Source organism: Gorilla gorilla, chromosome 12 (genome assembly GCF_029281585.2).
Source record: "Gorilla gorilla gorilla isolate KB3781 chromosome 12, NHGRI_mGorGor1-v2.1_pri, whole genome shotgun sequence".
NCBI classification, from domain to species: Eukaryota; Metazoa; Chordata; class Mammalia; order Primates; family Hominidae; genus Gorilla; species Gorilla gorilla.
In genome coordinates, this window is record NC_073236.2 from 51,008,219 (window position 1) to 51,080,307 (window position 72,089).

General features: G+C 41.4%; 5 gene segments (V, D, J or C); all 5 read left to right on the plus strand.

Annotated features, from left to right (window-relative positions):
• Window positions 1-6,943: 6,943 nt before the first annotated feature.
• LOC115933454 (immunoglobulin kappa variable 2-40-like) lies at window positions 6,944-9,697 on the plus strand. The segment is given in 3 exon segments: window positions 6,944-6,992; window positions 7,367-7,666; window positions 9,651-9,697. Coding segments are annotated over 3 exon segments (396 nt in total).
• Window positions 9,698-19,086: 9,389 nt separating this feature from the next.
• Window positions 19,087-20,894, plus strand: LOC101136932 (immunoglobulin kappa variable 2-28-like). The segment is given in 2 exon segments: window positions 19,087-19,151; window positions 19,619-20,894. Coding segments are annotated over 2 exon segments (447 nt in total).
• Window positions 20,895-29,416: 8,522 nt separating this feature from the next.
• Window positions 29,417-29,952, plus strand: LOC129531670 (immunoglobulin kappa variable 1-39-like). The segment is given in 2 exon segments: window positions 29,417-29,497; window positions 29,618-29,952. Coding segments are annotated over 2 exon segments (378 nt in total).
• Window positions 29,953-46,738: 16,786 nt separating this feature from the next.
• LOC109024788 (immunoglobulin kappa variable 2-40-like) lies at window positions 46,739-47,510 on the plus strand. The segment is given in 2 exon segments: window positions 46,739-46,803; window positions 47,176-47,510. Coding segments are annotated over 2 exon segments (384 nt in total).
• A 9,942-nt stretch (window positions 47,511-57,452) lies between these two features.
• On the plus strand, window positions 57,453-57,975 carry LOC129531673 (immunoglobulin kappa variable 1-39-like). The segment is given in 2 exon segments: window positions 57,453-57,528; window positions 57,653-57,975. Coding segments are annotated over 2 exon segments (378 nt in total).
• Window positions 57,976-72,089: the final 14,114 nt, after the last annotated feature.

The window sequence follows — 72,089 nt, forward strand, 5'->3', positions numbered from 1 at the left end:
CCTCACCCTCCCTGTCTGGTCCACATTTGTCAAGTCCATTTATTTGTCAGAACAATCAGATCATGGATGCAGGTTAGTGGTAACTCAATTGAAATACATGTTAGAAACAACTGGTTTGGGGATAGTTTTCTACATGATAACACTTGGCCATGTTGGGAAATTGCTATCTTCCCACTTTCCAAACTTTCTCTCTCCTTTACTACTCACACGAACCTGCTCTCCCTAGTATTATGATGGAGAAAGCTTTGTACATCAGCTGTCCTCAGGGGAGCATGGCTAAGAATAATTAGATAAAATATTTGATTTTTTTCCACTTACAGATTTTTAAAATCCATGTCAAATATAAGATGATAATGCCAAAATAGTTTAGCATGCCTCAATTACCTTTTGCTGACCGAAAATGGAGTTCTTGCAATTCCAAAAGTGGGCTTTGAAAATTAACAAAATAATTCAGATAGAAAACATAAAGTTTACGTAATGTACCACAGGAAAAATGCAGAATTCCATGAGATTTTTACTTCCTTCTCAAATTCTTAGAATTATAAAAGTATTTTACTGACATAGTATTTTAGAGAAGAAATATTTAGCACTATGTGGCCATAAGAAAATGATTTAAAAAATGAAAAAATGCATTATTTTTACATGACACTATTTTATTCCTGAAAATGAATCTGAATCTTCTCTTTTTAGTTGTAAATGTATAGAAAAATTATGCTCTTAATAGATTCCATTGAGAATAGTGCACTAAATTTATATGCTTTTTTAATTTGAGGGCTACAGTCTGATGAATATCTGTATATTTTGCCATGCAACTTTTAAACCTAACAAATATGCTTTCTGTTAAAAAAGCAATAGTGCTTTCTCCACCACAATACTAGAGAGGGCAGATTCGTGTGAGTGGTAAAGGAGAGAGAACGTTTTGAAAGTGGGAAGATAACAATTTCCCAATATGACCAAGTGTTATCACTTAGAAAACTGTCCCCAAACCAGCCGCTTCTAACATGAATTCCACTTGTGTTACCACTAATCTGCATTCATGATCTGATTTTTCTACGAAATAAATTCACATGAATCCGAGTAATGAGTGATGTCTGTTACATGTGATAATACAGTGTGGAGACACAAAAGACTGATTGAATCAATAGAACAAGATCCTGATACTTGAGATGATTTATTTCAAGATAACGGATTCCGTAGTAAGTACAATTAAAATTCCAATGTGTCATTTCTGTTAGGTTTAAAAGTTCCATGGCAAAATGTATATAGATATTTATCAGACCGGAGCCCACAAATTAAGAAACATAAGACACTTAATATGTTATTCAAAAATACTAATTAATGCATCACTGAGCCTAAATGTTATTACAAAATGCAGTAAAAGAAAATAAAATGTAAGTAGCAAGAGCAGGAGCTAAGCAATGCCATCATCACCTTTAGCCCTCCTGTGATTGACAGCACCTAGTCACCTTGAGTTTCTGCTTTTCTGTGAGACAGGAGATAAAATCCAAACCCATTCAAGGTGGTTAGATGTATTTTTTAGGAAAAGCAAACAAATATACAACCTACATAATGCTGATATCCCAAAGGTCTATATTCTCAAGTCAAAATAGTGAAAAATAAATGATTCCAAAAACTGAAAGGGGAGAGATACAAGGAGAATCAGAGCATAATTAAATTTATTATGAAGAAGCCTCAAAATATGGTGGACTTAATGTGACAAGGTTTCTGTGTCTGTGTCATGGCAGTGCAGAAGCAGGCAGGTGGCCTTGGTGGTGTCGGTGGCTCTTCTCCGTGAGGTCACTCAGATGGGCTGGAGGCACCACCACCCTGAGAACACAGCCTTCCTCCTTCCTCACAGTCACTGCCTCCATGGTCATCCTCAGCAGCATGAGGTGGAACAGAGTGGAGAGAAAGCTGCTTTCTTCTAAGGGCCAGAAACAAAAACAGAAACAAATAAAACCTCGAGTTTTCCATCGGTGACAAATGTACTTTTGACTCAATCACACATTTGAGACATTTTCCAGTGAGTGGATCTGCAGATAAACCCACATTCGTTGTTTGTTTGTTTTAATCTGAAAATGTGTTTACATGATTCTTGAAAATACTTTTGACCATAAACTTATATTTATGGTTGCCTATTTGAAGTTGTCATTTACTATTTCATAATTGCTGCTAAAAAGTCATTTGTTTAAAAAATCTGTGACTCTTAACTGTTCTTGTTTGAAAGAAATATGTTTTTTTAAGACACTCTTCTTTTAAGCTCTTCATTCAGCCCTCCTTTTTTTCTGATTCAACGTGTTGTTTAATTTGTTATTTATGATTAATTAATCAATAATTAGTTTTCACAATCACAGAATCAAATGTCCTGTAAGTTGCTATGTCAAAGACCTGCCTGAAGATGGAAAACACACTCCACAATAAACAAAAGACAGCACCATGGTCTCAGGAACACTGGGAAAGTAGGAGCGCTGGTGTCCCATTATCAACAGGGAGCCCTAGAGTTAGAGGCGGGTCCTTCCTGTGACCTGGGCACCTAGAAGCAGCCACCGTGTGCTGAGTTGTGGGAACCTGCCCCATGCTCTGAGACTGGAAGCACAGTTTTGGCTGTGTCTCACCTGCTATGGACTGAATTGTGTCCTCAGATTCATGTTGAAACCCTAATTTTCAATGTGGCTGTAGAAATTAGGACCTCTCAAGGTGCAATTGAGGTCATAATGGAGGGTCTCTGATCGAGCAGGATTTATGTTTTTACAAGATCCAGAGAGCTCTCCTTTTTCTTCTTTCTTTCTAACCACCTTACACTCTATGGAAAGGCTGTGTGAAGACATGGTGAAAAGGTGGCACCTGAAAACCAGGAAGAAGGTCTTTACCAGAAAACAAACCTTGCTGGGCATCCATCTGGGATATTCAGGCACCAGAAATGTGAAAATTAAATTCTGTGGTTTACACCATCCAGCCCAGTTTTTTTGGTGTGGCAGTGCAAGCTGACTCATCCACCTTCCCCACCCTCTGTGAGCAGGATCAGCCTCAGGAGGCCCTCGGGGACGTGGGGACCCAGCTTTGCTCCTCTTCCTCCTGCTTTTCCAACTCTCTGGTGAGGAGGGAGAACTCAGGCTTCATGTTCAGTTTCTGTGCATTAAACATGAATGTTTCCTTCAAGATGAAGTTTTTAGCCCATTTTCCTTTCTCATCAGAATTTAATCAAATATGTAAATTAAGGATTATGAAATGGGCAGATTATCGTGTATTGACCAGATGAGCCCTGGCCCAGGTGGTCAATAAAAAGTCTTCGTTAAATGTCTGCCTCTCTCCATATAATAAGGACATTAAGATTTTCCTTATAAGATAGAGATAGACATTTTAACAAAGCCAGCAGAAGAGAAAGCAATTTGAAGACACAGACAGAGATTGAAGTGACGCGGACACAGAGTTCTCAGGAAGGAAACAGAATCTTTGCTTCACTTTGTGCAGTTTGTTGGTGGCTGAGGTGGGCTCGGCAAAAGCATTAACAAGCACAGAGGAAAAGCTCACCACTTAATCCCACAGCTGTGCATACAGTTTTACAGGATATCTAACCATTTTTTTTTCCGAGAAAAAGTAAAGAACAATACTTCAAACATTTGGAAACAGGTTCATCTTAGGCAGGTCTGGAACATGGCCTGAAGGTGCAACGTATAAACAACCCTGTTTCTTCCAGTGCTGGAGAGATGGATTCTCAGAAGCAGAAGATACACATTCACGGAGCCTTCATTCCCTGTGCTGTCTGTGTTCCAGAGTATTTATCTGTGAATCTATGCTCCAGTGAGTGACAGTTTACAGTTAGTGAGATAATGCAGACGGCTTCAACCCCAGATGCCTTGCAGCCAGGAATCCAGTCAGAGGACGTGCAGCTTCACCAAGGGATGCTCAGTGGGTGGCTTGGTCTTAATCCTTAACCAAAGAGAAACTCTCCCCTTTAATCAAAAAGAACCTTCATTTTGCCCCAGGTGGGGAACAGGCCTCTGTGTTTCTCAGCCTCATCCATGGTAGTGTTGGTTTGGACAATCTGGACTAATACCGTCTGTAGAACAAAGTCTACAGAATTGGAAACAGTGATATATAAATGAGTTAAAGATGACCTGTGTGCCCTGGCCCCTATGTTGTTTATTTCGAAACTGTGTTTACTTCTTAATGGCCTGTTTCAAACTCAAATTTTAAATGCAATTATTTTAAAAACACCCCAAGGAAGAATGTTTTTAATCTTCTAGAAAATACTTAATTTGCATGTCCAGAAAATTTCAACCACAACTGCCAGCAATAAGATAAACCTCAGTTATGAAAACCTTAAACCAGAAGCTCCCCACTGTGCTGCTCTGCGGCATCCCCTAGACACACAGCCCCTTGTCCAGTGACCCATCTGTTTTGAGAAGCAACCCTGGCACCTTATTCTCCGCACAGATTCCTGCTGGGAGGGACTTGTCTCTGCAAACCTGTCAAAGCTTCACCCAATAAAGTCATGTGTGTGCGACGGCCCCCTGTGGCCATCTCTTTTCCTTGCTCAGCCCGCAAGTCCTTCCAATCCCCTGCAAATCAGATCACAGTGTCCACCCCAAACACTGACTCCAGGGTCATGAACACAAACAATTCCACTTCTAAGACTCTCTTCCCAAGTCTTATGAATAATGCAGTTGCTCCCAATTCTTTGGACCCCAAACTAACCACATGACGAAAAGGAGACACAGCCATAATCAACCCCACCTGTATAAGTCCTCTCTCATTCGGGTGACATTGGTTCATGTCAGAGACACAGAGGCAGAGGCCTGCTGTACACCTAGATCCGAATGGAGGTTGTTCTGTCACCTTCTGATCTGTGTCCACTGTGGAGTGACCAGCCTTGTCTGCTGTTGTCAAAGCCTTGGCACAAGTTTCATAGGAAATAGCAAGGCTATCTTAAATTCAAGCACCTTAAAGAATGCTTTGCGAAAATAACCTTTTAAAGAATTGACTTTTAGTAAAAGAAATAATGACAATTTTTTTTACCGTTATTCACTTTTCTGCAATTCAAGTTTCCATATTGGATAATGGATAGAACTGATTCTTCATTTAACACCCTTTAAGAATAATTATTTAGAACTTGCAATAAGATGCACCGATGCACCATCTCGTTCTATTTTAGTTAGGCTGATTGTGTTTTGTGTTTTCTTTTTCTTTTTCTGCCTCTGACGTTTCTTTTTTCACTATTTTCATTAATTAGAAGTCTGACTTTTTAAAAACTTAGAAGCAGATTAGAATTGGTTAATAACATAAGAAAAGAAAAAATCAGGTACACAAAAGTTATTCAATTTAATGAGAAAAGAGCAAATAAAATTGAAATAGTATAATATGAGCATTTATTCTAATCCAGTTGCTTAAGTACAATTCAATCTCCTTAACCCGCATTACTGCAATGGAGTTCAATATTTAAGGATCAATATCATTGCTATTCAATTATTTTTTCCAATCTTGGAAAAGAAGTTATTTTCGTAGATTTCCCAGAAGATATTTAAACCAAGCCTTCCTCTGGAATCTTACCTAGAATTAAATTTGTTTGTGTTCTTGGGCAATTAAATATAAATTTCTGTTAAATTACTCAAGATTATGTAGCACTACAAGTTAGTCTTTCAATTGTTCCCAGAATTTTTTTTTTTCATAAATGTGACTGTCCTTGTGATGGTGTTTGGTGTCGGCACCATTATTCAAGAGCTGTTCAATTAAATAATAAGCACATCACTAACAAATGAAGAAACATGAGATTGTTTCCCTTTGTAATGACTAGCTGTGGAGCAGACTCACTTCTCTGAGCTGTGAGCATCTTTACATGAAACCATAAAAATGTCAGTTTCAGGTACAGGTAACCCTAAGACATAAAACTGTAGATGCAGTCCTTGCTCTTCTCACATAGACGATTTCCTTCTCAACTGCAGACTCATGGCTGTGGCTGCACCACATCTAGGCTGGGGGTGATTCAGGTCTCACTCAGGGTTGGCAAGAACCTGGAAGCCCTGATAGGACCTGATCCCACATGACCAGGGAGACTATGTGAGGAGAGTTTTCCTAAGCACCACTAGGAAAAGCATCATGCAATGTTATTTCTTATTGGTCTGTATCATTGACCAAGGAAATTCTTACCTATGAGATTCTGCTGTTCAATCTTGTATATATATGTGAAATGATTATGATGGGATATATCCCAGATTGAAGAGTTGGTCACCAGGAATTTTATATTCACTGCCTGAGGCATAACATTCTTGTGCCCTTTCTTCTTACTTATGCTGGGCTCTTGATTCTAAATGTAAAAACCCACACTATTCTCCCTGTGAGGCCCTTGGACAGAGCTTTCTTTTGGGGCCTACTTTCCAGACCCCAGGGAAGGGGAGATTCTAACACTTGCATTGTAAGATCTTGAACAGTTATCCTGGAAACAGCAGATACCAGGAAACACTTGAACTGGCTCAGGAGCACTTTTTATTTGCAGGCCCTCTGCCCATCAGTGCTTGCAGGAATGGGGCTGTTTTCTTCTCTGGATTGACTGGGAGGGGGCCATGCAGGATGGCATTCACCTCCCAGAGATGCATCCTAGAAACACATTTCCACATTGTCAAGGTCCTTGTGCTTTCTCAGTGTGGCATGCACTACACAATGTGTTCCTGCCCAAGGTCCCAACTTTCACAGTCAGAGCCTTCCTCCCTTGACCACATGCAAACCTGATTTGAACTATGTTTGTTTTACTCCAACAAACATTTTATGTCATATTGTTCACAGAAGAGAACTTCCCCCTGCCCCATCAACCTTTTCCAGACTGCTGCACCCACCAGATGATTTGCATATTGTTCCCTAGGGAGGTCCTTCCCTTTTGAGTCTGAGATAAAAGCTCAGCTCTAGCCTCACCTTGACTGATCAGGACTCAACAGGTCACCTTCTCACAATGAGGCTCCCTGCTCAGCTCCTGGGGCTGTTAATGCTCTGGGTCCCTGGTAAGGATAGCATTAAAAGGAGGTGGGAAAATGGGGTGAGAGGGTGAGTTCTGGTAGCTCCACAGCTTCCTATATTTATTTCAACCATGTATACAGGCACATGGTCTATGCTCCAGAAAACAGAATTCATATTTTTGTGTCAGGAATAAGTATGAATCACCTCCCAGGAACAATGACCAGTGCTCTGATTAAGATCTTGAAAATAGAGGGTTCCCTGCTGGCTAATAAATATTGGATTAATTTTAGAAAGTCTACTTTTTATGATATAAATCAAAACTTTAAAAAATATGTAACTAAATCAAAATCTTAAGGGAAATCATGAAAGTTGCTCGTAGTGATCTATATAACCATGCACTTCTCTGTTATTATTTCAGGATCCAGTGGGAACATTGTGATGACCCAGACTCCACTCTCCCTTCCTGTCACCCTTGGAGAGCCGGCCTCCATCTCCTGCAGGTCTAGTCAGAGCCTCAAGGATAGTGATCATGGATTCATCTATTTGTATTGGTACCTGCAGAAGCCAGGCCAGTCTCCACAGCTCCTGATCTATTTTGTTTCCTACCGGGCCTCTGGAGTCCCAGACAGGTTCAGTGGCAGTGGGTCAGGCACTGATTTCACACTGGAAATCAGCAGGGTGGAGGCTGAGGATGTTGGGGTTTATTACTGCATGCAAAGTAGAGAGCTTCCTCCCACAGTGGTACAGCCCTGAATAGAAATCTCTCTGCTGGGGTGTCCCAGCTGCTCACATGCCCTGCTTGTCTTGGGAGCAGCTCAGCAGGGTCTCTGAGACTGCAGAAGAGGAGGCTGTTGGAGGAATCAGGTCAGAGCATGCTTCTAAGGACTCTGTCTGGGACGACAGGTGCATGTCACTAAGCACGGCTAATTTTTATATTTTTCGTAGCATTGATACTTCACCATGTTGCACAGCCTGTTGTCAACTGGCTCAAGCCACTCACCTGACATGGCCTCCCAACATGCTGAGTGTATAGATGTGAAACATTGTGCCAAGTCAGCGCCCCTGTTTATGTTCCTGTCACCTCACACAGCCTTCACTCTCATAAGCAACAGAAGAATGAGGAGGTTCAAGGACCCTGTGAGTAAAACATAGGGACAAAAGGAAAAGGAGAATGGAATCTCATCTGAATCCTCCTTCCTTGCCTACACTTGTTGAAATTTATTGAGCAAAAACAGCCAGACAATTGATCATTTCTGGCGTAACATGTTGAGTACATTTTAGGGTTTAGCAACTTTTGGTAAATTTTAAAGAAAATATTTGGTTATACGTAAAATTGGTATTTTCCCACTTTTAAAATTCCTGCTTGTTCTATTTCCCATTCTTCTCCACTCCATGAGACAGTAGAGACAGGATTCTCCACTAGTTCTCCTCAGGGGGAGCTGGCTGAGGACAATCAGTAACATCTTGGTTGTGAGTGTCAAATAGATTTTGTAATTTCATAGCAGACACAAGATACTAATACTAAAACTCTTTGATTACAATTGAATCTTGCTGATAGAAATAGGGAGTTCTTGAAATTTGGAAAGTTGGTATTAAAAATAAACTGCAGGCATTCCAAGATGGCCGAATAACAACAGCTCCAGTCTACAGCTCCCAGCATGATCAACGGAGAAGATGGTTGATTTCTGCATTTCCAACTGAGGTACCTGGTTCATCTCACAGGGACTGGTTGGACAGTGGGTGCAGCCCACACAGGGTGAGCTGAAGCAGGGCGGGGCATCGCCTCACCCAGGAAGGGCAAGGGGTCCAGGAATGCCCTTTCCTAGCCAAGGGAAGCCGTGACAGATGGTACCTGGAAAATTGGGACACTCCCACCCTAATACTGTGCTTTTCCAACAGTCTTAGCAAATGGCACACCAGGAGATTATATCCCACGCATGGCTCAGTGTCCCATGCCCACAGAGCCTTGCTCACTGCTAGCACAGCAGTCTGAGATCAAACTGCAAGGTGGCAGTGAGGCTGGGGAAGAGGCATCTGCCGTTGCTGAGGTTTGAGTAGGTAAACGAAGTGGCTGAGAAGCTCAAAATGGGTGGAGCCCACCACAGCTCAAGGAGGCCTGCCTGCCTCTGTAGACTTCACCTCTGGGAGCAGGGCATAGCTGAACAAAAAGCAGAAGAAAATTCTGCAGACTTAAACGTCCTTGTCTGACAGCTTTGAAGAGAGTAGTGGTTCTCCCAGCATGGTGTTTGAGCTCTGAGAACAGACAGACTGCCTCCTGAAGTGGGTCCCTGACCCCTGTGTAGCCTAACTGGGAGACACCCCCCAGTAGGGGCTGACTGACACCTCATATAGCCGGGTGCCCCTCTGGGACGAAGCTTCTAGAGGATCAGGACGCAATATTTGCTCTTCTACAATATTTGCTGTTCTGCAGCCTCTGCTGGTGATACCAGGCAAACAGGGTCTGGAGTGGACCTCCAGCAAACTCCAATAGACCTGCAGCTAAGGGACCTGACTGTTAGGAGGAAAACTAACAAATAGAAAGCAATAGCATCAACTTCAATGAAAAGGATATCCACACCAAAGCCCCATCAGTAGATCACCATCATCAAAGACCAAAGGTAGATAAAACCACGAAGATGGGGAGAAACCAGAGCAGAAAAGCTGAAAATTCTAAAAAGCAGAGTGCCTCTTCTCCTCCAAAGGATTGCAGCTCCTCACCAGCAATGGATCAAAGCTGGACGGAGAATGACTTTGATGAGCTGGCAGAAGAAGGCTTCAGAAGGTCAGTAGTAACAAACTTCTCTGAGCTAAAGGAGGATGTTTGAACCCATTGCAAAGAATCTAAAAACCTTGAAAAAAGATTAGATGAATGGCTAACTAGAATAAATAGTGTAGAGAAGACCTTAAATGACCTGATGGGGCTGAAAACCATAGCATGAGAACTACGTGGTACATGCACAAGCTTCAATAGCCGATTGGATCAAGTGGAAGAAAGGGTATCAGTGATTGAAAATCAAATTAATGAAATGAAGTGAGAAGAGAAGTTTAGAGGAAAAAAGAGTAAAAAGAAATGAACAAAGCCTCCAAGAAATATGGGACTATGTGAAAAGACCAAATCTACATTTGATTGGTGTACCTGAAAGTGACAGGGAGAATTGAACCAAGTTGGAAAACACTCTTCAGGATACTATCCAGGAGAACTTCCCCAACCTAGCAAGGCAGGCCAACATTCAAATTCAGGAAATAAAGAGAACACCACAAAGATACTCCTTGAGAAGAGCAACCCAAAGACACATAATTGTCAGATTCACCAAGGTTGAAATGAAGGAAAAAATGTTAAGGACAGCCAGAGAGAAAGGTCGGGTTACCCACAAAGGAAAGCCCATCAGACTAACAGCGGATCTCTCAGCTGAAACTTGACAAGCCAGAAGGGAATGGGGGCCAATATTCAACATTCTTAAAGAAAAGAATTTTCAACCCAGAATTTCAAATCCAGCCAAACTAACCTTCATAAATGAAGGGAAATAAAATCCTTTACAGGCAAGGAAATGCTGAGAGATTTTGTCACCACGAGGCCTGCCTTATCAGAGCTCCTGAAGGAAGCACTAAACATGGAAAGGAACAACCGGTATACCAGCCACTGCAAAAACATGCCAAATTGTAAAGACCATCGATGCTAGGAAGAAACTGCATCAACTAACGGGCAAAATAACCAGCTAACATCATAATGACAGGATCAAATTCACACATAACAATATTAATCTTATATGTAAATGGGCTAAATGCTCCAATTAAAAGACACAGACTGGCAAATTGGATAAAGAGTCAAGACCCATCAGTATGCCATATTCAGGAAACCCATCTCATGTGCAGAGACACACATAGGCTCAAAATAAAGGGATGGAAGAAGATCTACCAAGCAAATGAAAAGAAAAAAAATCAAGGGTTGTAATCCTAGTCTCTGATAAAATAGACTTTAAGCCAACAAAGATCAAGAGACAAAGAAGGCCATTACATAATGGTGGTAAAGGGATCAATTCAACAAGAAGAGCTAGCTATCCTAAACATATATGCACCCAATACAGAAGCACCCAGATTCATAAAGCAAGTCCTTAGAGAACTACAAAGAGACTTAGACACACAATAATAATGGAAGACCTCAACACCCCACTGTCAATATTAGACAGAGCAACGAGACAGAAGGTTAACAAGGATATCCAGGACTTGAACTCAGCTTTACACCAAGTGGACCTAATAGACATCTACAGAACTCTCCACCCCAAATCAACAGAATATACATTCTTCTCAGCACCACATCACACTTATTCCAAAATTGACCACATAGTTTGAAGTAAAGCACTCCTCAGCAAATGTAAAAGAAATCACAACATACTGTCTCTCAGACCACAGTGCAATCAAATTAGAACTCAGGATTAAGAAACTCACCAAAACTGCACAACTACATGGAAACTGAACAACCTGCTCCTGAATGACTACTGGGTAAATAATGAAATAAAGGCAAGAATAAATATGTTCTTTGAAACCAATGAAAACAAAGACACAATGTACGAGAATCTCTGGGACACATTCAAAGCAGTGTGTAGAGGGAAATTTATAGCACTAAATGCCCACAAGAGAAAGCAGGAAAGATTTAAAATTGACACCCTAACATCACAATTAGAAGAACTGGAGAAGCAAGAGCAAACAAATTTAAAAGCTAGCAGAAGGCAAGAAATAACTAAGATCGGAGCAGAACTGAAGGAGATAGAGACACAAAAAAACCCTTCAAAAAATCAATGAATCCAGGAGCTGGTTTTCTGAAAAGATTAACAAAATTGATAGACTGCTATCAAGACTAATAAAGAAGAAAAGAGAGAAAAATCAAATAGATGCAATAAAAATGGTAAAGGGGATACCACCACCAATCTCACAGAAATACAAACTACCATCAGAGAATACTATAAATACTTCTATGCAAATAAACTAGAAAATCTAGAAGAAATGGATACATTCCTGGACACATACACTCTCCTAAAACTAAACCATGAGAAGTTGAATCCCTGAATAGACCAATATCAGGCTCTGAAATTGAGGCAATAATTAATAGCCTACCAACGAAAAAAAGTCCAGGACCAGACGAATTTACAGCCGAATTCTACCAGAGGTACAAAGAGGGGCTGGTACCATTCCTTCTGAAACTACTCCAGTCAACAGAAAAAGAGGGAATCCTCCCTAACTCATTTTATGAGGCCGGCATCATCCTGATACCAAAGCCTGGCAGAGACATAACAAAAAAAAAAAAAGAGAATATTAGACCAATATCCCTGATGAACATCGATGCGAAAATCCTCGATAAAATACTGGCAAACTGAATACAGCAGCAAATCAAAAAGCTTATCCACCGTGATCAAATCGGCTTCATCTCTGGGATGTAAGGCTGGTACAACATATGCAAATCAATAAACATAATCCATCACATAAACAGAACCAAAGACAAAAACCACATGATTATCTCAATAGATACAGAAAACACCTTCGACAAAATTCAACAGTGCTTCGTGATAAAAACTCTCAATAAACTAGGTATTGTTGGAAAGTATCACAAAATAATAAGAGTTATTTATGACAAACCCATAGCCAATATCATACTGAACGGGCAAAACCTGGAAGCATTCCCTTTGAAAACTGGCACAAGACAGGGATGCCCTCTCTCACCACTCCTATTCAACATAGTGTTGGAAGTTCTGGCCAGGGCAATCAGCCAGGAGAAAGAAATAAAGAAATAAAGGGTATTCAATTAGGAAAAGAGGAAGTCAAATTGTCCCTGTTTGCAGATGACATGATTGTATATTTACAAAACTTCATCATCTCAGCCCCAAATCTCCTTAAGCTGACAAGCAGCTTCAGCAAAGTCTCAGGATACAAAATTAATGTGCAAAAGTCACAGCATTCCTATACACCAATAACAGACAAACAGAGAGCCAAATCATGAGTGAACTGCCATTCACAATTGCTACAAAGACAATAAAATACCTACTAATCCAACTTACAAGAGTTGTGAAGGACTTCTTCAAGGAGAACTACAAACCACTGCTCAACAAAATAAAAGAGGACACAAACAAAGGGAACAACATTACATGCTCATGGATAGGAAGAATCAATACCCTGAAAATGGCCATACCGCCCAAGGTAATTTATAGATTCAATGCCATCCCCATCAAGCTACCAATGACTTTCTTCAAAGAATTGGAAAAAAACTACTTTAAAATTTATATGGAACCAAAAAGGAGCCTGCAATGCCAAGTCAATCCTGAGCAAAAAGAACAAAGCTGGAGGCATCATGCTACCTGATTTCAAACTATACTACAAGGCTACAGTAACCAAAACAGCATAGTACTGGTACCAAAACAGAGATATAGACCAATGGAATAGAACAGAGGCCTCAGAAATAATGCCACACACCTACAATCATCAGATCTTTGACAAACCTGACAAAAACAAATGGGGAAAGGATTCCCTATTTAATAAATGGTGCTGGGAAAACTGGCTAGCCATATGTAGAAAGCTGAAACTGGATCCCTTCCTTACACCTTATACAAAAATTAATTCAAGATGGATTAAAGACTTAAATGTTAGACCTAAAACCATAAAAACCCTAGAAGAAAACCTAGGCACTACCATTCAGGACATAGGCATGAGCAAGGACTTCATGACTAAAACACCAAAAACAATGGCAACAAAAGCCATAATTGATAAATGGGATCTAATTAAACTAAAGAGCTTCTGCACAGCAAAAGAAACTACCATCAGAGTGAACATGCAACCTACAGAATGGGAGAAAATTTTTGCAATCTACTCATCTGACAAAGGGCTAATATCCAGAATCTACAAATAACTCAAACAAATTTACAAGAAAAAATCACACAGCCCCATCAAAAAGTGGGCAAAGGATATGAACAGACACTTCTCAAAAGAAGACATTTATGCAGTCAACAGACACATGAAAAAATGCTCATCATCACTGGCCATCAGAGAAATGCAAATCAAAACCACAATGAGATACCATCTCACACCAGTTAGAATGGTGATCATTAAAAAGTCAGGAAACAACAGATGCTGGAGAGGATGTGGAGAAATAGGAATGTTTTTGCACTGTTGGTGGGAGTGTAAACTAGTTCAACCATTGTGGAAGACAGTGTGGCAATTCCTCAAGGATCTAGAAGTAGAAATACCATTTGACCCAGCCATCCCATTACTGGGTAGATACCCAAAGGATTATAAATCATGCTGCTATAAAGACACATGCACACGTATGTTCATTGTGGCACTATTTGCAATAGCAAAGACTTGGAACCAACCCAAATGTCCATCAATGATAGACTGGATTAAGGAAATGTGGCACATATACACCATGGAATACTATGCAGCCATAGAAAAGGATGAGTTCATGTGCTTTGTAGGGACATGGATGAAGCTGGAAACCAACATTCTGAGCAAACTATCCAAGGACAGAAAACCAAACACTGCATGTTCTCACTCATAGGTGGGAATTGAACAATGAGAACACTTGGACAAAGTATGGGGAACACCACACACTAGGGCCTGTCATGGGGTGGGGGTATGGGGGAGGGATAGCATTAGGAAGAATACCTAATGTAAATGACGAGTTAATGGGTACAGCAAACCAACATGGCACATGTATACATATGTAACAAACCTGCACATTGTGCACATGTACCCTAGAACTTAAAGTATAATAATTTAAAAAAAGTTAAAAATAAAACTACTACCTGATTCAGCAATCCCACTACCGGGGATATATCTAACAGAAATGAAATCAATATGTCAAAGAAATACCCACACTCCTATGTTTCTTGCAGCATTATTCAAAATAGCCAAGATACGGAATCAAATTAAGTGTCTAACAATGGATGATGAATAAAGAAAATTTGGTATATATACACAATCAAATACCATTGTGCCATAAAAATGAGTAAAACCTTGTCATCTGTAACATGAGTGAGCCTGTAGGACGTTATGTGAAGTAAAAGAAATCAGATGCAGAAAAATACCACATGATCTTACCCATATGGGGAATCTAAAAAATAGTTAATCTTATAAAAGTAGAGAATAGAACAGTGATTACCAGAGATTTTGAAGAGGAGGAAAGGAGGGGGGTCATCAACAGTTACAAAGTTACAATCAGGGTAGGAGGAATAAGTTCTGGTGTTCTATTGCACAGCAGGGTGACTATGGTTAACATTCAGGTATTGCAAAACAGCTAGAAGAGAGGCATTTGAATGTTTCACCACAAAGAAATAATAAATGCATGAAGCGATAGATATGCTGACTATCCTGATTTGATCATCATATAACATATGCATGTATCAAAACATCAAATTATACCTCATAAGTAGGTACAATCACAATGTCTGTTTAAAAAATAATGCCTCTTCAATTGATGAATTATTAAATGAAATAAGTAGGAACTTTCTATAGTTATTCTTCACAAAATTCAAAAAGGTTGAGAGTAGATACTGTGAGAAAAGAAGCATATTACAGATCTTGCTAATGTAGACTTTAATCATCATCCTATCTTCCCCCCCAGGCCATTATCTCCTCGCACACTCCAAAAGTAAGTGTAACATAGGTGTATAGCCTTTTACTCCATTTATCCATTTTGGTGTATAGTTTTCCATTTCATAGATATAATTTAAAATATCTGTTAATATACTGCATGTGTTTTTACATTATAGAATATAACAATATTGTTGTGTAATTTGCTTGTATAACTCTACATTATGCTTTAAGAACTATCCGATACATGTAGGAACAGTTACATAGTGATATATGACACAACAGTTTATCTCTTTTAACTGTGGTATGATCTTATTACAACTTATCATATAATTTATTTCTTCCTTTATTGATGACTAGTTTGTTTGCAAATTTTTCCTGTCATACACAATCTTAAGTGAAAACAAAATAAACTGCATATACTGGAAGATGCAGTATACTAAAGATGTAGTATTTTCCAGGGATCACTGAGGAAATACAGGATGATGTAAACTGTTTTATTTTTCAAAGTTCAGAATTTGAGATTGGGCAGACTGCAAGAATGGGAGCATGAAGAGAACACAGGAGAGGTCAGCTATTGTTCAATAAACTTCACTTGGGTTATGGTGGGTGGGGATGTGACTGGTGGTGGCCATGGCAGTTGATGATGTGGGTCCAAAAAGGAGCCAAATATGTTTCTTGTGAAGAACTACAGAGTTGAAGTCACTGCTTCCTGGCTTCCTGGGTGGAGCCTGTGCCACTGACAGTCTCACAGGAAAGTAATGTCATGAGCAGGGCTTTAGGTCTGTAATCACCAAAGGTTTAGTGAAGTCCCTGTGCAAGGAGACCTGAGGTCATGTCACTCAGTCCTAGCCAAATCACAACAGCCAAGCAGAGTTTCTGAAACTCATTCTGCCCCTAGAGGAGGTCTAGCAGAGACCATTGGTTGGGTCTGGGGGATGTCACAACCACTGACATGCTGAGCAGAAGGCCAAGCAGGATGTTAACCAGCAAGTTTTTATAAATGACAATTTTGATATTAAATTGTCATAAAAAACAATAAAAGGTTTTGAAATAAGTAAATGTATTATTTTTACACAATGTGGTCATTACCTAAAAATAAATCTGATTTCCATATTCTAACAGTAATGGTACAGAAAAATGTATGGTTTGCATATAGTCACTTCAAATAATGCTCCAAAAATATTTATGAATTATTCATGGGTATGCCAGTTACCTGTCATGAGGTGATATGATTAAAGTAACGTTCGTATCAAAAGGACGAAATATCATTTTTCTGGTTAAAAAAATGAATCACATCAGAAATTATTGTCTATTCTAAGATGATGGATCCCATGGTGAGTGAATTTAAAATTGTGTTTCCAAGCAGAAGTGTCAATAAAATAAAGCATGGAATATAGCAAGTAATTAGTCACACATACAAAGAATGACTAGTCTTTAGAGTACTTTTCCATTTATGAGTGAGAACACACATCCAACCCAAAATCTATCGACGTCACTTCCACAATCACCAGTGTGGAGACTAAAGTAGTGCAATTAAAACCATCCTTTCTTCATGGTTGGTTGGTTCTTAGAAAATAGTTTGCAAAACAAAGTATGACATGTCTGTAGAAGGTATTCACAAGTGGGAACTCACACCTAACTAAAATTCCAGGGATTTCACCATCACAAACACTACTTTGGAGCCTGGAGATGCTGCACATCCTCCTGTGAGCAGGCCACTCCTTGGGACCCTGCACAGTGTGATGGCCCCAAACACAAAGCTCCCAAGGAAGCTCAGCCTTTCAGTGTGGCAGGAGAGGCTGCGGTGCCAGGGGCTGTTTCCACAGCAGGAGGAATCAGGTGGGCTCAGGCAGCTGGGTGGAGAGTCTTTGAGGAAGAGGACGTGAAGCCTTGGTCATGGCTACATGCTCCTCTTCTGTGTGAACAGGGGCCAGAGCCCTCCAGGGCACCTTCCGGAGCCTCTTCCTAACTACTTGGGGTGCTCAAGCCCCACAGACTCTTCAGGGTTGGCTGCCACATCCTCCCTGGAACAGCCACTGAAGTTTCCTGCTGTCCTTGTGGCTGCAGGGATGCTCAGTCACATCACTGGAAGGAGATCCTAGTGTGTCCTGTCCTTACCTACTGCCACTGATGACCTTCAGGGCACTTCTCCCTGACTTTGCTAAGTGACCCCATAAGTGCCCATCATGCTGACCAACCATCCTCCTGACCAAGCATCAGGAGGATGGAAATCGACCTGCACTGCATGACTTTTGGCTTATGAGCAAATCAGAGCTCACAGGAGTCTCATGTATGTGCAGCTCATAATAATATCACATAAATTGCCTAAGACATAACATAAATAGAAAATGTACAGTAACACAGTAGAGTGAAATGCAGAGAATAACCACACAGAAAGCATCTCTGGGAGGTGGCACACCTGAGAGACCTGAGAAATATTGGCAAATGTGTCAAGAGTAATGAAACACATTAGTCCATAAGATCAAAAAAATGGAACTTACTCAGGATAAACATCAAGCCATGCATCAGTATACAGATTATAATTCAAATGCTGAATCACATACAAAGAGAAAATCTCAAATGTATTAAGAAAAAAAACAGTTTCATTATACCAGGGAAACAGTAATAAAATCCTTGGTTAACTGTTCATGGGACCAGTAAAGGCAAGAAGACAAATGAGATTACACAATTAAATGCTGGGTGGAGGGGACTCAACCAAGGATTCATTATCTAGTGAAAACATGTTTCCAAAATAAAGGTAAAGTAAAAACATTTCTTGATGAACAAAATGAAAATAAATGTTTTCTTGCAGATATGCTCTATAAGATGCTTAAGAGGAGATTTTTCAGAATCACAGGAAATGACAGTAGATAGTAAGCTGAAGGCACAGAAACAAATGAAGATTTCACAAACAGTGAAGTAAAGAGCAAGAGGCAAGGAAAAAACAAACAAACAAAAAAAGGTGTTTCCTTCAATTTATATGAAACTCTAGTCCAGGGAAAACCAAGCTATTGTGATGAATATCTGAATTCCAGTCACCTTGATTAGAATGGGGGAGCAGCTGTTGCCTGGGAAGGTCCACGAGGGATGAATCTGGAAAATTTGAAATATTCTATAGATTCTTTGGAATGGAGAACATACATAAAACTTAGTTGCATATTTAACATTTCAGACTTTGCTCAGTGTGTGTATTACCTCAATAAAAAAATTGAAAAAGCTAATTCTAGACTCAAACAAATAAGAATAAAGAAAGAAGAATTATCAATTATTTGTGGAATCTCAGCCTTACTAAGGAGGAGTGAAAAATGCACCTGGGAAGTGCTAAGAAATAGGCAAATTTGTCCTACTCATGCAGCATGGATTTTATCTCTGTTGGTTTCCCTCCAAACAGAGAAGTTATTTTTCTTACAAGAGAGGCCCCTTCACATCCCCCTTGCCTCTTTCCACCCCACTGCACACACCAGGTGATTTGCATATTGTCCCCTAGGGAGGGCCTTCCCTTGTGAGTCTGAGATAAAAGCTCAGCTCCAACCTTGCCTTGACTGATCAGGACTCCTCAGTTCATCTTCTCAGAATGAGGCTCCCTGCTCAGCTCCTGGGGCTGCTAATGCTCTGGGTCCCTGGTAAGAACAGAAGGGAGAAGAGGGAGGAGAATCGGGTTGGAGGGTGAGCTCTGGGGGCCCCACTGCCTCCCATGTGTGTTCTGTGCATGTGTTAGATGTGCTCACCTCGTCCTCCAGGATGGGGCAGGTGATATCCTGATCTGTGAGAGTGAGGAAGATTCTAGAAGAAGCAAGGGCCTGTGCCTTAGAGAAACTCTGACTCAGGAAGAGGAGGATGAATTCCGGGGACCTCTTTGTGCCTTGCATCTGTAGAGTGCTTTCTTGAAATGGAATAATCTTGGAGTATGAATAAAAGTTGCAAAGAAATTATTAGATTGGTGCAAAAGGAATTGCATTTTGTTTGCCATTAAAAGCAATGGCAAAACCCGTAATTACTTCTATATATAGGCTGAAATAACAAATAAAAAACTATGAACATGATATATAATATTTGTATGTAACCTTGCACTTCTCTCTCATTATTTCAGCCTCCAGTGGAGACATTGTGATGACCCAGACTCCACTCTCCCTGCCCGTCACCCCTGGACAGCCGGCCTCCATCTCCTGCAGGTCTAGTCAGAGCCTCCTGCATAGTAATGGATACACCTATTTGGATTGGTACCTGCAGAAGCCAGGCCAGTCTCCACAGCTCCTGATCTATACGCTTTCCTATCGGGCCTCTGGAGTCCCAGACAGGTTCAGTGGCAGTGGGTCAGGCACTGATTTCACACTGAAAATCAGCAGGGTGGAGGCTGAGGATGTTGGGGTTTATTACTGCATGCAAGCTCTACAAACTCCTCCCACAGTGCTACATCCTCGAACAGAAACCTCCCTGCTGGGTTGGCCCAGCTGCCCGCATGTGCTGCTTGTCCTGGGGAGCAGCTGAGCAGAGTCTCTGAGTCTGCAGAAGAGAAGGCTGTTGGAGACGTCAGGGCGGCGTTTGCTGCTGAGGATGCTGCTCCATGAGAGCCTCAGCAGCACCTCAGATCCCATATGTTAAGGCCCCACCAGCTGCCACAGCCTGGGGAAGGTATCAGGAGGAGGAGAATTCATGGGGGCCACATGCCCTGGGAGCAACCGGCTATGATGAAGGGAGAGTGAGTGAAAACTCACATCCTCACCCTCCCTGTCTTGCCCACATTTGTCAAGTTCATGCAACTGTCAGAATAACCAGACCGTGGATGCAGTTTAGTGACAACACAAGTAGAACGCATACGGGAAATGACCAGCTTGGGGTTTATTTCACACACGATGACAGTCATATTGGGAAATTCATAGTCTCCCGTCTCCCTAATTCTGCTCTCCAACTTGCACTAAACCCGCCTCTCCAGTGTCTCACAGGAGAAAGCATTCTACACAAGTTGTCTGTTTAGCCATAGGGAACTATGGCTAAGGACGCTGAGTAAAAATGTTTGATGTTGGATTATTCAAATAGACTTTGTAAACTCGTGGCAGGTATGACATCCAATGTCAAAAATTGATTACTCTTAATTACTATTTGGCAAGTGAAAAGCAAATTTTCACAATTCCAAAACTGTCCTTTAGAAATAACTGCATAAAGTCAAAGATAAAAAATATAAAGTTTATTTCAAGTACAAAGGAAACATTCAGAATTATGTGAGATTTTTATTTCTCTTCCAAATTCTAAAAGTTTTGAAGGTACTTAGGCTAAATTCTACTTTAGAATAGAAATTTAATACTGTGTTTTCATAAGAAAAGATTTCAAAGAATACAAAAATGCATTCTTTTCACGTGATTACATCATTACCTGAAAATGAATCTGAATTCTATGTTTCAGTTGTAAATGCATGGAGCATCTATGCTTTTCATCGATTTTATTAAACTTAATGTTCTAAATGATATTGAACCCGATAATGAGTCATGTGAGCTACATGGCATAACACCGTGTGATAAACACAAAATAATGACAGAATCAACAGAAGAAGATCCGCTTCAGGCTAAGGGTATAAAGTACACTTGGGAAGATTGTTTATTCCAAGATATCAGATTCCATTGTAAATGTAATTAAAATTACACAGTTCCATTTCTGTTAGGTTTAAAAATTGTATGGCAAAATTTTTATAGATATCAATCACGCTGGAGCCCTCAAATGAAAAAAATGTGGCACAATATGTTTTTAAAAATACTGATAAATGCATCATTGAGCTTAAAAGGCATTATGCAGAATGTAGTTAAGGAACACAAAGTGTGGCGGGGTGCAGTGGCTCATGCCTGTAATCCCAGCACTTTGAGAGGCCGAGGCAGGTGAATCTGCTGAAGTGAGAAGTTTAAGACCAGCCTGGTCAACATGATGAAACTCTGTCTCTACTAAAAATACAAAAATTAGCCAGGCGTGGTGGCATGCGCCTGTAATTCCAGCTCCTCGGGAGGCTGAGGGAGGAGAATAACTTGAACCCGGGAGGTGGAGGTTGCAGTGAGCTGAGATCATACCACTTCACTCCTGCCTGGTCAACGTAGTGAGACTCTGTTAAAAAAAAAAAATTGTAAGTAGTATGACCCAGAACTAAGCAATGCTATCGTCATCTTCAGCCGTTATGTGATTGACAGCATCTAGTGACCTTGAATTTCTGCTTTGCCATGAGACACAAGCTTAGTCCCAACCCATTCAAGATGGTTAGATATATTTAACAAACAAACAAATGACTTACATAATGCTGATGTAACAAAGGACTACACTGTGAAAACAAATGGTGAAAGGTGAACGTTCCCCTAAACCTGAGAGAAGATACGAGGAGAATCAAAATTGGCTGGTACAAAAAAGCCACTAGTTGCAGTTGGCCAAATGTGACGAGGTTTCTGTGCCTGTTGCCATGGCAGTGCAGAGACAGGCAGGTGGCCTTGGTGTTGTGGGTGGCTCAGCTCCATGAGGTCACTCAGGTAGGTGGGCAAGAGGCACGACCACCTTCAGCACACAGCTTCCTCCTTCCTCACAGTTGCTGCCCCCACACCCATCCTCAGCAGCATGAGTGGAACAGAGTGAAGGGAAAGTTGTTTTCTTCTAAAGATCAAAAATCTTGAACTCGCAAATAGAAATAAATGTTATTTTTGCTGCAAGTACACATTTGAGAAATCTTCCATTGAGTGGACCTGATGATAAACCCACATATTTTGTGTTTTAACCTGAAAATGTATTTATATGATTCTTGGAAATAATTTTTGAGTATCAAATTATATTTTAGTGGCTTATTTCAAGTTGTTATTTACCATATGATAATTACTCCTAAAACGTCATCAATTTAAAAAAAAATCGTGTGTTGCTCTAACTGTCCTCCACTGAAAGCAATTTCTCTATTTAACCTCATCAGACTCCTTTTAAGCTCTTAAACTCATCTTACTTTTTTACTGATTTGATACATTAAGTCAATTTATTATTTATGATAAATTTATGTATGTATTTATTTTCGCTATCACAAGCAGAAAAAGCCTGTAAGTTGCTATGCCAAAAACCTGCCTCTAGATGGCAAACAAACCCCACAATACACAAAAGAGAGCCACACTCTCAGAAACCCTGGGAAAGGAAGAGGGCTACTGTCCCATTAACAGCTTGGAGCCCTTAAGGCAAGAATCAGGTGGAACATCTGGAACATCTGAGAGGAGACATCAGAGTATGGAGTAGTGGGGAACCTGCTCTGTGCTCTGAGACTGATAGCCCAGCCTTGCCTCTCACTACTGCCTTGACTGTGTCCCCATCTGCTGTGAAGTGAATGGTGTCTTCTAAATTCATGCTGAGCCCTAATTGCTGAAAAGTGTAAGACATGGAATGTGGGGATTATGTGCATCTTCCCGACACCAACATGATGCTCAGGAAGGAGGCTTCATGTTTTCTCTTAGGATTCTTTTACTAACCAACATCTTCCCTCTACTGCACATTTCCCTTTCCTGATTGTCCCTCTCTATTGACAGAAGATGGCCCAGGGGATTCACTATTGAGTCTCAACCTCTACCCAAAGCCCTCAGTCTAGTGTTGCTCTTTTCCTTCATGCTATTTTTGTTTCTTTTCTTGTAATCATTTTAGCAATAAAATATCACATTTTTATTCCTAGCTATTGCAGATGTTATCCTAGTTAATTACAATGGTTGCCTTCTGAATAATAAATGGTCTTTCAAAATGATGTTAAGAGATCCAAATCCGTGTGCTTTGGAAGTTGCATGAAGCTCTGTCTAACACAAGTGCCAGTGCCTCTCCCAGAGTGTTCCGTGCAGCTGGCCCCACAGTGTCCCTCTGTGCTGTCATATCACCCACTGCCTTCTGTGAATGAGATATTCTGATAAGAATCCTGGGGGATGCTATTTCAGCCAGTGCCCATGCAACTCCCATGAAAGCTGAGGACCACAGGCCCCTGAAGACAATCACAAGTCTCTAGACTCATAGCTCATGACTGTCCTCTGCAAACACAGCTTCTCCCCGGATGGCTGAGGGTTGTCATTGGCTGTGTCCTTCCTTGTGCATGACAACAGAAGACACAGAAGGTCTGTAAGGAGCCCTGCAAGCCAGGTTCTGAGCAAGCCCTCCTGTGGGGGGCCCTCTTACCTGGACACAGGTGTGTAAACCAAAAATGAAACTACATGCTCCCTAGCCAACTGAATAAACTCCTCCTCTCAGCCAAGGACCCACCAAAATCAACCTGAAATACAAGTACAGGCCATGATGGGAGTGGATAATTGGATAGGCCTTAACTGACCACCCTACCTTTAAAATTCAGACACAACTGACCAGCTTTTAATATGAAGACAGAGACCTTGAGACTGACAAAGCAAACTCTTTATAGCAATAAGATACCAACATGACAGATACCAGGCCCTAGGAGAAATCAAAGTATTTTCCCCAAGATATTGTTATTTAATGTATTTAAAAATGCCTCTGCAAAGCTGGTTCTTGTGGGAAAAACCTACATTCTGTAGAGATTCCTACCCCTTTTTAAGTCTCTTTCCTGACCCAGAGAGATTTAACTAAGAGTTTGGCACCTTTTAAGTCTACTAAGAAACAATTACAATCTATCCTCTCTGAAGCCTGCTACCTGGAGGCTTCATCTGCATGATGCAACCTTGGCTCCAAAACCCTTTTTCTAAACCCAGAAACTCCCTTATGTTGATTACAGGTCATTAGATAAACTCTTTCAACCACCTATGAAATCTTTGAATCCAACTATGACCTGGAAGTCCCCAACATCCCCCCTCCTTCGGGCTGTCCTGCCTTTCCATATCAAAGCAATGTACAGCTTACGCATATTGATTGATATCTTATATCTTCCTAAAAAGTGTAAAACCAACCTGTAGCCCGACCACCTTGGGCACACGTTCTCAAGACATCCTGAGGCTGTTTCACTAATATTTCTTTAACTGTGACCAAATAAATTTCTAAATTGATTGAGACTTTTCTCAGATACTTATTTGTTTATAGGTATCACTGGATACACTTAAGGAGGTGAAGAGATTTATGACATTGAAAAAAGGAGGAAGCCAGGGTGTGTGGAGAGAGAGAGAGAGAAAGAGAGAGAGAGAGAGAGATTGTGATGTATGTACAGGACTAACACTGAGACCTGGTTATGTAATGGTGTAGTACTGAGTATCATCCCCAAATAGTGAGGTTTCATTCCAAGAAGACTATGCATGTATCTCCTTTGGGAAAACGGCTTTTGCAGGTGTAAATTAAGGAGCTTGAAACAGGGAGATGGTCTTAGATTAATCAACTGGCACTTAAATGCGAACTCAAGTGTCCTAAAAAAAACAAGAGGTAGAGAAACATTTAGCATAGACTGAAGTTGAGAAGGCAATGTGAACACAGAGACAGAGATTGCAGTGATGTGTCCACATCCCAGGAGAGAGAAGCCACCAGAAACTGGAAGAGCTAAATCAGACTGCTCCCTAGAGCTTCTGAAGGAGCCAGAACTGATGACTCCAAGATCTTAGCCTAGTGAAACTGATTCTGGACTTCTGAACTATGAGAGATTCCATTTCTGTTGTTTGAAGCTACCACGTTTTTGAGAAGTTGTTACAGTAGCCCGAGGACACTAACACAAATGGGGCTCTAGGAAAATCCAGACTAAAGGTGCTGTGTTGGTTTGCAATCTCCTTGCTTAACTTTCTGATACTAGACATAAATAGATTGGTGAAAAATTTTGTGATTGAAGAAACGTACATGAAACCTGCAGTGTACAGAGAGGCATCTGTTAGTTATAAGATAAATATTGATAATTTTAGTTGAAAATGACATATGACTGTTAATATCTCACATAACATTCTGAGTTACTCAAGAATGCATAAAAGGGGCACTAGATACTCTTCTCATGTATGTGTGTGTGTCTGTCTATACGTGTATGTACACTTCATGGTGCATCAGCTGGCGGAACCCTCAGGACACCCCTTCACATCCTCAGTGCCCCATTTCACACATGAGGAAACTGTTCATGAGAGCACATGGCTGATTTGCATAAAAGTCACTTGGTCAGCAGTTGCTGAAGCTGAACTTGGAATCTAGGTCTGTCTGACCTTAACTATGTTCCTTCCACAGAGCCACGTTCATTCCATAGAGGAACCCACCACCTATAAAACCAGAAAAGAGACAAAGACCGAAGTGCAGGGTGGATTTCTTAACACAAGCTCACTGAGACCTCTAGTCCTCATCATGCTGACACTATACTTAAGCCCAGACCCTTCTACAGTTTTGTCTACAAAGCACAATTTGCTCAAAGCCGTTACAAACACCAACAGCCTTTCTTTCAGATATGGCAGCAGGGTCACATCTTACACGGCCCTGACCACATTTTGTCTCCTCTGCATTCCCCATCTCTCTGACTCAGTCCTCACTTGCAGCCATAAAAAAGGATGAGTTCATGTCCTTTGTAGGGACATGGATGAAGCTGGAAACCATCATTCTTAGCAAACTATTGCAAGGACAAAAAACCAAACACTGCATGTTCTCGCTCATAGGTGGGAATTGAACAATGAGAATACTTGGACACAGGACAGGGAACATCACACACCAGGGACTGTTGTGGGGTGGGGGGAGAGAGGAGGGATAGCATTAGGAGATATACCTAATGTAAATGACTGGTTAATGGGTGCAGCACACCTACATGGCACATGTATACGTATGCAACAAACCTGCACGTTATGCACAGGTACCCTAGAACTTAAAGAACAATAATAATAAAAAAAGAGATTGGGTCTTGTACATCTAATTTGCCCTATAAATGTTAAAACAGCAAACCTGCATCCTCTTCCTCTTCTCATGTGCTGTGAGAGATGACCTCCAAGCTCCCAGATACCAAGATTGTACAAGACCTAACCCAGAGAATTACTCAAGACACTTTCTACATAAGAAGAATTATGGGGCTAGCTCTCCTCATAGAAAAATGTTTTCTGTCTCTTGTTGAAATTGACAGCAAAACACAACAACATAGAACTATCTGGGAGAACAGAGGACAATGATACAATAGGGAAGTAAAACACACTCCTTCCCCTTGCATTGGTTTCCTGTTGCTGCTGTAACAAATTACCACAACCTCACTGGCTTCACACAACACAAGTGTATTATCTTACATTTCTGGAGGTCAGAAGTCTCAATGAAGTAAAATCAAGGAGTAATAGGACTCTATTCATTCTGGAGGCTTCAAGAGAGAGACTCCAATATCGAGCATTCCATATTTCTGATGTTCCAACATTCCTGGCACCATGGCCCCTTCCTCCATCACTCCAGTTTCCCTGTCCATTGTCCCAGGTCCTCTCTGCCTGTTACCCTCCTCCCTCCCTATTATAAGGACCCTTGTGATTATTCTGGTCTCACCCAGATAATTCAGGATATTCTCCTGACCTCAAAATTCTCAGCTTAACCATGTCTGCCAAGTTATTTTTTGATGTATTAATAAGTAATAATCATAGATTCCAGATATTAGGACAATGATATCTTTAGGAGGGTTGTATTATTCATTCCACAAACAACTCTCATCATCCCCACAATGGACTTCCCCTGAGGTAGAATAAAAATATCACGAGGCAGATTTATGAGGCAATAGACCTAGAAAAAACCTTAGACTCTAGGACTCTCTGATGTGTGGATGTCAAATTCTGGGGGATTCTGATTCTCTACATGGACTCTATGCTCTCTGTGGACTCTATGGTGTGTAGCCATCTGTGGAAGGCTTCTTTCATTTTGTGAACTAGAAAAAAATGAATCTCTGCTAAAATGAAACCTAAGAAAGATTGGCAAAGGGAATTTAAAGATTTCTTAAATTTTTGCAATTTCCCTACGTATTAAAACACAAGAGTGGCAGTAATTTAAACCAACGATGCCCTCCAAGAATGAGGATTTTTCCAATGCATCAGGTTGGGTCCCCTCAGTGAGAAGGATGCCAAAGATTCGCATGCAGGCAGTATATTTACAAAGTGCAGGAAACAAGCAAGTGAGCAAGGGAAGAGAGGAGGGAAAGTGAAAGTGAAAGGTACCTCAGCAAAGAACCACCCCTGAGGATGATGAGAGCTCAAGCCCACATAGAAACACAGGAAAAATGCCTCTGTGTTTCCACCTGACAGGTGAGGGAGCTGGGGTATGTGTACACCTCCCTCAGTCAGTCATCACTGATTGATAGCCATCCTAAGGGATGCTAATTCCAGGCCATGAGGTCTGCCTCATTTGCAGCCTGAGCTGCCTTCCCCAGGTTCAGATAGAGCAGTGAAGGGGAGAAAGAGCCATAGAGAGTCAGCTGAAATATAATGACTAGAATCCCCAAGGCGTAGTAACAATGACTGCTAAAATTATGCAGAAAGAAAAAAGTGCATTTGAATCCAGAGACGTATCTCTCCGAATCTGGATATCTGGATCCTGGCAGCCTGTTCTGTAGCCACTTCCCAGAAATCCAGTCCCCTGGAAAAGCAGCAGGTTTGTGCATAGGCTGCACTACCTTGATCTGGCCACTTGTAGTCGTGCATGAGAACTACTCCCTGGAGTATTTCTCAGTCCACCGACACTGATGTAGTTGGCTCCACTTCCCCTGCTGTTGAGCCAGGCCGACACGCCCTGGGCAAAGGCAGCAGTGTGAGGTATTGAGGTTCAAATCAGTGCTTAAGATATATTTGGAGGCAAAATACTTTTTCATCTACATGGGCAGTGTCTTGGCAGAAGATGGAGACTCTCTCTAAATGGATGTGAGACAGGGCGGCTGGCATCTGGGTCAGGATGATGCCCTGGTGCACGGCAAGAACATGCGTTGGGCAGCAGCCGCCATCACTAAGGAGAGAGGTTCACTGACCTGTCCTTACCCCAGGGCCTCTCCCTCACCTCCTCTCCAGAAAGCCAGACTCTAGGGCAGAAGCTCCTGAGACCCTAGGAAAGGCTGGTGGGGAGCGCAGCTCAGAGCATTACTCAGGGGATGTGGCCTTTGTCATCCTACCTTGAAACAATTTATTATTTGAGCCTAGATTGATAGAGGGCTTCAAGTTGATCCTAATCCAGGCTCCTATAGTCAGCGAGTGAAACAGAGATTTTAGTTGGAATAATCAGACCTGGTATCACTAGTCAGCTCTCTATGCTGGAGAACCATAAGAAATAATACCAAAGGCAGGAAAGGGGATAGAATATGGGGATCATCACGCCAAGAATAAGGTGCAGCCCATTTAGCCCCTGGGCCTTAAAGAGACCCATAGCTCTGGACAACAGCAGATCTATGCATGACACAGTTATCATCTTTGTGCATCTTCAGGGAATTGTTTTTCCTTGTACTGCTAAGAACAATGTCTTAAGTGTATTAGTAAATTCTATGGAATTTATTAAAGATGCTTCTGATAAATTCTTTTTATATTCATTTCAAAAAAGAAGCAATTTCACACTGACAGAGACATTGTTGGTATAGAGCTAAATACTTTTACACTCATCAAATTCCTCTGAGATTAACTGAAAGTTCTGAGAACCTCACATTCTACAACTTTATTATGAATTTTCTGCCAAAAATGATGCTTTCCTATACACTCCTTATACAAGTATAAAATATATTATTTAATCTAGTCTTGGGTTCATTTACAATTTTGAAAATTCACTCCAAAAATATGTTCTGTAACTGTATGGCCACCAAGGAGAAATGTATTCTCTCAAGGTAAATCTGCGCTGCCCTGGTCTGACCTGGGACCCTGGGGACACTGCTCCTGTGCTGAGTTACTGAGATGAGCCAGCCCTGCAGCTGTGCTCAGCCTGCCCCATCCCCTACTCATTTGCATGTTCCCAGAGCACTGCCCCCTGCCCTGAAGACTTTTTTATATGCTGGTCACACCCTGTTCAGGAGTCAGTCCCAGTCAGGACACAGCATGGACATGAGGGTCCCCGCTCAGCTCCTGGGGCTCCTGCTGCTCTGGCTCTCAGGCAAGGAAGGAGAACACTAGGAATTTACTCAGTGTGCCCAGTACTGGCTGGCTCTTCAGGGAAATCCTCTGATAACATGATTAATTGTAAGAATATTTGTTTTTATGTTTCCAACCTCAGGTGCCAAATGTGCCATCCAGATGACCCAGTCTCCATCCTCCCTGCCTGCATCTACAGGAGACAGAGTCACCATCACTTGCCAGGCGAGTCAGGGCATTGGCAGTTATTTAAATTGGTATCAGCAGAAACCAGGGAAATCTCCTAAGCTCCTGATCTATTATGCATCCTATCTGCAAAGTGGGATTCCCTCTCGGTTTAGTGGCAGTGGATCTGGGACAGATTTCACTCTCACCATCGACTGCCTGCAGCCTGAAGATTTTGCAACTTATTACTGTGAACAGAGTTACGGTACCCCTCCCACAGTGTTACAAGTCATAACATAAACCCCCAAGGAAGCAGATGTGTGAGGCTGGGCTGCCCCAGTGCTCCTTCTGGTGCCTGTATCTGCTGAGGGAAGTTCTCAAACTCAGTCAAGTTTGGAAAGGCATTGGGAGATTTTCCTAGTGGGGGCCAGGGAGGTTCCTCTGAACCCTAAGCCTCTTTCGCCCTCATCTCCAGCAGAACAGACATGACAATGCCTGTCCTGACTGAATAAAGAAGAGAGATAAGTCCAACTGAGGAGTCTGTGTTACGGGATAATTGGAATTTGTACAGCAAAAGAGAAGCTATTCTCAGTATTTCAAGGAGAAATTATTCAAGTTGAATAAATTAGAGTCTAAACCACAGTCTTTTTGAAGCCTACGGTAAAAAGCAGGTACTAGAGACGGGATTCTCAGGTGTTCCTCCAGCAGCCCAAGTGCACCTGCCCCTGGTGGTATGTGCTGAGTACCATGTGATGATCCTCAGACCTGTCTGGGAAGCCCAGGGCTGGGGTGCTGATGCTCTCAGCTGCCTGCAGCATGACTCCAGGTGATTCTCCAGCCCACACCTAACTGCATGTGTTTTACCTCAGGCGTCAGTGTACATGAATCCACCACTCTGACTTCCCAATCTCATGACAGTAATTAGTTGCAACTTACTGCAATCTCATCGAGCAACTCTAAAGAAATCATAGAGAGAAAAGGAGTTTTGGAAAATGTGCTCCCAGAAGTCATAGTAATGATGGGGAATTGACAGCTGACAGGGAAGTAAGGTGACTCTTTCCACAAGCTTCAACATTTTGCCAGTTACGAATTGTCGCAAAATACATTTGAATGTGCTTTCAAGTATTACCAGTTTGGGGTCATAGCTGGAAAACTTTATTAAGTCACGGATAAAATGGGAAAATCAGGAAATTGTATGAAATATACAATAAGGCTGTGTGTGATGGCTCAGGTCTGTAATCCTGTGATAGTTAATACTGATTGTCAATTTGATTAGATTGAAGGATGTAAGCATTGCTCCTGGGTGTGCCTGGGAGGGTGCTGCCAAAGGAGATTAATATTTGAATCAGCAGTCTGGAGAAGGCAGACCCCCCCCCTCCCCCACTTAATGTATAGGCACCATCTAATCAGCTGCCAGTGAATATAAAGCAGGCAGCAAAAGGTGAAAAAGTGAGTCTGGCCCAGCCTCCCAGCCTACATCTCTCTCCCGTGCTGGATGCTTCCTGCCCTCCAACATTGGACTCCAAGTTCTTCAGTTTTGAGACTCGAGCTGGCTGGCCTTGCTCCTCACTCCGCCTGCCTGCAGACAGCCTACTGTGGGACCTTGTGATCCTGTAAGTTAATATGTAATTAACTATATATGTGTGTGTGTGTATATATATATATATATATATAACTGATATATGAACTTATTAGTTCTGTCCCTCTAGAGAACCCTCACTAATACAGATTTTGGTACAAGGAATGGTTCTACAGGAACAGAATATTAAGGATGGAGTTCTTTTCTTGGTTTGAAGGTTTCTGGATTTGGCTGCTAAATATGATTAGACCCCAAAATGCTAAGGACTCTACTTTTAATTGTATGGAGAACATTAATAGTCCTTGGCATGAATGGTTTAAGAGCTATGCAAAGTAAATTCACTTGACACTAATGAATCATCACTCGTGAGAGGCAAGGAGTTTAGTGACTCTGTACCTAATACCCTGGACAAACACCTTGAGAAATAGATTTGTGAGGGCAGCACCTGCATCTTTGAAGAGCCCTGTAATGGCTCCTCTCTGTATGTCAGATCTACTGGTGAGAACTGCAGTCACTCAATTACAAAATTTAAATAAAATTTGGAATAATTGGATCCTGAAGTGTCAGGGGCCAAGTGGTGGCACTCAGCCCTCAAAGGCACCGTCGGTGTAGCTACTGCAATGGACGGCAAAGACAAAGTAGCAATCTGAAGAGTCTAACCATGTAGAGTTCTGGCATTGGCTAATTAATCACAGTGTTCCTAGAAGTGAAACTGATAGGAAGCCTAATGCATTCCTACTTAATTTATGTAAGGAGGAAACTTAAGGTCAAACAGATAAAAGACTAATTGGAGTTATAAAAACAGAGATTCATGGCCCCTCAATCAATTTCCAGCCTTGAGCCAGTTTACAGACCCAGAACCCCTTGAATGAAGGGGAGGCCGGGTCCCCCTGAGGTGTCCCTGGCAGATAGGAATGCTGCTTTGAGGTTTTGGCAGGCCCCCATAGGTGAATCATGGTGGAGGCCACTAGTATTTTTCAGCAAGTCCCGGTCATCTTCTACAGTTAACTACTCTCCTTTTGACAGACAGCTCTTATCCTATACTGGGCTTTTGTGGAAACTGAACATTTGACTGTGGGTCAACAAGTCACCATGAGACCTGAACTGCCTATCGTGAACTGGGTGCTTTCTGACTCATCTAGCCATAAAGTGGGTCATGCACAGCAGCATTCCATCATCAAATGGAAAAGGTGTATAAGTGATTGGGATCAAGCAGGTCCTGGGGGCACAAGTAAGTTACATGAGGAAGTGGCTCAAATGCCCATGGTCTCTACTCCTGCCACCCTGCCTTCTCTCCCACAGCCTGCACCAATGATCTCATGGGGACTTCCCTTTGAGCAGTTGACAGAGGAAGGGAGGACTAGGGCCTGGTCCACAGTTGGTTCTGCACAGTAGGCAGGTACCGCCCAAAAGTGGACAGCTGAAGCACTACAGCCCCTTTCTAGGACATCCCTGAAGGACAGTGGTGAAGGAAAATCTTCCCAGTGGGCAGAACATTGAGCAGTGCACCTGATTGTGCACTTTGCATGGAAGGAGAAATTTCCAGATGTGTGATTATATACTGATTCATGGGCTGTAGCCAATGGTTTGGCTGGATGGTCAGAGACTTGGAAGAAGCATGATTGGAAAATTGGTGACAAAGAAATTTGGGGAAGGAGTGTATAGATGGACCTCTCTGAGTGGTCAAAAACTGAAGATATTTGTACCCTATGTGAGTGTTCACCAACAAGTGACTTCAGCAGAGGAGGATTTTGATAATCAAGTGGATAAGATGACCCGTTCTGTGGATACCACTCAGTCTCTTTCCCCAGACACCCCTGTCATCGTCCAATGAGCCCATGAACATAGTGGCCATGGTGGCAGGGATGGAGGCTGTGCATGGATTCAGCAAAGTGGACTTCCACTCACAAAGGCTGAACTGTCTGTGGCCACTGCTGAGTGCCCAATTTGCCAGCAGCAGCAGAGACCAACAGTGAACCCACTGTATGGCATCATTCCCTGGGGTGATCGACCAGCTACCTGGTGGCAGGTTGATTATATTGGACCTCTTCCATCATGGAAAGGAGAGAGGTTTGTCCTCACTGGAACAGGCACTTACTCCAGATATGGGTTTGCCTACCTGCACGCAATGCTTCTGCCAAGACTACCATTTATGGACTCAAGGAATGCCTTATCCACTATCACGGTATTCCACACAGCATTACCTCTGACCAAGCACTCACTTTACGGGTAAAGAAGTGAGACAGTGGGCTCATGCTCGTGGAATTCACTGGTCTTACCATATTCCCCATCATCCTGAAGCAGCTGGATTGACAGAATGGTGGAACGAACTTTTGAGGTCACAATTACGTCAACTAAGTTACAATACTTTGCAGGGCCAGGGCACAGTACTCCAGAAGACCATGTGTGCTCTTGGCCCAATCTATGGTACTGTTTCTCCCATAGCCAGGATTCACAGATCCAGGATTCAAGGGGTGGAAGTGAAAGTGGAACCACTCACTATCACCCCCAGTGATCCACTAGCAAAATGTTTTATTTCTGTTCCCGTGACATTAGTTTCTTTACTTGACATCTTAGTTTCAGAGGGAAGAACGCTGCCACCAGGAGACACAATAACTATTCCATTAAACTGGAAGTTAAGATGGCCTCCTGGACACTTTGGGATCCTCCTACCTTTTTTTTTCTTTTTTTTTTAAATTATACTTTAAGTTTTAGGGTACATGTGCACAACGTGCAGGTTTGTTACATATATATTCATGTGCCATGTTGGTGTGCTGCACCCATTAGCTCATCATTTACATTAGGTATATCTCCTAATGCTATCCCTCCTCCCTCCCCCCACCCCACAACAGGCCCCAGTGTGTGATGTTCCTCTTCCTGTTTCCATGTGTTCTCATTGTTCAATTCCCACCTATGAGTGAGAACACGCGGCGTTTGTTTTTTTGTCCTTGTGATAGTTTGCTGAAAATGACGGTTTCCAGCTTCATCCATGTCCCTACAAAGGACATGAACTCATCGATTTTTATGTCTGCATAGTATTCCATGGTGTATATGTGCCACATTTTCTTAATCCAGTCTATCATTGTTGGAGATTTGGGTTGGTTCCAAGTCTTTGCTATTGTGAATAGTATCGCAGTAAACATACATGTGCATGTGTCTTTATAGCAGCATGATTTATAATCCTTTGGGTATATACCCAGTAATGGGATGGCTGGGTCAAATGGTATTTCTAGTCCTACCTTTAAGTGAACAGGCTAAGAATGGAGTTACAGTGTTGGCTGCAGTGATTGACCCAGACTATCAAGATGAAGTCAGTCCACTACTCCACAACAGAAGTGAGGAAGAGTATGAATGGAATATAGGAGATCCATTAGGGCGTCTCTTGGGATTATCAAGCACTGTGATTAAGGTCAATGGGAAATTATAACCAATCCGGGTAGGACTATAAATGGTCCAGATCCTTTCCGGGTCATGACCTGCTGAGGCGCTTGCTAAAGGCAAGGGGAATACAGAATGAATAGTGGAAGAAAGTAGTTATCAATACCAGCTACAACCACCTGACCAGCTGCAGAAATGAGAACGGGAACTATCATAAGTATTTCCTTCTTCTTTTGTTAAAAACATGCTTGTGCATGTATGCACTTGTACTAAGAAAATATCTTCATTTCATTTCCTTTTTCTTTATCAAGTGACATAAGATTTATTGACCTCATATCAGCATTTAAGCATTGTTCACTTTATGTAATAGTATTTGGGTTGGAGATTGGTGTATTTCCAGTTGTTGGAAGGATAGTTGTATTATGTTAGGGGTAATTATGACCTTACTATTGTCTGTATTTTAAGATTATGTATGACCTCAGGAGATGTGTGTGGGTTCAAGTTGACAAGGGGTGGGCTTGTGATGGTTAATTGTGAGTGTCAACTTGATTATATTGAAGGATGTAAAGTATTCATCCTGGGTGTGTCTGTGAGGGTGTTGCCAAAAAAGATTAACATTTGAGTCAGTGGGCTAGGAAAGGCAGACCCACCCTTAATCTGTGTGGGCACAATCCAATCAGCTGCCCACCAAGCTAGACTATAAGCAGGCAGAAAAATGTGAAAAGAGATGGGCCTAGCCTCCCAGCCTATATCTTTCTCCCATGCTGGATGCTTCCTGCCCTCGAACATGGACTCCAAGTTCTTCAGTTTTGGAGCTCTGGCTGGCTCTTTTTGCTCCTCAGCCAGCAGATGGCCTATTGTGAGACCTGGTGACTGTGTGAGTTAATACTTAATAAATCTCCTGTATTAGCCAGTGACATCTAGAGGGACATAACTAACAGGATATATACATATATATATATATACACACATACACACACAAATATGTATACATATGCACACACACAAATATGTATACATATGCACACACACATGCATGTATACACACACACACACACATTTATAAAGGGGAGTTTATTAACTTACAGGACCATAAGTTACACAATGGGCTGTCTGCAAACTGATGAGAAAGGAGAGCCAGTCTGAGTCCCAAACTGAAGAACATGGGGTCCAGTGTTTGAGGGCAGGAAGCATCCAGCATGGGAGAAAGATGTAGGCTGGGAGACTAGGCCAGTCTCACCTTTTCACATTTTTCTGCCTGCTTTATATTTCCTGGCAGCAGATTAGATTCTGCCCACCATATTAACGGTGGGTCTGCCTTCCCCAACCCACTGACTCAAATGTTAATCTCTTTTGGCAACACTCTCACAGACACACCCAGGATCAATACTTTGTATCCCTCAATCCTATCAAGTTGACACTTAGTATTAACTATCACACTCCCCTTCATATATATATATATATTCCTTTAATTCCGTCACTCTAGAGAACCCTGACTAATACTTCTACACTTCTGGTGACCTATTTCTTTTATTTTAGGTCATTTGTTTCCCATGGGTTGCCCACACTCTCTTCTTCCCACTCCCCTATGAAGGACATATAAGCCTAGGGACCTCACTGGGTCAGGGCATGTCCCTGCTTGCACTATCTATGACACTTTCCTCTTTTACTCTTTAGCAATGAGGGAATGTCATCCTTACCCAGATGCCAGCCACCTGTCTCACATCCAGGACAGAGTCTCCATCTCCCCTCCAGCAAATATACATGTATGTGGGCATGGTGGCACGCCACTGTGATCCCAGCTACTCCATAGGCTGAGGTGGGAGAATCGCTTGTGCTTGAGAATTCAAGTTTTCAATGAGCCATGATCACACCACTGCACTTCATGTTGGGTAACCGAGTGAGACCCTGTGATTTTTCCCCTACATTTTACAGAACTTTTTTTTTGCCTCTTTCTTCCATTAATTTGTGTTTTGTCCATTCATTTTCTGCGAACCTTTAGAGGACAAATGAGAAGTTTCCCTTTTTCTCTCTAAATGAGTAAGTTCCTCAAAATTTGGGTCCCTGAATAGGCAACAGGAGGGTGTGTGCAGGGGATCCGCCACAGTGATTTGACCACTCCCAGTCAGGCATCGGTAATACTCCCCCAAACCCTAGGCTGAAGCCCACTGATGCTGATGTAGTTCAATCCACTTCCTCTGCTACTGCACCAGGCTGACATGCCTTGGCCCCTGTTAAAGGTGTGAGATATAATGGGTGCAAATCTGTGTTCAGTTTTATCCAAATCCAAGTGCTTTCCTACTTTTTCAACTTCCCTGTTTTTCTATTTAACACTTATTGCTCACTCCGTAAGACAGTAGAGACGGCATTCTCCTCTCGTTATCCTCAGAGAGAGCTGGCTGAGGACAATTAGTAACACCTTGGTTGTGAATGTCAAATAGATTTTGTAATTTCATGTCAGATGCAAGATCCTAATAGTAAATTATTTTATTACAATTGTCTCTCACTGATAGAAAAAGGGAGTAATTGAAATTCCAAAAGTTGGTTTTAAAAGTAAAAAGCAAATCCCGAAAGATGTAGTACCCTAAAGATGTAGTATTTTCCATGAATCACTGGGAAAGTAAAGGATGATAAAAACGTTTTTATTCCCCATAGAGCAGAATTCAACACTGGACTGACTGCAGGAATGGGAGCATTCGGGGAATACAGGAGAGGTCAGCTATTGTTCAACTAAACTGCCTTGGGTTATGGTGGGTGGGATGCGGATGGTGGTGGTGATGGCAATTGATGTGGACCCACAAAGGAGCCAAATATGATACTTGTGAAGAACCACAAAGTTGAAGGCACTGCTGCCTGGCTTCCTGGGTGGAGCCTGTGCCGCTGGAAGTCTCACAGGAAAGTAATGTCGTGAGTAGAGCTTTAGGTGTGTAATCCCCAAAGATTTAGTGAAGTCCCTGTGCAAGGAGACCTGAGGTCATGTCACTCAGTCCTAAGTCAAATCCCAACAGCCAAGCAGAGCTTCTGAAACTCATTCTGCCCCTTGAGGAGGTTTAGCAGAGACCACTGGTTGGGTCTGGAGATGTCACAACCACTGACATGCTGAGCAGAAGGCCAGGCAGGGTCTACACTTGCAGGGGGATCAGTGTGGTTGGAGGTCGATATGCACGATTCAGACATGTATTCAGGATGCTCTGTGCATCTTTGGGGATTTGGAAGAACATGCTGAGTCCGTGGGAGTTTTATGTTCTTCTAGCCCATCTCCTCCAGCCTGCCTGATGACTCAGACCTCAGCAAACGCCCCACGGAGGACACGGGCCATGTATAGAGGCTGCTCTGTGCAACTCCTGATGGTCAATCTGATTCTCCGTTCTCAGGAGAGTTCCTCTGCTTGTGCCAAGAGAGAGCCTGTGTCCACATGCAAACTTGGCAGATATGGCAGGAGGACAAAGAGTCAGGCCAGCGTCAGCTAAACTAGAAGGGATGCTTTTCACTTTGGAATTTTAGGTCACTTAGTTCTCATTTCTTCTACTGTTCTCTGATGTTATTAATATAAACTTTTGTATTGTTTTCTCTCCACGTTCTTGCAGTGGTTCTTTAGCCTTTCAACTCCTACATCGTTGCCCCAGAGTAGGAAGATTCCTTTTGAAACTTACTGGTCATTTAGAATGACAATTTGGGTACCAAATTATCACAAAAAATGAAAGGTTTTGAAATAAGTAAATGTATATATGTGTATATATATTTGTCTTGAGACTGAGTCTCGCTCTGTCGCCCAGGCTGGGTGCAGTGGCGTGATCTTGGCTCACTGCAAGCTCCACCTCCCGGGTTCAAGCCATTCTCCTGCCTCAGCCTCCCGAGTAGCTGGGACTACAGGTGCCGGCCACCGTGCCTGGCTAATTTTTTGTATTTTTAGTAGAGAGGGGGTTTCACCGTGGTCTCGATCTCCTGACCTCGTGATCCACCCATCTTGACCTCCCAAAGTGCTGGGATTACAGGCATGAGCCACCGCACCCGGCCTGCATGGTGTCACTTAAGATAATTCTTCAAAAATATTTATGAACGAATCATGGGCAAATCAGTTCCATTTCATCAGGTGATACAATCAACACATAGAAGTGTTTGCACCCAAAGGACAAAATACCTTTTTTCTGGTTAAAATAATCAAACCCATCAGAAATGATTGTCTATTCTAGGATGATCCACACCATGGTAAGTGAAGTTAAAACTGTATTCCCCAGGAGAAAAATCAAAAAATAAATAAATAATGAAAGCATGGTATATAGAAAGAATCTGTCACACATACAAAGATACACAAGTCTTCAGAGGACTTTTATACACATATTCATGAGTGAGAACACACATCCAACCAAAAATACGTTGATTTCATTTCCACAATCAGCAGTGTGGAGACTAAAGATAGTACAATTAAAATTACATTCTTAACCCAAAAGTCCAAAAACAAAGAATAGGTAGTTTACAGAAGGGAGTTTGTAAAGCACAGAATGACAGGTCTACAGAAGGTATTCACAAGTGAGAAAACACATCTAACCAAAATTCTAGGGATTTCACCATTACAAACACCACTTTGGAGCCTGGAAATGCTGCACAGCCTCCTGTGAGCAGGACACTCACCGGGTCCCTGAACAGTGTGATGGCCCCAAACACAAACCTCAAAGTAAGTTCAGCCTCTCAGTGTGGCAGGAGCGGGTGCGGTGCCAGGGGATTTGTCTCCAGCAGTTGGAGTCAGGTGGGCTCAGGGAGATGACTGGAAAGCCTTTGAGGAAGGAAGAGGCCATGAGGCCTTAGTCACAGGCACAGGCTCCTCTTCTGTGTGAACAGGGCCAGGGTCCTCCAGGACACCTTCCAAAGCCTCCTCTTTCCTCCACACGTAGGGCGCTGAAGCCCCACCGACCCTCCAGGGTTTGCTGCCACATCATCCCTGGAGCAGCCCCTAAAGTTCCCTGCTGTTCTCATGGCTATAGGGATGCTCAGTCATGTCACTGTAAGGAAACCCTAGCGTGTCCTGTCCTCACCTGCTGCCACTGATGACCTTCATAGCGAGTCTCCATGCCTTTGCCAAGTGACCCCACTCTCACCAACCATCAGGAGGCTGGAAAATGGCCTGCACTCCATGATGTTCGGCTTATGAGTAAGTCAGGGCTCAGGGCAGTCTCATGTTTGTGCAGCTCATAATAATATCACACAGGAATCCTATTTTGACTTTCCCTGACTCCTCATTCTCTCTGAGCAGTTACTCGCTCTGCTCGTCCACTCTAAGACTTTCTCCTTGTGCAGCTGCTGATGGTGTTTTCATTTGGAGACTGATATGACTGTATTGGTGGAATACTAGATGTGTGCTTGTCACATCCTCACATTTCTAAGAATAAAAGACCCTTCTTTTGAGTGGCATTTATTCTTTTTTCCTAGTTTGTCAGGATTACATTTCCAGTGATTGATGTGAAAACTTCTTTGCTAAAACGCATTCATATTGCTATAAATTAACTGCATTTTTTTGAATCTCATAAATTGGGATATGTGATGCTTACTTTCAGATCCAAGTACTTTGTAATTTCCCTTTTTGTTGCTTCTTTGCCCCAAACTACATATAGTGGTACTTTACATATTTTCCAAATATTTAGATTCTTTTTGGCAAATTTTTAAAAAATTAAATTTAGAATTTCAGTGGCTTTATTGGTACGAGTTGTTTTTGGTTACACTGATGAATTGTATAGTAGTGAACTCTGGGCTTTAGTTACCCATCACCCGAATAGTGTACCTTGTGCCCAATAGGTAATTTTTCATTCCTCCTCCTTCTCCCACCAACCCCCTTCTGATAACTTTCTGTTTCTGATTTCTAATACAATCCCCTCAGTTATGAATAATTTATTTTTTATGATTTAATCAGCTTGGTTTTTTTGAAATATCTTGTTGCACAAAATATAATGTATCATTAGCCAATGTTTTGAAAGACCATGGAATCTGCTGTGGTTTGGTGGAGTGTTCTCTAAGTATCAGCCTTGTCCAGATGGTTGATAGCGTTGTTGAAGTCGTCTGCATCTGCAACGGCCCAAGAGGCTGGGCTGTTTGCACTTCAACCTGGATCTGCTGCAGAGCCCTTTTCTATCCTGAGTCCCACTCACGACTGGCTGACTTTCATGTCACCTGCTGGGCCAAACCTGTATTCCAAGGGGTAGAATATGTAGCCTCCAGAAACCAAATAAGTCCTATTTGTGGCTTCCTTCTTTGAAAGACAAAGACACATATTAACAACACTGGAATAAAATAAATATTCCTGTAATCCTGAACTCTGATTCACTCCGTCTTTATGTTACACACATTACAAAGGCCTTATTAATGGGGACACCATTTAGTGGCATTTGATGGCAGCTGTAGAGACGAATGCCCAGATTCAAGGTGCAGGGCAATACCAGCCAGGGGAAATCAGCCTCCCAACCACAGCCACAATATGACTAGGCAGCCACAAAGAGTTCCCAAGTAATTTTCTGATCATTGACCTGGTCGTGGTGCAGTATCTGGACTTGCTCTCTAATGAGGAAAATTTAATGTTGTGATGTCCTTGATTCTACTGCACCAACATTCATCTGGTCTGTTTGTCTGTCAGCCACTCACAAGGGCACTCAAGTCAAATTCTCTAAATATATAATTGTCTTCCTTCAAATTCTAGAGAAAAGGTTGATTTTAGATTTGCCTAGCAAATTAAATATTTTAATGCTGTTAATAGGATCATTTAAATGGTATCCTTCTCTTAGTCTCTCTGCAAAGGTTAACCTGGGGCAAATTTCATAATAGGTTTTTCTTTATTTTCATTTTCCTCTATAATTTCTGAGTAAGATGACCTACTCTGAGAAAACATATGAAGTTAGTTTTAACCCAAAACAAAATCATTATTTTGAAATTTAATACCATCACAAGCCAGAGAAAAAAGATATTACTCTTGCTTTACGGCTTATTAGGACTATTAATGACTAGTAAGTATTTGCTTTAATCTTCCATAAGTCAATAGTTTTCTTCCTTTTATTTTGCCTTATACAAATAATTGTATAATAGTTTTCCTGTTATAACAGATTTGTGTACCTTCCTATTTTCAGCATTAATTTTTGCCCAGGACTGCTAGGATTCCAGAATACAAAAGAAACCATTTTCTAGGTTGAGGATGTTTCTAATTTACTAGGGTAAGACTATTTACTATGAGTAAGATCCAGCTAAATCAGTAGCTAGCAAGAAATTGTGCCTCTAGTCCTCTGTTAAACATGATAGTTTTATTCTTGACTGCTCCTGGGAAGTCAGAATTTATTTCATTTTATTACTGATGCTTCATTTTTTTTTCGTTTTTTTTTTTTTGCTGGTAGATATTTTAGAAGAGTTAATATCTAGAAGTATTCCAACATAAGGGCAATTGGCTCTTCACAGAGCATTTACACTTGGGTGATCCTTAGCTCCTGCCCAAGAATCACCAAGTTATAATGAAGTTCACCACTGTGATGTGAAGCTGCTGCTTCCAGAAGGGCAGAGTCACTATTTCCAGTTGTCAATGCAGAGGCTGTATTATTATTATTAATTATTATTAGTATTATTATAAGACAAGGAATGAGCACTAAATGCTTTATTCAGCTCTTGTCTTTTCCTTTTCTGTACTTTTGATTTTTGCTAACAGGAGGTAAAAAGAAGCAGTTAAAAGAAAAATTCAGCTGACTTTAGAACTCAGTTTGATTGATTTGAACCATAATTTTTCTCTAGTCTTAAACATTATAAATTATAATTTATATAAATATTTGCTTGATTCTTAAAATTGTTTAACATGAAAAAAATGATGTGAGAACTCGCAAATTCTATTTTCATTTTTTCTACAGGTAAACTATCTTATCTAAGTTACAAGTAAATAAGTTATTCCACTTTATTTTCTTGTTATATTCATTGAAGTTCTTATCTAAGTTACAAGAAATAAGTTATTCCACTTCATTTTCTTGTTATATTCATTGAAGTTCTTATATCAACTGCAGCTTCCACTACAGTTTAAATGGCTAGAATCCCCAATTTAGTCTCTAAAAACTTCTTGGGATCTTCATTTCCCATCTCTCAAGTAAACCAGGTTTTACTATAAAGGCCTCAAGGCTAACTTCACATTCAAAGAGTAGAAAAATTATACTAACTTCTCAGGCAAGCTATGGTTTTATAGAGTTTTACTTTTGAGGACGGAGACCCCTTTCTTCAAGGGTGTGAATTCGAGGGGAACTTATGAGACACAGAATGCTCAGGAAGAAAACAGACTCATAACTTCACTTTGTGCAGTTGGTGGGTGTGGTGGATTCTCCAGAGATATTAACAAGCACAGAGGAGAAGCCCACCACTTAATCCCACAGCTGTGTGGATAGTTTCATAGGATTTCTGAAAACCTTTTCCAAGAAAAAGTAAAGACCAGAATTGAAACATTTGGAAACAGGTTCAGATGAGACAGATCTAGAACAGGGTCCGAAGATTCAGAAAAGTCTGATATGGAAACAACGCTGTTTCTTTCAATGTTTGGAGAGAGAGATTCTCAGAAGCAGAAGATACACATTCAAGGAGCCTACATTCCCTGTGCTCTCTCCCTGTGTTCCAGAATATTTATCCATGAATCTATGTTCCAGCGAGGGACAATTTCAGTTAGTGAGACAACGCAGACAGCTTCATTCCCAGGTGCCTGGGAGCCAGGAATCCATTCACAGGACCTGTAGCTTCACAGATGGAAGCTCCATTTGTGGGTGACTTGGTCTTAATTCTCATCTAAGGACAAACTCTCACCTTTAATTTAAAGAAGGTTCGTTGATGCTCAGGTAGGGAACAGGCCTCTGTGTGTCTCAGCCTCATCCATAACAGTGTGGGTTTGCACTGTCTGGACTAATACAGCCTGTAGAACAAAGTCTACACGATGTGCAACAGGGATCTATAAATGAGAATGCTATGTTGTTTATTTCAAAACTGTGGGCTTATTTCTCAATGGCTTGTGCCAAACTCAAATTTTAAAATGTAATTGTTTTAAAAACCACAAAACTAAGAATAGTTTTAACCTTTTAGAAAATACTTAATCTACATATCCAGAAAGCCTGACCCACATCTGCTAGCAGTAGGTAAGACAAGCCCCAGTTTATGAAAACCTTAAACTTAATAGTGGTCTCTGTAGCTCTCTGACACAGAAACTCCCCACTGTGCTGCTGTGTGGCATCCCCTAAATGCATATCCCTTCTACGGTGTCCTGCACATTTTGAGAAACAACCCTGGCACCTGATTCTCTGGACTACCTCCTGCTGTGAGGGACTTCTTGCTGTAAACCTGTCAAAGCTTCACCCAATAGACTAGGTCACGTGTGCTACTGCCGTCTGTGGTCATCTGTTTTTCCTTGGTCAGCCAGCAAATCCCTCAACCCCCCTACAAACAGGATCACAGTGTCCACCCCATAAACACTGATTCCCGGTAATGAACACAAACAATTCCACTTCCAAGACTCTCTTCTCAAGTCATATGAGTAATACAGTTCTTTTCAATTACATGGATCCCAAACTAACCAATCAGGAAAAGGAGACACAGCCACACTAAACCCTGCCTGTAGAAATCCTCCCTCATTCAGATGACCATGATTCAGATAAGAGACACACAGAGGCCTGCTCCCACCCTGGTTCAAATGTAGGTTGCTCTTCCATCTTGTCTGTGTCCACTGTAGACTGACCAGCTTTGTCTGCTGCTGTGAAAGGCCTGGTAGGATGCATCAACAGATAAGAGAAGGAGGATTCTGGTTAGAATTAGTAATAGTGTTCTTTAAGTCTACAGTTTAAATTGGGTAATTTCAAAGCCTTTTTCTGACTAAAAAAGGATTTGTCCAAGTTTTTACATTTTCCAGATATGTAAGGCGACAAATCATGAGACTTTTGTTAAAAATCCCAGGGGTAGTCTTTTTAATGGTTCATTCATTCTCATAGAAAACAGCAATGCTCTCTTAAATTCAAGCAATCTAAATACTTTGTGAAAATAACATTTTCAAGAATTGGCTTACAATAAAAGAAAACAGGGCAATTTTTTTACTGTTAATCACTTTCCTGCAATTCAAATCTTTGCACTAGATAATGGATAAAACTGATTATTCATTTAACACCCTTTCAGAATAATTATTTAAAACTAACAATAAAATGGACCATTTTGTTCTATTTTAGTTAGGCTGTTTATGTCTCCTTCTTCCATTCCTTCAGCTTCAGATGTTTCTGACTTTTTTTCACTACCGTGATTAAGAATCTGACCTTTTCAACACTAAGAAGCAGATCAGAATTTGCTGACATCATCAGAAAAAAGTCGGGTACCCAAAATTTGCAACATGTAATAAGAGAAAAGAATAAATAAAATTTTAACAGTGAAATATGAGACTTTTATTTCAATACCACCTCGTAGCTACTGTTTAATATCATCAGCCCATATTATTGTCATGGAGTTCAACATTTGAAGGTCAATATCATTTTTACTCAAGTATGTTTTCTGATCTTATTAAAAAATGATATTTTGGTAGATTCCCCAGAAGATATTCAGATCAAGCTTTCTTTGCAATCTTACCTACAATGGCATTTATTTGTGTTCTTGGGAAATTAAGTATGACTTTGTGTTAAATTACCCAAGCTTACATCACACTACAGGCTAGTCCTTCATCATTCCCGGATTATTATTTTTTTTTTTCAGAAATGTGACTGTCCTTGTGAAACTATTTATTGTTGGCACCATTATTCAGGAGCTGTTCAATGGAATGTTAAGCACATCAATGACAAATAAAGAACAGTGTGGTTGTTTTTCCGTTTAATGATCAGTTGTATGGTAGGTTCACATCCCTAAGCTGTGAGCATTTTTACATAAAGTCAAGAAAATATCAGTTCCAAGTACAGGTTACCCAGAGATGTAAAACTGTGAATGCAGTTCTTGCTCTTTATACACAGAGAATTTCCTTTGGATCTGTGGACTCGTGGCTGTGGCTGCACCACATCCAGGCTGGGGGAGACTCACGTCTCACTCAGAGTTGATGAGAACCTGGAAGCCCTGACAGGACCTGATACCACATGACCAGGGAGACTGTGTGGGAAGAGCTTTTCTAATCATCACTTGAAAAAACATCATGCAAAGTTATTTCTTATTTGTTCTGTATCATTAATCTAGAAGATTCTTCCCTTAAGACAGAGTCCTCTGGGCCAGGCACAATGGCTCACACCTGTAATCCCAGCACCTTAGGGGGCCAACGCAGGCAGATCTCCTGAGGTCAGGAGTTCAAGACAAGTCCAGACAACATGGTGAATGAAACCCCATCTCTACCAAAAACAAAAACAAAAACAAAAATAAAATGAAAGAGCCCTCTGGTTAACCTTGTATATGTGAGACGATTATGATGAGATAGATCCCAGATTGAACAACTGGTCACCAGGAATTTTAAATTTGCTGCTGGAGGCACAAAATTTTGTCTCTCTTTCCTTTTTCTTACACTGGGCTCTTGGCTCTAAATGTAGAGGCTCACATCATTGTCCCTGTGAGGCTTGGACAGAGAGCTCTTGTGTGGTTCACTCACCAGGTGCCAGGGCAGGGTAGATTCTAATATTTGAGCTGAAGTTCTTGAACAGTTATCCTGGAAACAGCAGATACCAGACAGCCCTTGAACTGGCTCCAGGCCGCTTTTTATTTGCAGGCTCTCAGTCCAGCAGTGCTTGTGGGGATGGGCCTGTTTCATACTCTAGATTGACTGAGAGGAATTCAAGCCAGATGGCATTCACCTCCCAGAGATGTATCCTAGACACACATTTCCACATTGTCAGGGTTCTGGTGCTTTCTTACAGTCATGCCCTACACAGTGTGTCCCTACAAAAGGTCCGAACTTTCATCTTCAGATCCTTCTTCCCTTGATTGTGGGCAAACTTGGCTGAATCTAGTTCTGTTTTATTCCAAAGGACAATTTATACCACATTGTTCACAGAAGAGACATTCCCCCTGCCCCATCAACCTTTTCCACCCCACTGCACCCACCAGGTGATTTGCATATTGTCCCCTAGGGAGGACCTTCCGTTGTGAGTCTGAGATAAAAGCTCAGCTCTAACCTTGCCTTGACTGATCAGGACTCCTCAGTTCTTCTCACCATGAGGCTCCCTGCTCAGCTCCTGGGGCTGCTAATGCTCTGGATCCCTGGTAAGGAGGGAAGGAGATGAGGGAGGAGGAGGGGGTGGGAGGCTGAGCTCTGGCGGCCCCACTGATTCCCATGTTTATTCCAATAATGTGATAGAGTCACATGGTCTATGCTCCAGGGAATGGAATTCATGTTTGTCTTATGAATAATCAGGATTCACCTCCAGGGAATGATGACCAGTGCTCTGATTAAGAACTTGAAAAAAAAGAGTTCCCTTGTGGCTAATAAATAATGGGTCTATTTTAGAAAGTCTACTTTTCATGATATAAATCAAAACTTTAAAAATGTAACTGTAAATTTATATCACAAGAGAAATTATGAAAGTTGCTCATAATGTAGCTGTATAAACTTGCACTTCTCTGTTATTATTTCAGGATCCAGTGGGGATATTGTGATGACCCAGACTCCACTCTCCCTGCCCGTCACCCCTGGACAGCCAGCCTCCATCTCCTGCAGGTCTAGTCAGAGCCTCTTGGATAGTGATGATGGAAACACCTATTTGGATTGGTACCTGCAGAAGCCAGGGCAGTCTCCACAGCTCCTGATCTATGAGGTTTCCAACCGGGCCTCTGGAGTTCCAGACAGGTTCAGTGGCAGTGGGTCAGGCACTGATTTCACACTGAAAATCAGCAGGGTGGAGGCCGAGGATATTGGAGTTTATTACTGCATGCAAAGTAGAGAGCTTCCTCCCACAGTGGTACAGCCCTGAACAGAAACCTCCCTGCTGTGGTGCCCCAGCTGCTCACATGCACTGCTTGTCTGGGGAGCAGGTCAGCAGCGTCTCTGAGTCTGCAGAAGAGGAGGCTGTTGGAGAATACAGGGCAGGGTTTGCTGCTGAGGACTCTCCCTGGGACGACAGGTGCATGCCAGTAAACATGGCTAATTTTTCTATTTTTTTGTAGAGTCGGTGCTTCACCATGTTGCCCAGCCTGTTGTCAAAATCATGGGCTCAAGCCACCCACCTGACTTGGCCTCCCAACGTGCTGGGAGTACAGCGTGAGCCATTGTGGCAGGTCAGCACCCCTGTTTATGTTCCTGTCACCTGCCACAGCCTTGACTCTCATAACCAACAGGAAAATGAGGAGGTTCTAGGGCCCTGTGAGTAAAAAACTGGGATGATAGGGAAAGGAGAATGGAATCTCATCTGAATCCTCCTTCCTTGCCTACATTTGTTTAAATTTATTGAGCAAAAGGGCCAGACTACTGATCATTTCTGGCAAAACATGTTGAGTACATTTTAGGGTTTAATAGTTTTGGGTACCTTTCGAAGAAAATATTTGGTTATATGTAAAATTGGTATTTTCCCACTTTTTAAATTTCTCCTTCTCCTGTTTGCCATTCTTCTCTACTCCGTGAGACAGTAGAGACAGGATTCTCCACTAATTCTCCTTAGGGGGAGCTGGCTGAGGACAATCAGTAAGATCTTGGTTGTGAGTGTCAAATAGATTTTGTAATTTCATAGCAGATGCAAGTTCCTAATACTAAAACTCTTTGATTACAATTACCTCTTGCTGATAGAAAAAGGGAGTTCTTGAAATTTCGAAAGTTGGTTTTAAAAATAAAATGCATATACTGGAAGATGCAGTATACTAAAGATGTAGTATTTTCCAGGGATCACTGAGAAAATACAGGATGAGGTAAACGGTTTTATTTTCCAAAGTTCAGAATTTGAGATTGGGCAGACTGCAGGAATGGGAGCATGAAGAGAACATAAGAGAGATCAGCTATTGTTCAATTACACTGCCCTTGATTATGGTGGGTGGGGATGTGGCTGGTGGTGGTGATGGCAGTTGATGATGTGGATCCAAAAAGGGGCCAAATATGTTACTTGTGAAGAACCACAGAGTTGAAAGCACTGCTGCATGGCTTCCTGGGTGGAGCCCAAGTCTTCGCACTTTCCAAACTTTCTCTCTCCTTTATTACTCACATGAAACTGCCCTCTCTAGTATTACGGTGGAAAAAGCATTCTGCACCAGCTGTTTTCATGGGAGTATGGCCAAGGATAATTATTTTTACTACTTATGGATTTTTAAAATCCAGGACAGATATAAATCCTAATACCAAAATAGTTTGATTTGCCTCAGTTGCCTTTTGCTGACTGAAAATAGAGTTCTTCCAATTCCAAAAGTGGGCTTTGAAAATAGACAAAATAATTCAGATGGAGAACATAAAGTTTACATAATGTACCACAGGAACAATGCAGAATTATATGAGATTTTTATTTCCTTCTCAAATTCTTAGAATTTTAAAAATATTTTACTGACATAGCATTTTAAAGAGAAAATTTTTAGTGCTATGTTGTCATAAGAAAATGATTCAAAGAATGAATAAATGCATTATTTTTATATGATACTATTCCTGAAAATAAATCTGAATCCTCTATTTTAGTTGTTAATGCACAGAAAAATTATGCTCTTAATATATTCCATTGACAATAGTGCTCTAAATTTATATGCTTCCTTAATTTGAGGGCTACAGTCTGATAAATATCTATCTACATTTTGCCACGCAACTTTTAAACCTAACAGAAATGCTTTCGTTAAAAAAGCAACAGTGCTTTCTGTACCATAATGCTAGAGAGGGCAGTTTCGTGTGAGTGGTGAAGGAGAGAGAAAGTTTGGAAAATGGGAAGATAGCAATTTTGCAATATGACCAAGTGTTATCATGCAGAAAACTATCCCCAAACCAGTCATTTCTAACATGTATTTCACTTGTGTTACCACTAATCTGCATCCATGATCTGATCGTTCTGCCAAATAAATTTACACGAACCCGAGTAATGAGTGATGTCTGTCACATGTGATAACACGGTGTAGAGACACAAAAGACTGAATCAACAGAACAAGATCCTAATGCAGGCTAAGGGTTTAAATAATACTTGAGATGATTTATTTCAAGCTAACAGATTCCATAGGAAGTGCAATTAAAATTCCAATGTGTCATTTCTGTTAGGTTTAAAAGTTGCATGGCAAAATGTACATAGATACTTATTAGACCAGAGCTCTCAAATTAAGAAATATGAGACACTCAATATGTTATTGAAAAATACTAATTAATGCATCATTGACCCTATATTTTATTACATAATTCAGTAGAAGAAAATAAAATGTAAGTAGCAAGAGCACGAGGTAAGCAATGCCATCGTCACCTTTAGCCCTCCTGGGATTGACAGCACCTAGTCACCTTGACTTTCTGCTTTTCTGTGAGACAGGAGATAAAATGAAAACCCATTCAAGTTATTTAGTTATATTTTAGAGAAAGCAAACAAAGGTACCACCTACATGATGCTGATATCCCAAAGGCATATATTCTCAAGTCAAAATAGTGAAAAGTATATGATCCCAAAAACTGAAAGGGGAGAGATACAAGGAGAATCAGAGCACGATCAAATTTAATTACAAAGAAGCCTCATAATATGGTGAACTAAATGTAAAAAGGTTTCTTTGTCTGTTGCCATGGCAGTGCAGAGGCAGGCAGGTGGCCTTGGTGGTGTAGGTGGCTCTGCTCCGTGAGGTCACTCAGGTGGGCAGGAGGCACGAACACCCTGAGAACACAGCCTTCCTCCTTCCTCACAGTCATTGCCTGCCCAGCCATCAGAAGCATGAGGTGGGACAGAGTGGAGAGAAAGCTGTTTTCTTCTAAAGACTAAAAACGAAAACAGAAAAAAAAAAACCTGGAGCTTTCCATCGGTGACAAATATATTTTTGACTCAATCACACATTTGAGAAGTTTTCCAGTGAGTGGATCTGCAGATAAACCCACATTCGTTGTTTGTTTGCTTTAATCTGAAAATGTGTTTACATGATTCTTGAAAATATTTTTTGACTGTAAACTTACATTTGTAGTAGCCTATTTGAAGTTGTCATTTACTATTTCATAATTGCTACTAAAAAGTTATTAAAAAAATCTGTGACTCTAACTGTTCTTGTTTGAAAGGAATACGTCTTTTTAAGACACTCAGACTCCTTTTAAGCTCCTCATTTGGCCCTCCTTTGTTTCTGATTCAATGTATTGTTTAATTTGTTATTTATGATTAATTAATCTATTAATTAATTTTCACAATCACAGAATCAAATGTCCTATAAGTTGCTATGTCAAAGACCTGCCTGAAGATGGCATACATGCTCCACAATAAACAAAGGATGACACCATGGTCTCAGGAACACTGGGGAAGTAGGAGTGCTGGTGTCCCATTATCAACAGGGAGCCCTAGAGTTAGAGTCAAATCTTCCCTGTGACCTGTGCACCTGGGAGGAGCCACCCGTGTGCTGAGTTGTGGGAACCTGCCCCATGCCCTGAGACTGGAAGCACGGCCTTGGCTGTGTCCCACCTGCTATGGACTGAATTGTGCCCTCAGATTCATGTTGAAACCCTAATTCTCAGTGTGACTGTAGAAATCAGAACCTCTAAAGATGTAATTGAGGTCATGGCAGGGGGTGTCCCTGATGCAGTAGGATTCATGATTTTGTGGGATCCAGAGACCTCTCCTTTTTCTTCTCTCTCTCTAACCGCCTTCCCCTCTATGGAAAGGCTGTGTGAAGACATGGTGAGCAGGTGGCATCTACAAACCAGGAATAAGGTCTTTAGCAGAAGACAAACTCTGCTGAACGTCGATCTGGGATATTCCAGGCACCAGAAATGTGAAAATTAAATTCTATGGTTTATGCCATCCAGTCCCGTGTTACGGTGTGGAAGCGGAAGCTGACTCATCCATCTTCCCCACCCTCTGTGAGCAGATCAGCTTCAGGAGGCCCTCGTGGATGTGGGGTCCCAGCTTTGCTCCTCTTCCTCCTGCTTTTCCAACTCTCTGGTGAAGAGGGAGGACTCAAGCTTCATCATCAGTTTCTGTGCATTAAACATGAATGTTTCCTTCAAGACGAAGTTTTTAGCCCATTTTGCTTTCTCAGAATTTAATCAAACTGAATGAAGTATTTACTTACAATTAATATTTGGGGATGTTCATATTTGTTCCCCCCTTATATGACAGTTGGGATATTGTGTGGTGCTCATCTCCAGGCCCCTCCCTGTGTTCCAGAAGACAGGGTCACTGTCACCAGCAGAGCCAGTCAGGGAAATAACAGTGTCTAGCCTAGCTCCTTGTGAAATAAGGGCTGACACTGAGCTCCTGCTGGCTCCCACTCCTCCCTGGACACGATGCCTGCCTGGGTCACGGGGGTGAGTCTGGACAGATGTCACTCTGGCCATCAGTAGCCTAACCACCTTCATGACCTCCCACTGTGAACAGAGTCCCAGAAGCTGGTTGAGCCATGAAAGTTGGACAGAGAAATTCCGCATCACTGCAATCAGAGGGGGGCTGTGAAAAGACCGTGGTGGGGTTTAATACTATGACCACGCAGCACTGAGCCATGGCTGCCACTCTGTCTGATGGGAGCCCCCAGGGGAAGATCCACTCACACTGTGCTTTAGAGGTCGTTTTTGTCACCATCTTTGTTCTAGCTGGTTTGGGGCAGTTTCTGTAGTGCATCCTGTTTTGTCCAGATCCTGTTCTGGTCAGCGTTGTCATGACCAGTGTTGTGATCAGTGCTCAGAATACAAGCCCTGATAATCTCCTACCTTATACTCACTGCCTTCTGTGAACCAGATATTCTGATAAGGATCCTATTGGATCCTACTCGAATCAGGTGCCACACAGACCCTCACTGAGGGCTGAGGGCCACAGGCATCTGCAGATAAACAGAGGTCCAGAGAATGATAGCCTGTGACTGTCCTCTGTAAAGACAGCTTCTCCCCAGATGGCTGAGGGCTGTCTTTGGCTGTGTCCTTCTTTCTGAATGATAATAAGGGATAGAGCAGGTCTCTAAGCAAAACCTCAGCAAGGCCTTCCTATGTGTGCTGCTCTAACCTGGACATAGGTGGCACTGGATACACTTAGGGAAGTGAGGAGATTTATAGTCACAAGGAAGAGAGAGAAAGGAGGAGAGAGAGAGAAGAGCCTGTGATGTGTGTATAGTACCAACACTGACAGTATGTTCTTTAATGGTTTATTGTTGAGTATGATGCTCAAATGCTCAGGTTCTATTCCATGCAGCCAATACATATACCTTATATAGGAAAAGGGCCTTTGCATATATAAATTAAGGATTATGAAATGGGCAGATTATCCTGTATTGACCAGGCGGGCCCTAAATGGGCCTGTCTTTATTAAATGTCTGTCTATCTCTCTTACAAGGACATCACGATTGTCCTTATAAGATAGACATAGACAGACATTTTAACAAAGTCTGCAGAAGAGAAGGCAATTTGAAGACAGTGGCAGAGATTGAAGTGATGTGGACTCAAGCCAGAGAAAGTTGAAGCCACCAAAAGCCGGAAGAAGCCAAAAAGTAGACTCCCCACTGGAGTCCCTGCAGAAGCTTTGATGACAGCCTGCTCTTGACCCCTGAAACTAGTGCTGGACTTATGGCCTCCAGAACTATAGGAGGAGAATATATTTCTGTTGCTTTAAGCCACCAAAGTTTTAGTAATTTGTTATAGCAGCCCAAGAATTCTAATAAAAATGGGGCTTAGGATAAGTCCAGCCTAAAGGTAGTATGATGATTTGCACTCTCCACCTTCAGTTCTCTAATGTTACACATAATTGGTTAGAAGAAGATTTTTATGATGGAAACATTGTACAGGAAGCCACCCAGTATATACAGGGGCATCTGTTAGTTACAGAATAAATATTGACAATTCTTAGTTGAAAATGACATCTGAGGCTGGGCTTGATGGCTCACGCCTATAATCCCAGCACTTTGGGAGGCCAAGGCGGGCGGATCACAAGGTCAGGAGATTGAGATCATCCTGGCTAACACAATGAAACCCCATCTCTTCTGAAAAATACAAAAAATTAGCCAGACATGGTGGCACGTGCCTGTAGTCTAAGCTACTCGGGAGGCTGAGACAGGAGAATCCCTTAAACTCGGGAGGTGGAGGTTGCAGTGAGCCGAGACCACACCACTGCACTCAGGCCTGGGCAAGAGAGCAAGACTCTGCCTCCAAAACAAACAAACAAACAAACAAACAAAAAAACCACCAAACCAGGACTTTTTGAACTCAGCTCTGGACCAAGTGGACCTAATAGACATCTACAGAACTCTCCATCCCAAATCAACAAAATATACATTCTTCTCAGCAGCACATCGCACTTATTCTAAAATTGACCACAAATGCCTTATGTAAATGACAAGTTGATGGGTACAGCAAACCCATATGGCACATGTACACCTATGTAACAAACCTGCAAGTTGTGCACATGTACCCCAGAACTTAAAGTGTAATAATACAAAAAAAAGGACATGTGACTAGTAGTATCTTATCTAGAATCTTCATTCTAAGATACTCAAGGACGCATAAAAGGGACCCTAAGTAGTCTTTTCATACATATATATGCACATATATGTGTATGAAAAGCAGTCTTTTCATCAACTAGAGAAACCCTCAGGATAGCCCTTAATACCCTTGGTGATACATTTCAGATGAGCAAACTGTTATCAGAGCCCGCAGTTGTAACTATTCAACAGAGATGGTTTGCCCAAAGATATGTGATCAGCAATTGTCAGGGCTGAGCTTGGAACCCAGGTCTGCATAACCTTAAATATGTTGCTTCCACATGGCCACGTTTGTTTCGTATACAATTGAATGGCCTTTACATTCAGAGAAGAGACAAAGCCAGAAGAGTGGTGTGAAATTCTCAACACAAGCTCCCTGCTACCTCTACACCTTGCCATGATTACTCCAATGATAAACTCAGGCCCTCATGCAGTTTTGTCTACAAAGCAAAACTTCCTCAAAGTCTTTACAAATACTAAATGTCTTTCTTTCAGATTCGAGGGCAGGAGCACATCTTGCATTGCCCTGAACACTTTGCATCTTTTCTACCATTCTCATCTTTCTGTCCCAGTCCTTCCTTCTCAAATGGTGTCCTGTAAATCTGATTTCTCCCCCAATATGAAAACAAATGAACAAGTATTCCCCTACTTTTCTCATATCCAGAGGATACAAGAGTTAATCACATATCCAGAGTACGAGAGTTAATCAAAGGATTTATACAAGAGTGTTTACACATAACAAGGATTCTGGTGCTAGCCATCTTCACAGTGAAATTTTCTGTGTGTCTTGCTAAAATTGACACTAAAAAATGACAAGATAAAAATATTTGGAAGAACAGAGGGCAACCATGCCCTTAAGGAGGTAAAAGACACCCCTGCCCCTTGTGTTAGTTTCCTACTCCTGCTGTAACAAGTTATCAGAATCTTACTGGCTTCACACAACACAAATTTATTATCATACAGTTCTGGCAGCGAGAAGTCTCACTGATTATTAATCAAGGTATCAGTAGTGCTATATTCCTTCTGGAAGCTCCAGGGGAGAGAATATGATTCTCAGCTTTTCATCTTCAAAGATAGCCCCATGTTCCAGGCTGCCTGGCCCCTTTCTCCATCACTGAAGCATCCCTCTCCATTGTCCCTATTCCTCTCTGACTGTTACCCCCACTCCTCCCTATTATAAAGACCCTTCTGATGACGCTGTCTTTCCTAGGTAATTCAGCTGTTTGCTAAATTTTCTGAATATCCCTACGCATGAAAAAAAAGAATTGGCAAGTATTCAGACTATACTTTCCAAGAACAAGGGTTTTTCCACTGTCTTAGGTTGGATCTTTCAGGGACAATGATGCCCATGCAGGCAGCATATTTACAATGCACAGGAAACACTGGGAGGAAACAAGGCAGTGAGAAAGGAAAGAGAGCAGCGATACCGAAAATGTCCTCAGCGAGAAGCTATCACTGAGGATGAATGGAGATCAAGCCCACGTGGAAACATGGGAAAATGTCTCAGTATTTTTCCACCTAAGAAGGGAGGGAGCTGGGGTATGTATACACCTCCCTGTCCTCACTGATTGAGGGCTTTCCGAGAGGATGCTCATTCCAGGTGCTGTGATAGGCCATGTGTACAGGCAGGGCTGCCTTCTCCAGCTTCAGATAAAGCAGTGAGGAAAAGATATGGCCATGGGGGGTCAGCAGAAGTACAGCGAAGGGAAAAGGGAAAGGGTAGCAAGAGTGACAACTATATTCACCCCCCGCCCTCCCCCCACACACACGAAATTGTGTATTGCAGTCCAGAACTGCTTCTCTCTGAACCTAAATCTTAGCAAGCAGTTTACCAGTAACTGCCCTTGAAATTCAGGCCCCTGGAAAGGAGCAGGAGGTTGTGTACAGGCTATACCACAGCAGTCTGGCCACCCTTAGTGATGCATGAGTAATGCTCCCTGGACTCCCCAGGTTCTAGTCTTCTCATGTCGATGTAGTTGATTCCACTTCCCTTGCTGCACAACCAGGCTGGGATGCCTGGGCAGAGACAGACATGTGAGGTAGAGGGGTTCAAATCTGTTTCCAAGTTTTATCCAGCTTCAAAGCATTTCTCCATGTACATGAGTGGTGGCTTGACAGGAGATGGAGACTCTCTTTCCTGGATGTGAGGCAAGGAGGCAGGCGTCTGAGTCAGGATGATGTCCCTACTCACTGCTAAAGAGAAAAGTGGCTTTGATGGTGCAGGGCAGGGAAATGCACTGAGTGGTCGCCACCCTCACAGAAGAGAAAGTGTTCACTGACCTGGCCTTTCCCCAGGGCCTCTCCCTCCCATTGCTTTCCAGAAAGCCAGGATTTTTGAGAGCCACACCTGAACAATCACAAACATTATGGTGGGAAAAGCAGATCAGAGCATTAGGCAAGATGCATTACCTTGGTCTTCTTCCTTTGGAGGCAATTGATGTGGGGTTCTAGATTGACCAGAGTTTCAAGTTTATCCTGATTCAGGCTTCAACAGCTGGAGGAGGAAACAGAGATGTTTTTTGAAGTAAACAGATCTAGCATTACTAGTCAACCCTTCATACTGATGACTTATGGGAAATAATACCCAAGGGCAGAAAAATGGGCAGAATAAGGGGAGCCCCAAACCAAGACAAAGCTGCTGCCCATTGAGACCCTGGGTATTACAGAGACCTATAGCTCTGGATAATGGAAGATCTGTGAGTGGCACAGGCACTGAGGAATCACAGCATCATTATCGTGCATCTGCAGGGAATTGCTTGTAAATATACTGGTAATTACAAATGTTTAAGGTCACTACAAATACTTTGGAGAGTATTAAATATGCTTCTGATAGACTGTTTTTCTCACATGAAACAATGGGAACCATGTGACAATCACAGAGGTGTTGTTACTATAGCAAAAGGGATTGTTACTCTCCATATCCCTTTAAGTAACTTGAAGGCCTGATAGACCCACCCTCTAAGACTTTATTAGACATTCCCTACGAATGGTTATACTCTCCTGTATACTCCCAATACAACTCTAAAATATATTATTCCATGTAGTCCTTAGGTTTGTATTAAAGTTTGACTTTTTTTCCCTCAAAATATCTCTTGTCACAACAGTGGCTCTAGAGAGAAATACATTCCCTCCAGGCAAATCTATGCTGCGCTGGTCTGACCTGGGACCCTGGGGACATTGCCCCTGTGCTGAGTTACTGAGATGAGCCAGCCCTGCAGCTGTGCTCAGCCTGCCCCATGCCCTGCTGATTTGCATGTTCCAGAGCACAGCCCCCTGCCCTGAAGACTTTTTTATGGGCTGGTCGCACCCTGTGCAGGTGTCAGTCTCAGTCAGGACACAGCATGGACATGAGGGTCCCCGCTCAGCTCCTGGGGCTCCTGCTGCTCTGGCTCTCAGGTAAGGAAAGAGAACACTAGGAATTTACTCAGCCAGTGTGCCCAGTACTGACTGGAACTTCAGGGAAGTTCTCTGATAACATGATTAATAGTAAGAATATTTGTTTTTATGTTTCCAATCTCAGGTGCCAGATGTGACATCCAGATGACCCAGTCTCCATCCTCCCTGTCTGCATCTGTAGGAGACAGAGTCACCATCACTTGCCGGGCAAGTCAGAGCGTTAGCAACTATTTGAGTTGGTATCAGCAGAAACCAGGGAAAGCCCCTAAGCTCCTGATCTATGCTGCATCCAGTTTGCAAAGTGGGGTCCCATCAAGGTTCAGTGGCAGTGGATCTGGGACAGATTTCACTCTCACCATCAGCAGCCTGCAGCCTGAAGATTTTGCAACTTATTACTGTCAGCATGGTTACGGTACCCCTCCCACAGTGTTACAAGTCATAGCATAAACCCCCAAGGAAGCAGATGTGTGAGGACGAGCCACCCCAGATGCTCCTCCTGGTGCCTCCATCTGCTGAGAGCATTTCTCAAACTCAGTCAGGTTTTGAAAGTCATTGGGAGACTTTTGTAGAGGGGACCAGGGAGGCTCCTCTGAACTCTAAGCCTCTTTTGCCCCTATCCCCAGGAGAAAAGATGTGACAATGCCTGTCCTGATTGAATAAGGAAGAGATACAAGTCCACCTGAGGAGTCTGTGTTATGGGATAATTGGAATTTACACAGCAAAAGAGAAGCTATTCTCGGTATTTCAAGGAGAAATTGTTCAAGTTGAATAAATTAGAGTCTAAACCAGTCTTTTTGAAGCCTACGGTATGTTATTCATGAAGCAGCCACTAGAGACAGGGGATTCTCAGGTGCTCCTGCAGAAGTCAGAGTGCACCTGCCCCTGGTGGTATGTGCTGAGTACCGTGTGATGATCCTCAGACCTGTCTGGGAAGCCAAGGGCTGGGGTGGTGATGCTCTCAGCTGCCTGCAGCACGTCTCCAGGTGATTCTCCAGTCCACACACAATTCCACATGTTTTACTTCAGATGTCAGAGTACATGAATCCACCACTCTGACTTCCCAATCTCATGGGAGCGCCTCTCACTAAGCAACTCTAAAGAAACCATAGAGAGAAAAGGGGTTTTGGAAAATGTGCGTCCAGAAGTGATAGTAGCGATGGGGAATTGACAGCTGACAGGTCAGTAAGGTTGCTCTTTCCACAAGGCTCAAAACTTTGCCAGTTACAGACTATCCCAGAATATACTCGAATGTGCTATCACGTCTTACGAGCAACTCTGGGTTCATAGCAAGAAAACTTCATTAAGTCATAGATGAAACAGAAAAATCAGGAAACTGTATGAAATACATTATAAGGCTGTGTGTGGTAGCTCATGCCTATAATTCCCAGCACTTTGAGAGGCTAAGGCAGGAGAATTGCTTCATCCTAGGAGTTTGAGATTGGACTGGGCAACATAGGAAGACTCTGTCTCTACAAAAAACAAAACAAAACAAAAAGATAAATAGATAGTTTTAACAATCGTTTGACAACCTTTTTCCTTGACAAAAAGGAAAACAACAAGAGAAAATCCTAAACATGGATGTAGCATTTTTCCTCTTAATATGAAAGTCCTTTGCTACTCAAAATTATCCAGAATCCAGCAGCACCTCAGCAATACTGAGAGGGTGCCTTGCAAGATACATAGCAGGCCCACCTCAAATTACCTGAAAGAGAATCTTCATTTTAACACGGTAACAAGTGATCTATATAAAGCTTAACAAGGTATGTTTTAGGTGATATTTTAGCTAAAGAGATTTATTTTCTTGTCAATGAGGACATTTAAGAAAATTTCAGCGGAGGGTCACATGTTGAAAGCACACCCAGCTTTACTTTCAAATTGATGCAACATTGCATTTGAAAACATTTTGAAGATTACAAAGGTTGAAAATCATAATTATATGTCCATAGAATTATCAAATAACTTCATGTTTAAATGGAGTAAACATTTTTAGAAACTTTAATAATTACCAAGTGAAAGAATCAATTAAAGTTGTGTGTACCTACGTTAGAGATTCTTGGACTTAATTGTATCAGGTCAGCTTGGTTTGGGATGTTGTCTACTCCTGCGACCGGCCATGAGAATCTTCTGCCCTGAGTAGTCAGTGTCCTTCAGGCTTGGCCTCAGATAAATGCAATCCATAGGCTGGAGACAAGCTCAATTCCCTGCAGCCGAACCAACCAGCTGAGCCCTGCCTTGGGATCAGCCAATTTATTATTAAAATGAACATTCAGGAATATGAAAATAAATACTTAGTGTTAATAATACACTAAGAGTTTAAGTGATTGATTGTCAATAATTATTGTGCAAAAACTGACCAATACAGTATTTATACATCTACCTATTTAGATAGATGCATTTTATTAAAATTGATGGCATAAATATGAATATTTATTAATCCATATGTAGAGATACTAAGACAACATTTAAAACATTAAAACTTAATCCAATAAAAACCATGAAATTGATGTCATTTGGGGAAAATACATATTTGAGTGTATATAACATACATATTGGTGCATTTATATTTTTGAAAAATTATTGGCTGCATATACGTATATGTACACATATTTATCTTTAAATAAGTCTATTTAAGTATATTTATATATCCATATAGAAGTAACACATGCATATTTGCAAAACAATTATATAAAAATGAAATCTGTGAAGGTGATTTCAGTTTCCCCCCATAAAAACACTGGTGCCCGAGACCTGGTATAGTATCTGCTCTGGCTACAGAAAGTTCCTTTATAACCTTTAGTTATAAAATACTCACCTAATGTGTATTTACACCTTAAAATATTTTTCTAACTCAAGTGGAGGGGTAAAGGGTATGAATGGGGATAATTGCCTACTGTTAAAAATTAATCATTTCATCCTATGGAAGTCCAATCATGCGTATGCTGCCAATGATGCCATGCTGGACGGAGTTCTCATAACTGGGTGCTGTATTGATGTCATACCACTGCCATGGTCAAGGATACCCTGGGAGACTAGCAGTCACAAGAGTGGGCAAACCCGAAGGGTGAAGTCACTGTACACTTTGCAAAGAGGGATTAGCAATTCCATGACATTGGCTATTGGTTTGGAGAGATCACCAGGCCTCAGAAGAAACAAAACTGAAGGACTCGAGACAAAGTTGGTTTGGAAGAGCTATGACTGGATCTTTGAAAATACATCAAGATCAAAAATAAATGCTTCCTAAGTGAATATTCATATCTATTCCATTACTGAGAACCAGCTCTTAGTAATTAAGAGGATCGAATGCTTGGCCTTCAGTCAGTCAACTTTCCCAGATTTTTTAGGAAGTGACATGAACCATAGAAATCCATGCAGGAGCTCAACAATATGAATTTCAGTTAATGAGGCTTGCATACCTTTGGCTCTTCTGAGCATTCAACTTGTCAAGTAGCATTACCCCTCCCGAACCACTAACATCTAACCACACATCAGTGGTCAGACTAACAACGCGTGTCAGATGAGTACAGTGCACCTAACCCAGCATCCAGAGGACAGTGGTAGTTTTCCTGTATACGGATTTGCCTTTCTTGTCAGTCATGTTTCTGCCAGAATCATCACTTGGAAGATTTCTGACTGCTTTCATCAGAGTCAGGAAATCCTTACATGATTTAGCACTGGAAAAAGCAACTTATCTATAGCAAAAAAAAAAAAAAAAAAAAAAAAAAAAAAGTGAAGCAACGTATATTCATGATGTTGTCATGTGTCCAGGGGCAGCTGTCCTTATAGAAAAGAGAAAACCCATTATTAGTCAGGGAAAGCCAAAACACAAACCCTTGTAATGTCAAATCACTGTCTTACCAGATGTGCTGGAGGCCCTGAAACACTGATGTGTACGACGTTGTTACCCCCATTAACAGAATAGGAGAATCTGAGAGATGACTATTTATTATGGGTACAGAGAAGATTGAAATGTTGTTTCTATTCACTCTTGTCTGTGGTTTTCCAGTTGCTAGTTCTTAATTCAAAGAATTGGCATGATAATTGTTGCATTAAATTGAAAAAAATGATGAACATGTGGCCATTTAGTTCTTATTATGGTTCAGGATAAACTTTGAACAAAGGGTCCTATGGTGTGGGCTGGGGACATACAACCTGATAATCAAGGAGAAATAGGTTTCCTTCTACATATTTTAGAGAGGAAGTAGAGAAAATGTGGAAGCTAGAGGAATTTCAGGATTGTTTTGATTTACTGACATTTCCTCTGGTAAAAGTTTCTCTTAACTTCAACAGACTTCAGAATGAAGCTTTGAGTAACACGCAGCTGAAGCATCACATGCACTTGGATGCTAGTGCAGCAGAGGGGAGATGAAACACACAGTGAGCTTAGGAGATGAGAACAGCAAAGACAGCCTCTTGGTCAGCTTGAGTTGAGAAGCACAAGAAACAGTCCATTCATTCCTTCTACTTGTTCTATCATTGAATCGGGTGACTATGAGAGAAGCCACTGTGCCTGGTGAGGCAAAATTGTGTTTATTTTGATGCATTAGGTGACTTAAAACCAGATGGAAAAAGCAGAGGAGTGAGCGCAGGCAGCTCCCAGCACTCATATCACTCCTCCCTGATACCTGTTTCCATGATCAAGAAAATTCCAAGGCCAGGCGCGGTGGCTTACGCCTGTAATCCCATCACTTTGGGAGGCCAAGGCAGGCAGATTGCCTGAGGTCAGGAGTTCGAGACCAGCCTGGCCAATATGGTGAAACCCCGTCTCTACTAAAAATACAAAAATTAGCAAAGCATGCTAGCACACGCCAGTAATCCCAGCTACTCCGGAGGCTGAGCCAGGAGAATCACTTGAACCAGGGAGGCAGAGGTTGCAGTGAGCCAAGATCATACCATTACATTCCAGCCTGGGTCACAGAGCAAGACTCCTTCTCAAAAAACAGAAAGAAAGAAAAAGAAAAGTCCTCGTATTGTGACAGGAAGATGGTGAGGCAGGAGGCTGTGCCCACAGGACGGTGCTGTCTGATCAAGTTTCTTGATCCTGTGTGAATTTGCTTAGGATAATGGCCTCCAGCTGCATTCACGTAGCTCTAAAGGACCATTATTTCATTTTTTAATTGCTGTGTAGTATTTCATGGTGTATATGCACCACGTGTTCTTAATCCAGCCTACCTTTGATAGTCATTTAGGCTGATTTCATGTCTTTTCTATTGTGAACAGTGCTGCCATGAACGTATGTGTGCACATGTCTGTATAGTAGAACGATTTATATTCCTTTGGGTATATATGCAATAATGTGATTGCTGGGTCTAATGGTACTTCTGTTTTAAGTTCTTTGAGAAGTCGTCATACTGCTTTCCACAACTGCTGAACTAATTTACATTCCCACCAGCAGTGTATGAGCATTCCCTTTTCTCTGCAACCTCACCAGCATCTGTCATTTTTTGCCTTTTTAGTAATAGCCATCCTGACTGGCAGGAGATAGTATCTCATTGTGGTTTGATTTGCATTTCCATGATGATTAGTGATGATGACCTTTTTTTTATGTTTGTTGGCTGCTTGTATGTTTTCTTTTGATTAACTTCTTTTAGGTTTCCTTCTACCTATTTTAGAGAGGAAGTAGAGAAAATGTGGAAGCTAGAAGAATTTCAGGATTGTTTTTATTTACTGACATTTCCTCTGGTAAAAGTTTCTCTTAACTTCAACAGACTTCAGAATGAAGCTTTGCGTAACGCAGCTGAAGCATCACATGCACTTGGATGTTAGTGCAGCAGAGGGGAGATGAAACACACAGTGAGCTTAGGAGATGAGAACACCAAAGAGTTGAGAAGCACAGGAAACAATCCATTCATTCCTTCTACTTGTTCTATCATTGAATCAGTTGACTATGAGAGAAGCCATTGTGCCTGGTGAGGCAAAATTGTATTCATTTTGATGGATTAGGTGACTTAAAACCAGATGGAAAAAGCAGAGGAGTGAGCTCAGGCAGCTCCCAGCACTCATTTCACTCCTCCCTGATACCTGTCTGTTTCATGGCCTTTGCCCATTTTATAATGGAGTTGTTTCTTGTTGTTGATTTTTTAAAAACTTTTTGTAGATTCTGGATATTAGACCTTTGTCAGATACATAGCTTGTGAATATGTTCTCCCATTTTGTAGGTTGTCTGTTTACTCTGTTGTTAGTGTCTTTTGCTGTACTGAAGTTGTGTAGTTTAATTAGATAGCACTTATCAATTTTTGTTTTTATTGGAATTGCTTTTGGAGTCTATGTCATTAATTCTTTGCCTGAGCAAATGTCAAGAATGGCATTTCCTAGATTTTCTATTAGAGTTTTTAGAGTTTAGATTTTATATTTAAGCCTTTAATCCATCTTGAGTTGGTTTTTCTATATAGTGAAAGGTTTCCATTTCAGTGCATATAGGTGCCAGTTATCCCAGCAGCATTTATTGAATAAGGGGGTCCTTTCTTCATTGCTTGTTTTAGTCAGCTTTGTTGAAGATCAGATGGTTGTAGGTGTGCGGTTTTACTTCTGAATCCTCTAGCCTGTTCCATTGGTCTAGGGTTCCTGTTTTTGTAGCAGTACTCTTCTGATTTAATTACTGTAGCCTTGTAGTATATCTTGAAGTCGTGTAGTGTGATACCTCCAGCTTTGCTCTTTTTGCTTAGGATTTTTTTTTTTTAGCTCTAGTTTAGTTCCAAGTAAATTTTAGAATTTTTTTCTAATTCTGTGAAAAATGTTATTGGTAGTTTCACAGGAATAGCATTGAATCTATAAATAGCATTAGGCAGTATGACCAGTTCAAAAGTATTGATTCTATCCACGAAGGTGGAATGTTTTTCCGTTTGTTTGTGTCATTTCTGATTTCTTTCAGCAGTATTTTGTCGTTCATGTTGTAGAGATCTTTCACCTTCTTGGTAAGCTGTATTTCTAGGTATTTTATCCTTTTTATGCTTATTGTGAATGGGATTGGGTTCTTGGACTGGCTCTTGGTGTGAATGTTATTGGTATATAGAAATGCTACTGATTTGTGTAAATTGATTTTGTTTCCTGAAATATTGCTGAAATTATTTATGAGATCTAGAAGCTTTTGGGCAGAGAGTGTGGGGTTTTCTGAGTATATTATAGCATCGCCTGCAAAGAGAGATAGTTTGACTTATTCTCTTCCTATTTGGATGCCTTTTATTTTTCTCTCTTGCCTGATTGCTCTGGCTAGAAATTCCAGTACTATGTTGAATAGGAGTGGTGAGAGTGGGTATCCTTGTCTTGTTCTGGTTCTCAAAGGAAATGCCTCCAGCATTTGTCAATTCTGTGGGATGCTGGCTGTAATTTTGCCATAAATGGCTGTTAATATTTTAAGTTGTGTAGTTTCATTGTCTAGATTTTTGAGGGTTTTTAGCATGAAGGGGCATTGAATTCTATCAAAAGGCTTTTCTGCATCTAATGAGATGATCCTGTAGTTTTTGTATTTAGTTCTGTTTATGAGGTGAATCTCATGTATTGATTTTTACATTTTGAACCAACCATGCATCCCGTGACTAAAGCCAGCTTAATTATGGTGGATTAGCTTTTGATGTGCTACACAATAATGTTTGCTAGTATTTTTTTCAGAAAGTTTGTGTTTATGTTCATGAGAGATAGCGATCTGAAGTTTTTATTTATTGTGCCTCTGTCAGTTTTTACTATCAGGGTGATGCTGGTTTCATAGAATGAGTTAGAGAGGAGATCTCCCACCTTGATTTTTTTGGAATAATTTCACTAGGATTGGTACTAGCTTTTTTTATATGTCTGGTAGTATTTGGTTGTAAATCCATTTTTTTCCAGGACTTTTTCTGATAGGTGGGCTTTTTACTACTGATTCAATTTCAGAACTCATTATTGGTCTGTTTAGGCATTCAGCTTCTTCCTGCGAGATTCTTGGTAGATTGTTTCCAGCAATTTATGCACTTTTTTCTAGGTTTTCTAGTTTTTGTGCATAGAGGTGTTCGTTATAGGTTCCAAGGGTTTTTCATTTGTTTGTTTGTTTTATTGCTGAGGGTTGAGTGATAATGTCCTGTTTGTCACTTCTGGTTGTTTTTCTTTGGATATTGCTTTTTTCTTTATTAGTCTAGATTGCAGTCTATCAATCTTATTTCTTCTTTCAAAGACCTAACTTTTGATTTCACTGACCTTTTGTTTGTTTTTTCTCCTCTCTATTTCATTCAGGTCAGGTTTGATTTTGATTATTTCTTCTTCTACCTTTGGGGTTGGTTCACATTTGTTTTTCAGATTCCTCTAGGTATGACGTTAGGTTGTTAATTCGGGATTTTTCTAACTTTTTGATGTGCACATTTAGCGCTATAAACTTTTCTCAGAACACTGCTTTTGCTGTGTCTCAGAGATTGTGGTATGTTGTCTCTTTTTTTTCATTAGTTTCAAAGAATTTCTTAATTCTTACCTTAATTTCATTGTTTACCCAAAAGTCTGTAAGCAGCAGATTGTTAAATTTCTGCTTAATTTTATGGTTTTTGAAAGATCTTTTTGGTGTTGATTTTTACTTTTTTTGCACTTCAGCCTGAGAGTGTGGTTGGTATGATTCCATTTCATTTTATCATTTTTATTTTTTGTATTTGTTGACACTTTCAGTATGGCTGAGAGTGTAGTCAATTTTAGAGTTTTTGCCACGTGTAGATGGGAAGAATGTATATTCTGTAATTTTTAGTGGTTGTTCTGTAGATGTCAGTTTGTTCCATTTTGTCAAGTGTCATGTTTAGGTTCTGAATATGTTTGTTACTATTCTGCCTAAATGATCTGTCGAATACTGTCAGTGTGGGTTGAAGTCTCACTCTATGATTGTGTGGTTATCTAGGTGTTTTTGTAAGTCTCTAAGAACTTATTTCACAAATCAGGGTGCTCCACTGCTGTGTGCTTATATAATATATTTAGGATAGTGAAGTCTTCTTGTTAAATTTAACTCTTCATTATTATGTAATGCTCTTCTCTGTCCTTTCTGATTATCGTTAGTTTTGTTTTCTTTTGTTTTGTTTTGTTTTTTGAGACAGAGTCTCTCTGTCTCCCAGGTTGCAGTGCAGTGGCGCGATCTCGGCTCACTGCAAGCTCCGCCCCCTGGGTTCATGCCATTCTCCTGCCTCAGCCTCCCAAGTAGCTGGGACTACAGGCGCCCGCCACCACGCTCGGCTAATTTTTTTGTATTTTTAATAGAGACAAGGTTTCATCGTGTTAGCCAGAAAGGTCTCGATTTCCTGACCTCGTGATCTACCCGCTTTGGCCTCCCAAAGTCCTGGGATTACAGGTGTGAGCCACCGCGCCCAGCCATGATCATTGTTAGTTTAAAGTCTATTGTATCTGAAATAAGAATAGCAACCCCTGCTCTTTTTCGCTTTCCATTTGTTTGATAGATCTTTCTTTCTCCCTTTACTTTGAGCCTATGTGTAATCATTAGAAACCACCTGAAAGAACAATGACCAGTGCCTTGAATAATATCTTTTAATAAAGGATCTCTTGTACCTAGTAAATGCTAAGCTTATTTATTTATTTATTTATTTATTTATTTTGTTGCCCAGTTTCGCTCTTGTTGCCCAGGATGGAGCGCAATGGTGCGATCTCCGCTCACCAAAACCTCCGCCTCCCGGATTCAAGTGATTCTCCTGCCTCAGCCTCCCGAGTAGCTGGGATTACAGGCATAAGCCCCCAACCCTCGGGTGATTTTATGTATTTTTAGTAGAGATGGGGTTTTTCCATGTTGGTCAGGCTGAACTCCCGACCTCGGGTGATCCGCCTGCCGCGGACTGAGAAGTGCTGGGATTACAGGCGTGAGCCACCACAACCGGCCTAAGCTCATTTTTAAAAACGTATTTTTTATGATGTGAATAAAAAATATTTTAAAAGATAAATGATAAATCCATATCATAAGGGAAATCGTGATACTTGCTCATAATATTTGTACATAACCTTGTACTTCATCTCCTGCAGGTCTAGTCAGACCCTCCTGCATAGTAATGGAAACACCTATTTGTATTGTTAACTATAGAAGCCAGGCGAGTCTCCACAGCTCCTGATCTATGGGGTTTCCAATGGGACCTCTGGAGTCCCAGACAGGTTCAATAGCAGTGGGTCAGGCACATATTTTAAACTCAAAATTAGCAGGGTGGAGGCTGAGGATATTCGACTTTATTAATACATGCAAGCTACGTAATATCCTTGCACTGTGGTAACGCCTTGAACACAAACCTCCCTGCTGGGGTGTCCCAACTGCCCACATGAGCTGCTGTCTGGGAGCAGCTCTGCAGGGTCTCTGAGTCTGCGGAAGAGGAGGCTGTTGGGGAACTCAGGGAAAGGGTTTGCTGCTGAAGACTCTGGCTCATGAGAGCCTCAGCTGTGCCTCAGTCCCATATGTTAAGGTCCCATCAGCTGCCGTGGCCTGGGGAAGACATCATCAGGAGGAGAATTCTTGGGGGCCATGAGCCCTGGGAACAACCAGCTATGATGAAGGGAGAGTGAATGAAAGCTCATCCCTCCCTATCTTGCCTACATTTTTCAAGGACATTTACTTGTCAAAACAACCAGACCATGGATGCAGATTAGTGACAACACAAGTGGAATACGTGTTGGAAATGACCAGCTTGGGGTTTATTTTATACAAGATGATACTTGGTCCTATTGAGAAATCATTTTTTTCATTTCATTCTCCCAACTTTGTATCTTTTCTAGCACTTATGCACTAAACTGCCCTCTCCAGTGTCATGCTGGAGAAGGTATCCTACACAAGCTGTCCTCAGGGGAGTGTAGCAAAAAATAATTAGTAAAAATGTTTAGGTTTGACTATTCATAGACTTGGCAAACACGTGGCAAATAAAAGATCTCAATGCCAAAATACTTCAATTCTCCTCAATTACCTTCATCCCAGTGAAAGTTCTTCCAGTTACAAAAGTGAGCTTTGAAAATAAACAGAATGAACTCACAGATGGACAACATAGACTCACTAAATATGTCACGTGAATAATGCAGAATTACATAATATTTTTTCTTCTTACCCCAGATTTAAGAATTTTAAAAGCATTTAACCTAAGTATTGTTTTAGAGGTGACAAATTTAGTGGTGTGTCCCCATGAGAAAATATTTCAAACAATACCAAAATTCCTTGTTTACATATTACATCATCATTCCTAGAAAATATATCTAAATCCTCTATTTTAGGTATAAAAGCATAAAAAATGTAAGGTGTCAGTTGATTTCACTTAAAATTGTATTTTAAATTTCCATCAAACTTAATGATGAGTCATGTCAGTTACATGACAGAACATGGTGTGATAGAGACAAAAGAATGATTGAAGGAACAGAACAAGAAGCTTCTGCTTCAGCCTTAGGATTTGAAGTATATTGGAGATTATTTTCCATTCTGTGATAATGGATTCAATGGCCACTGCAACTAAAATTCCAAAGTGCCATTTCTATTAGGTTTCATAGATATAGGGCAAAATTTATGTAGAAATCAAGCAGACTGGAGCCCTCAAATTAAAAAACATTAGACACTTAAATATGCTATTTAAAAATCCTAATAAATACATCGTGGAGTGTAAATGATTTTACAGAATGCTATTGCAGAGAAACAAAGCGTAAGTAGCAAGAGCAGGAGCTGAGAAATGCCATCATCGTCTTTAGTACTCACGTGATTGACGGCACCTAGTCGCTGTAGATTCTGCTTTGATGTGAGACAGGGGATAAGGTCTAAACTCACTCAAGATGTTTAGATGTATTTAACAAGGAAACAAACATACAGCCTACATGATTTTGATATCCCAAGGGCTGTACTCTCAAATCAAAATGCTAAAAAAATGATATCAAAGACAGAAAGGGGATTCAAGAAGAACCAGAGGATAATCAAATTTATTACAAAGAAGCCTCAAAAGCTCAGAGCACAGCCTACCTCCTTCCTCACAGTCTCTGCCCCCATTCCCATTCCTCAGCAGCATGGGGTGGAGCAGAGAGGAGAGAAACCTGTTCCCCTAGAGAGCCTCTCTTTTCTTCTAAAGACCTAAGAAAATTCCAGCTTTCCACCAGGGATAAATGTTCTTTTGCCTCAAGGACACATTTGTGCAATTTTTTACTGTGTGAATCTCCTGATAAACTTGCATTTTTGTTCGTTTTAATTTGAAAATGTATTTACACAATATTTGGAAATAATTTTTGAATATATAATCATATTGTGGCAGCCTATAGAAGCTGTCATTTACTGTTGGTAATTGTTGTTAAAAAGTCATCTGCAAATGAAAGACTTTCATCTGTGACACACCTCCTCTGAAAGGAATCTGGTTTTTTCGTCTCTTCAGGCTCTTTTTAAGTTCTTCAATTGGCCTTTGGTTTTTTAAACATGTAATTTATTCAGTTTAATTTATTATTTATGTAAAATTAATGAATTAGTTTTCCCTATTACAAAATAAAAAATCGTGTGTATTGCTATGTCAAACACCTGCCCCTAGATGGCAAACAAATTCCACAATATAAAAAGAGAATGCCATGAACTAAGAAATACTGGGAATGTAAGGGTGATGGTGTCTCACTGTCAACAGGGAGCCATTTGGCTGGAACAGGGTCTCATGTGTGACCTGGAGCACCTGGGAGGAGCTGCCAGGGTGCTGAATGGTGGGGAAAATCTGCTCTGTGCTCTGTGCTCTGAGACTGGAAGCTGGGCCCTGACTCCCAGTGTAGCTGCAAGAGATGATCAAGGTAGATGGGGTTAAAAGAGGTCCTAAGCATGAGATCCCTTGCAATAGAATTAGTGTTCTTATCCGAATAGCAATCAGAGCTCTCCTCTTCCTTTCCTCCCTGTCTCTCCCTCTCTCTTCCCAACCCCCATCCCTTTTTCTCCATGGCTGTCTATGAACCAGGAAGAAAGTTCTTAACAGAATGTGTACCTGGGTGGATCTTGATCTTAGACTTCCAGCCACCAGAAATGTGAATATAAATTCCTATTGTTTAAGCCATCCAGGCTTCGGGATTTTGGCGTGGCAGTGCCAGCAGATTCACCCACCGTCCCAACCCTCTCTGAGCAGGATCAGCCTCAGGAGGCCCTTGTGGACATGGAGACACAACTTTCCTCCTCTTCTGCTGCTGTCAGACTCTGGTGAGGAGGGAGGACTCAGGCTTCATCCTCAGTTTGGTTGCACTAAATACAAATGTTTCCTTTACCATCAGGTAACTAGCCTTTTTGCTTTCTGATTAGAATTACATCAAACTGCAGGAACAACTATGCCTATTTATACGAATGTGCATATCATATTGTGAACCCAGAACATTTGAGACAGGTATAAGGTAATTTAGAAAGTTTATTTTGCCAAAGTTTAGGACACGTTCCTGTGACACAGCCTCAAGAGGTCCTACAGGCATGTGCCCAAGGTGGTCAGAGCGTAGCTTGGTTTTAAACATTTCAGTGAGACATGAGACATCAATCAACATATATAAAATGAACATTGGTTTGGTCTGGAAAGGCAGGACAACTCCAAGCAAAAAGCAGGGCAACTGGAAGCAGGGAGGGGCTTTCAGGTCCCAGGTAGGTGAGAGAAAAACTTGCCTTCCTTTAAGTTTCTGATTAGCCTTTCCAAAAGAGGTAATTAGATATGCATTTATCTCAGGGACCAGAGGGCTGACTTTGAAAACAATGGGAGGCAGGTTTGCCCTATTCAGTTCCCAGCTAGAATTTTCCCTTTAGCTTAGTGATTTGGGGAGCCCAAGATATTTTCCTTTCACAATATTTATTCGTAATATAGATGCATAGTAGATACAAAGATATCACTGCAATTTACATCTATAATATTATACGTATTTAATATACAAAGTTTGTTACAAATGCATATATACATATACACATAATTTTATGTTTATTTAGCATGTGCTCCTTTTTTTTTTCTAACTATAACAGGATCAGGCTCAGTCAGGACTCTGGGGACATTTGCTGACCTCTTTGGCTCCAGCACAGTCCTGGTCATTGAGAGCCAGTGAGAACAGAGCTGAGAGCAGCCGACCCCAGGAGCTTGAGCCCAGCCCCAAGGCCCTTGTCTCTGAGACTTTCCTCCTGTGGCAGACTCTGGGCTTGGGGCAGTGCCCATGAGTGTGTGAGCAGTTTCCTTCCCTGAAGCCCCTGTGAGGCAGACCTGTGGGCAGAGCCTTTGGTTCCCAGGTCCTCAGCCCCTTGTCTCAGTAGAGCAGCTGCTTCCTCCACAGCCCAGGGCCAGAGCCCAGCAGCTTTCAGACAGTGCAAGTCTGACCTTAGCCCTGATTTAAGGATCTTATTATAAATGTCTCCACAAGTATTCTGGTAACTGAAAGTATGTCCTTGACTTACATAAATGCATAGGCTACATTTCCACAGTTGCTGAAACTAACAAGGTCACGTGAGAAATTTAAAATTTGACTTCGTTTTCATCCTCAGGGCCCGGCTTCTTTGAATGTTGCAGTATGAAGATGCGCCTAGCTTTTCTCCTCCTCATACAACTTTCCTTAAAAGCACAGTGGAATTTAAAATTTTGTCACCTACAGAGCAGCCACCCTCTCCTCTTTTAGTGTATAGG